Raw genomic sequence first — 72,089 nt, forward strand, 5'->3', positions numbered from 1 at the left:
CTGCTGCCTCTGAGGGAGCCTCAGATGCCTAAGTCGCAAGCTAAGATAACTCAGGGGACCAAGGAAGACAAGCAGTCTATGGGCTGGAGATGGATCGGGTAAGACAGGTGATCGCGTTTCACTGCCCCCAGTGTTGCCTTCCTGGTTAGGGGAGTGGTCTGTCCTTCCATGCCCTGGCCTGCCCGAGTTACACCCCTGCATTACAAGCAGGAGCTCAGCTTCCCCAATGGGGAGTGAGATGAACTCAGCTTCACCTTCTGGCTCTTCGGGGCTGTGTGACCTTGAGGGGGCTTCCTGGCTTCCCTGGGCTCTCTGGCACAATGGCACTGCCTACAAACACGGCTGCTGTCAAACTCCAATGAGGTAAGAGGCGTGTAAGGCACACCACGGAGCTCCAGGTCCCCAGAAGTGCCTCCTGGCATTATTACTATTGGCATTCACAGGACAGTAGGACAGCTTTAAACCATGGAATGCCAGGATCTCAGAAGACCCCAAAGGCAGGAGGCACACAGAGGGCAGAGACAGATTGTGTGGCAGGTTTGAGAAAGTTACAGCTTGTTACCAGTGATGACTTGGGCAGGAACTTGATGGCAGGAAAGACATCCTACAGGGTACAGGGACCTGAGGAAGGCATTTTTGCAAGAACCAGCTGCTCCACAAAATACTCAAGGACCCAAAGAAAGGCAGCTTCCAGGGTAATGAGTAGAACCTCTATGGGAAATTACAGATGAGAAATACAGAGCCAGGAAGGAGAAGACCCCAATGATTAACATACCTCCTTTCTGTCCCTCCCCCCTTCACACCCCACCCCACCCCCCGGGATGAAAGCACAACAATATTAAAATAAACATATGAAGAAGAATAACTGGTATTATTTCCTTCTCACCCACCACCCAGAGACAAGTTCAGAGCAGTGAGGGACAAAGCAGGGTTCACAAAAGATCTGACTTCGAAACAGATGGAGCAGACACCTGGGCAAAGGAATGGAGTCCGTGCCCTGTGTGTCAAAGGGAAAAGGTCACTGCACTCGGCCACGTTTGCTTAGTTACAATCAGCAGCTTTTACTGAGCACCCTTGATGAAGCAAATACTGTGGGGTGCTAGTCCCCCAACAGGAGACCAAAATACCCAAATATACAGATACAAAGTAAAAGGCTTCCCCCATGCCTGGGAGAGAGCAAGGTGGTCCCAGAAGGAAGGTGCCCTGGAGTCCCCATCCAGAGAGAACAGATGTGAGGGAGGAATGTCCTTCTGGAGGGGACTTTGTCCCCCCAAACACAAGTGTGGGCAGTGCAGGAGCCAGAGTCCTTGGATCACAGCTAAGATTTCCCTTACGCAGGGCTGACCCATGACCAATGGGCACATGGTGAGGTTCAGAGATGCTCTCTTCTCCCTTCACACAGAAACAACTCGAGGAGAAAGCAGGCAGATAGGAGGAATAGCCACAGCAAAACTCATCCTACGTCCTCTCCCATGGATCCCTTTCTCTGACTACAGGTCTCCAAGGGAGAAACTAGAATGTGGTCCTCAGCTGCACCAGGCCTCAGGGGAGATCCCAGAGCCGGGCCACAGCCTGTCTCTGAGAGACGTGCTGGCTTTGGTTTCTGGCAGCTCAGAGACCTAGAAGCCATTTTGTCAAGTGTGGAGAGGGGAGACAGCCCCCGATGCCAGGTTCTGCTTGGTCTAGTCAATGACTTGTAGCGGGAAGACAGAGACCACTCCTCTCTCCATCCCCCACTACATCTCCCAAGCTGCTGTTGGATGGGGAGAAGTGAACCTGCTGGGACCTAATCCCATACTTTCCCCTTCCTCCAGGCAGCACCGTTCATGTTCCAACATTCGAGATAGAACCCAGGTGTCTCCGCAGGGTTTTCAACCCCAATCCAAGTTGGGAATGTTAGCACAGGAACAGGAGCAGCATCAGGAGAGGGGCAGGGGATCCAGGCAAGCTCTTAAAACCTGAGAGACGGGAAGGTAAAGACACTGAGCTTCCCCTGCAGAAGCCCACATCTGGCAAAGTAAAAGCTATGATCTGGAATACCACATCTGTCCCCTACTCCTCCTTTCCTGCATTTCCCAACATATCCCAAGTGCAAAAACATTTCCCAACATTCCCTCCCCCCTTAGAAACACTGTATTGTATAGAACCATTAAAAAAATAAACCCCGGATTTTCTTGACATTCTGTGCCTGGGGTCCCTCTTCCCCCTTTCTGGATTGTGCCGTGCTGCTACCACTGGGGACTCCAGCTCTTCATCTGGAAAACAGAATCAATCAATAATCAATCAATAAACATTTATGACCTACTACGCGCCAGGTACTGTGCTAAGGGCTAGGGATATAAAAAGAGGCAAAAGATGGTCCCTGCCCTCAAGGAGCTTACAATCTAACACCAAAGTATGGGCATTACTTGGTGACCTAAAGAAATGGGCAGGGAATCCTTGGACAGTCTCTCTGTGATGGGCTTTTTTTTGGGGGGGGGGGGCACTTTTCATAATAGCCACAAGTCGCTGTAGGAGGGTTTAGGAACAGGTGAGTCTGGAGGCGTGGGAGCGGACAGCCAGATTCACCTCCTCCTCAGCTCCCTCACATGACTCACTCACCCGGCAAGCTCTGGGCTGGTCACACCCTGAGCCTGGTACCTGCCAGGACAGGAATCCCACAAGAGGCTTCCTGCTGCCTCACCTTCACAGTCTCCTCACCAAAAGTGCCCCCAAGCTCACAGGATTCAGAGGCGGAAAGGACTCAACTCCCACTCTCTTATTTCACAGATGATGAAACTGAGACCCGAGGACAAGACACTCGGCCACGGCCACACAGTGAGTAAACACAGCGAGTGAGTAGAAGAATGCACATTTCCCATCTCCAGATCCAGAGATCTTTCCACCAGCCCTCCCTCGCTGCCTGGCTCCTGCACTGCCTGGACAACTTCCGAGCTCAAGAAGCACCAATTCTCCACCCCCACCCCCGTACCCTCTAGCCCGGCAGGCTCCGGGAAGCATACCAGGGAGAGTCGAGTCAGAGAACAAGGCTTCATATCCTGCTTCTGCAGCTTACCTGCCTGGGGGGCCCTTCAGCAAGGCCCTGCCCTCTCCTCACCCGTACAATAAGGGGGCAGGACCAGAAGATCGATCGCTAAGCCCCTTCCAGCTCTAAACCCAGCCCCAGTGACAGGTAGGCCTGGACCATGCCCAAGAGCCATGACTGTAGATCAGACCTAAGGGTGCTGATGAAGCATCTCAGGGAGCCAAGCTGTTTACCCAGGAGATGACTGGGGGGGGAGGTGGAGTGCTAGATGCCATCTTCAAGCATCTGTCACTAGGAAGAGGGATGAGGGGGAGACTTACGGGGCCCAGAGAAGCTATGTGACTTTCCCAAGATCTCCCAGGTAGTAAGGAGCATGAACAAATTCAGTCAGCACACTCTCTACTACAACACGCGGCCTCCCAGGCAAAGGTGGAGTGACCACCTCAGGGAAGCCTGCCTGGACCAGCTGGCAGGCTGGACCAATTTACTAGCAAGCCACCTAAGTTCTCTGGGCAGACTTAGTTTCCTTATCTATTTTTTTTTTTTTTGGTGAGTCAATTGTGGTTAAGTGACTTGCCCAGGGTCACATAGCTAGTAAGTTTCAAGCGTCTGAGGCCGGATTTGAACTCAGGTCCTCCTGACTCCAAGGCCAGAGCTCTATCTACTTTGACACCTAGCTGCCCTCAGTTTCCTTATCTGTAAAGAAGAGGACTGAGCTAGGTGGTCTCAGAGGACCCTGTCAGTTCTAGACTATGCTTCTCAACCCTCTGAGAGCACTATCAACTCTAGATCCTCAGTGCTATGAAGCATCTGCCAGTTCTAGAGCTATGTACCTGGGCCTGACGCCTCCGCCAGGGCTCAGAGCCCGTGATTCTTTAAAGCACTCATAATCCTGAACGGCAGAGGAAGGGGCCCCACGGAGATAGAGGAGCCATAGCACAGAATAAGGGTTTCAGTCCTTGCCTAATTCTAACCACCTCTCCAGTCTTGATCCCTAAAACCTCAGGGGAGAAAAAAAATTCCAGAAACTCTACCATCTCAAGTTCCTCGTCTCAAAGACCGTCTCTTCGTCACTCTCCACTGAAGCCATCTCCATGTGGTCATCTGTATTTGAGAGCAGACCATACTTCCTCCGCTGCGGTTTCTTTATTCTGAAAACAGTTTAAAATACAATTCATTTCAATTCCACAAATCTTTCCTGAGGACCTACTACATGCAGGGCCCTGCGTTAGGATAAATCCCAAACCTTCACTGACAGATAATAAACATCATTCTCAACCTCTTCAGTTCACTTCAACAAACACATATGAGGCACCTATTATGGGTTCAGCATGGAAAACACAAAGATGAAACGACAGAATCCCAGGGAGAATGTGACAGGGGCAAAGGCAGGGCCCACCCAGTGCTATGAGAAATTTGACGAAGGCAGCTTTCAGCAGCAGAGTGCAGGAAGGGGACAGGGAAGATTCTTTTACATGGGAGACAGTCCCTGAGTCGGGCCTTGAAGGGAGGGAAAGACTTCAACAGGCAGAGGTTGTGGGGAGGGAGAGGATGAGAAGGAAAGGGAAGCCCCCCCATAAGAACTCAGGCCCCCCCAGTGCTCTAAGGCCTGGAGGGTAGATCACATGAAAGGGAAGATTATAAGGCTGGACAAATGGGCTGGGCCTCCCGCTAAGGCTGGAGGGCTTTGAATGCCAAATATAACGGATTATTACTTCACAATGCCAGAAGGAGGTTATCAGGACAGTGTGCCAGCAAGAGAACTTGGGCAGTGGAAGGCAGATGGAGGAGCTGGGGAGAGGCCTAGAGAAAGGAGGCCCAGTTAGGAGCCTAATCTCCCAAGAGAGGTGTTTCAGAGACAGCCCCTCTCTGGGGCCGAGGACAGGCAGAGGCCCCTCAGTCAGGTGCTTGGGGATACAAAAAGTGACAAAAGGGAGTCCCTGCTCCCAAGGAGCTAACAGTTTAAGCAGAGACAAGATGAACAAAACAAGCCACACACAAGAAATTAGGAAATAATTAACTGAGAGAAGGCACTGGAATGGCAAAGGCTTCCAAGAAAAGAAGAGATGAGCTGTGACCTAGAGGGAGCAGGGGAAGCCAGGCCGGGCCAGGAGGTGCTACTTCCCCTCATGAAGGGTAAGAACTACTGTAGTTATTTCAGCTGTGTCCAATTCTCCGTGACCCCATTTGGGGTTTTCTTGGCAAAGATACTGGAGCGGTTTGCCATGTCCTTCGCCAGCCCATTTTACAGATGAGGAAACTGAGGCAAACAGAGTTGGTTAAGTGATTTGCCCAGGGTCACACAGCTAGTAAGTATGTGAGGCCAGATTTGAACGCAGGTCTTCCTAACTCCAGCCCCAGTGCTCTATCTACTGAGCCACCTAGCTGCCTCCTAAGAACCATTTAGAATAGGTTTATTTCCCAGCAAATTCAGACTACCTTCTGAAGGTTGTAGCCCCAAAGAGAACCAGGGATTCAAATCAGTTCAACAGAGAGGAACAAGAGGCAGGGTAGCAAGCCTCGTTCGAGGCCCTGAGGGCGCTACAAAGGGGAGCTAAGTGCTGGGCCTGGCCCCAATCTCCCAGCCTCCCGAAAACCTAACCTTATTTTGGAGGAAAGGGAAGATCTGGAAAAGCTTCCTGAAGGAAGCAGCTTTGAGCTGAGCTTTAGAGATGGGCACAAATTCCAAGTGAAGATGGAAAGAGAATTTATCATTATAGATGGCACTGGGGTTGGCAAAGGAAGCAGGAGGGAACCACTCTGTCCAGCAAGTAAGCGCAGAGGGGAGACATGCAGGCTGGAGACAAAGGAATGGGCGCCACCTGCCCCAACTCTCCATGATGTGTCAGGCCTCCGGGGGACAGAGAAGCAGAGCCTCAAAGAATTCATAATTCAGACAGGGAACAACCACTCCCCCACAAAACCACCACAAAGAGAACCCCAGAGGCAGAATTCTAGAGCTGAAAGGGAGCCCCTTTTACCACATTCCACCCTCTCTTTTCAAAGAGAAAGCCCCCAAAGGGGAATCACCTTGGCCAAACTCCTGGGACCGCAGTTTGACCAGGAGGGGACCTTAGAGGCTGTCTGGTCCAACCCACCCATTTTACAGATGACGCAACTGAGGCCCAGAGAGGTGATCTGTTCCAGGTCACACAGATAATCAACAGCATGAGAATTGGAACTCAGGTCCTCAGGCTCCAAAGCCAGTGCCATTCCTACTGAACTAAGCAAGTTTCCAGTAGGGCCACAACTAGAACTCCCAAAGAAAAGGGGAAAAGCATTTATTAAGAGTCTACTATGGGCACAGCTAGATGGCGAAGGGGATAGAGCACCAGCCCTGGATTCAGGAAGACCTGAGTTCAAATCTGGTCTCAGACACTCGACACTTACTAGCTGTGTGACCCTGGGCAAGTCACCTCACCCCATTGCCTCACCCCCCCCCCAAAAAAAAGAGTCTACTATGTGCAAGGCACTGTGCTGAGCACTTTACAAATATCATCTCATTTGATACAACAAATGAGGAGGTCAATGCTATTATTATCCCCATTTTACAGGTGAAGAAACTGAGGCAGGCAGAAGTGAAGTGACTTGGGGGAGGGGAATGTCACAAATCTAGTAAGTATCTGAGACTGCATTTGACCACAAGTCTTACAGCACTCTCTTCAATGAGTCACCGAGCTGCCCCCTAGAACCCAGGCCTCCCACCTCCACAACCATCCCCAGCATCCTGACACTTACGGATTCCAACCAAGTTCCAAGTGCTCAGGAGAAGAGCCTGAAGGATCCAAGAGGCCAGACCAAAGACGGGCAGAAATCCCAGGGGAAAGAGCCCACACCTGGCCTAAGGTGGTGGCGAGGGAGGATGGAGAGAAAAGGTCAAGCAGGAGAGCTCTTCTGAGGGAAGAGCTTTCAGGACTGGGCAACCCCCTTGGGGATACAAGAGACATGGGAGGCGGAAGAGTCAGAGGGCCTATTAACAGAGATAAGCAAACTGGGAGAAAAGGAGGCTGAGAGAATCACCCAGGTGAAAAGGCCAGCAACTGGCAGCTGGAAACGTAAGGCTCCGGAGCTTGGGAGATGGAAGGATGGAAGAGTCAGCTGCACAGAGGTGATGTCTCCGAGAGGGAAGACAGGCTTGAGGACTATCAGCTGGAGCAGAAGAGGCGACAGCATCCAACGAAGGAGAAAAAGGAGCACATCCACCTCATGTCTCTATTCAGACTCAGGCACGAGGGCCTGTGTGCACAACACCTTTCCTGTATCTTCCATAGCACACAGCTGAGCAAGTATCAGACCCACAACATACATCACTTAGATCAATGTTCCGTCGTCTCTGACTCTCCATGACCCCATTCGGGGTTTTCTTGGCAAAGATACTGGAGTCATTTGCCATTTCCTCTCTCCAGCTCACTGTACAGATGAGGAAACTGAGGCAAATAGGGTGAAGTGACTTGCCCACACCTAGTTCAAATCCAAAGGCTGGATTTGAACTCAGGAAGATGTGTCTTCCTGACTCCAAGTCTGGTGCTCCATCCACTGTGCCATCTAGCTGCCCTGAGGCTTGGATTAAGCTTTACAAATGTCTCTGCAGCTGAAGCCCTACATTAAAGGACCTTCCCTGCTTCTCCTTACCAACCTCCAAGATCTCCCCCAGTGGTCCTTACCTACCTACCCCTTCCAATGCTACCTCCCCCACACTCCCCCAGGCTCCCCACTTCTCTCCCATGCCTTTGGCCATTCCACATCCAAGTCCCACAAGGAAAAAAGCAAAAGAAATGTCTTCGTTAAATCACAGCACGGCATATGGGAAAGAGCCCTAGACTGGGGCTCAGAAGGCCTCGATTTTAAGTCTGTCTTTGCCACCAACTAGCTGTGTGATTTCAGACGAATGATATCCCCTCTCTGGGCCTCTGTAAAACGGAGGACAAACATCACTATTCTGAGACCTCTTCCAGCTCTATATTCGAAGGACCATTCCCTTTATAACAGTCTATGTTCAACTCGACAGTGCCTGATTCAATCAGGAAGACCTAGATTCAAAGACCAGTTCTGACCTACACTGGCTGCATGATCCCGGACAAGCCATTAAAGACTCGGCCAGCTCAGCCCGCTCTTTAGGACTATAGGCTGCAGATAAAGTGGCAACCTGCACTGGTAGGGGGAGTTTTCTCACCTAGAAGTCCCCAGGTGCAGACCCTACTCTATTATACAGGCATTGTGCTGGGAAATGGGCATAACAAAGACAAAAATTAAACAGTCCTTACTCCCAAGGCACTTCCATTCTATCAAGGAAAGCAACATGGATAAATGTGAGGAGGCATAAAACATATACACTTTTTCCTTACCTATAATGTTTATCTTCCTTTGAGGCTCAGGTCAAGGGCCACCTTTGACTTGAAATCTTCCTCATCCCCCCAGTTTTGAGTGTCTCTTGTCCCCAGCCCCCCCACCCAAGTACTTTATATTTCTTTTGTACACATTCTCTAAATCCCTATATATGTCCCTATATATCTGGTACATATCTATATTCCTATCTATGTCTACACACACCTATCTCTGTACGTACAACACACACACACACACACACACACACACACACACACACACACACAATTTCCCTGGCTAGACTGTAAGCTTCTCAAGGAAATAGGCAGTAAAACTCTAATAGTGGGGAAACCTTAATTTACCTCCCTCAGACCAAGATAAAGCTAACCATAAATTCAACAAGAAATAAGTTAAAGACATTAATAGAATTTTAGAAAAACTAGATATAATAAAGATCTGGAGAATAATGAAGGGGAATAGAAGGGAATATACCTATTTTTCATTGGGCAAAACACCTTCACAAAAACTGATAGTGTATCATTGCAGAAAAAGCTTACCAACACAGAAAAGCAGAAATATTAAATGCATTTTTTCTGACCACAATGCAATAAAACTTACATTCAATAAATGGTCTTTGAAGCATAGATTAACAATTAATTGGTGACAAAGAATTGACAACTGAGGGAATGCCCATCCATTAATCAGGGAATGGCTGAACAAGTCATGGTATATGAATGTGATCAAATATTATTATGCTGTAAGAAATGATCAAGAAGATAGTTTCAGAAAAAACATGGGAAGACTTGGATGAACTGATGCAGAGTGAAGTGGGAAGAACCAGAGAACAGTCTACACAATAAAAGAGATACTGTAAAGATAATCAACTTCGAAAGAAATCAACTTCTGCCCAACACAATTCCAAAGGACTTATGATGAAACATACTCTCTATCTCCAAATAGATAACTAATGGACTCAGAATGCAGACTGAATCATATTTTTTCTTTTCTTGCTTTTCTTGAAAACATGGCTATTATGGAAATTTATTTTGCGTGACTATATGTATTTATAACTGATTTTGGGTGTGTGTGTGATGGGTGGGGGAGAAGGGAGGGAAATTGGAACTTAAAAAACAAAACCTAGACTCCAAACTAGCTCTCCAGCATCACTGTCCCAACTATATTTTGGTATTTTTGGTTTGTTTTTGTCTAGGCAATGGGGTTAAGTAACTTGCCCCAGGTCACACAGCTAGTAAGTGTTATGTGTCTGAGGCCAAGATTTGAACTCAGATCCTCCTGAATCCAGGGCCAGTGCTCTATTCACTGGGCAACCTAGCTGCCTCCCCAAATATATTTTGGAAAACATATATCTGCATGTTTGATGCCTGATATTTCTAATCAGATATTTATAATCAGATAACTTATAATTAAAAGTTATAATCAGATGCCTGATATCTATAATCATAATTATAATAAAATTGTAATTCCTAATCCAATTATGATTATAATTTATAATCTAAAATTATAATAACTTATAATTTATAATCAGATTATAATTATAATCATTTATAATCAATGAATGCTGTTATTTCTACCACATAGTAGGCATTTGATGATGCTTGCTGAATGAGTCATTCAGAATATTTCCCAGAATACTCCTTTGAGGGCAGGAACTACTTTTGTATACCTAGCCAGAAGAAGGTAGCAAGCTCACTGGGTAGAGCCTGGGCCTGGAGTCAGGAAGAACGGAGTACAAAATCTGTGCTCAAGCATTTAGCAGTTGTGTGACCCTGGTCAAGTCACTTAACCTCTGTTTGCCTCAGTTTCCTCCACTGTAAAATGAGGATAACAACAGTCCCTACTTCGAATGGTTGTCGTGAGGGCTAAATATTTGTTCAAAGTACTCAGTACAATGCCTGCCACATAGTAGACGCTACTGAATGCTTATTTTCTTCCCAATGCCTTGCCAAACAGAAGTTGCGGTCTGCACACTGCGGGTGCTTAATATATGCTTATTTGTAGTTTTATTTTTTTGGAAGGTGTTAAGTGGATCGTGGATCCTGGATATGGAACTGAAAGGGACCGTGGAGATCATCTCGTCCGGCTCATCATTTTCTGGATGGGAAAACAGACAGACGAAATGATGCAAAGTGCTTTAAAAGGAAAACATTACTTAAATGTCGGCCACTATTGCGATTAGAATGGAAATGCTTCTCACCACCGGCCGGGTGAGGTAGGCCTGGCATTATCATCCCCACTTTAGGATGACAGGAGGTAAGAAGGATAAACCACGTTTAAGTCTTCCCCTCCAAGAAGCTTTATACCTGGAGGATGCGGTTAAGAGAGGCCCAGGGACCCGCATCAGCTCCAAACCCCACGTGACTCCAACGAGGTTCGCCTCACGTGACGCGCAGCACGTGACTAGGAAGCCTCCTCCCTGCCAACCCACACAGGCAATCTCCCGGCTACTTCCGAAACTAAGGACGGAGGGTCTCTGTCACATGACCCCCGAGCCGAACCAGGATAGGCCCACGAGGTCATGTGGGTATGACTCACCTGAAGGCCCGGATGAGGAAATAGAGCGCAACCAGTCCACAGAAGCCAGTAAGCACGTAAAAGGAGCGCTTCAGCATCTGTCCTGGCCCAGAGCCCGGCAGGACTATTCTGGTTTCGTTGTGAGGGGCCGCAGACACGACCAGACTGCTCCCGTTCATCACAGACGGTGACATCGACGTCTCAACGGCCCAGACTCCTGCCCTGCACAAGAGTGCGAGCAGCAGCAGACGCGGCCCCATGGCGGGGGGATTAGCGGCAGCGGCGATGCCCCGCCCTCGAACGCCTCTGTCATTCACCGGAGGACGGGGGCGGTGGGAACCAATGACTGCGCAGGAGGCGGGGCTCTGGGGGTCGTAGTGCCGTCCGATTCCCTATTAGCCGGTTTGGCCCCGCCTTCCGGGCGGCCGTTTGCGGAGCGCCCGTGGCCCCGCGGCCCCGCCCCCATTTCCTGCTTTCTCGCGCTGTTCTCCTCCCACCTCCAAACCTTAAAGGACAACATATTATTATGGATTAAATCTGTTTCTTGAGGTAGCTGGTAGCCAGCGCTGAGCCTTCAGTCAGGAAGACTTGAGTTCAAAATAGGCCTTAGATGGGCATGTCTATTTGCTTCAGTTTCCTCAGCTGTAAAAGGGGGATAATAACAGCACCTGCCTCCCAGAGCTGTGAGGATCAAATGAGAATATTTGCAAAGTGCCCTCAGCACAGTGCCTGGCACGTAGTAGGCGCCCTAAAAATGCATATTCCCTTCCCACCATTTCAGACCCGTTCTCTTTGGAGCCTCACTGAAACCAGGAGCTGCAGAGGAGGGGTCATTATCCCCCTTGTATAGGTGGGGAAATTGAGGAAAACTTATCACTTCATCCAGTTCCTGTGACAGATCCCCAGTGTCCCCAGGATATTTCCCTACTTCCTCTTAAATTCCTAGCTTGAAGTCTTTCCACCCCAAGTCCTGCCCTCATACTTGACGTGCCCCCAAATGCCCCATTTCCCAGTTCCACGATTTAGACAAGTAAAAGTATTAAGCTCCCACAATGCATGGGCCATTGTGATAGGGGCTGGACTTGCAAATACAAGCAGGCAGTTCCTGTCCTCAAGATGAAGAATAGAGGAAGATAACACAGAGGAGCACTGGAAAGGGGTGGGGGAAGGGCAATGGGCATGGAGTGGTGATGGAGGACGTCAGCTCAGAGGGTAGTGTCCAAAGCTCCAGTTGGGGAAAGGGGGAGGAGGGAGAAGAGACCTGATGGCCAGACTGAAAGCAATATGGTGGAAATGTGAACTACACCACTGCTGTGTCACCTACACACCCTTGATCCTGCCTTTACCAATGACTGATGCACTTCCATGTTCATTATCTCTGAAATTCCTTTTGTGGTTGTTCAGTCGTTTTGATGACTCTATTTGGGGTTTTCTTGGCAAAGATACTAGACTGGTTTGCCATCTCCTTCTCTAGCTCATATTACAGATAAGGAAACTGAGGTAAACAGGGTGAAATGACTTACCCACCCAGGGTCACACAACTAATAAGTGTCTGAGTCAGGATTTGAACTCAGGAAAATGAGTCTTCTGACTCCAGGCCTGGTATTCTATCCACTATACCACCTGGCTGCCTAGAAATTCCTTTATAGGATTTTTTTTTATCACTTCATCCCTCCCTATGCCTTGTGACTCCCTAATGCAGTTCTTCATCCTCGTGATGACCTACAAGCCCTTTCAGTTTTTTCCCAGCCCATCACCCCTACACTGGCTACATTCTCCTCCCTTTCCTATTTTGATAGCTTGGTGAAAAGGCACAACTTTACAATGTCCTCTGTTCTTAAATCCCTTGTTCCCTTGGCCTACTCCTATCAACCCTTGCCAAACTCCTTGTATTACCATCCCCTCTCCACAAACTGCCTCCTTCCCTCCTATTCAAGTACTGCTGAATGGAGCTAAAAGAGGTCAGGAGACAATGCTGATTGGGTCCACAGTCCTCCCCTAGGGTTGCTTTTCTGCAGCCTGGAAGAATCAGCTTTGTCTCTACTCACTGCCACCATGATTAAGGCCCTAATCATCTCTCACTTGGACTATGGCAATAGGCTAATTGACCCCCACCTTCATTTCTCTCCATTCCAATCCATCCTCCACTCAGCTGCCAGTGATTTTCTAAAAACACAGGTCTATCAGTGTTACTCCAACCCCCTCAATAAACTCCAGGGATTCCTGTTACCTCTAGGCTAAAATATAAAGTTTGTTATATAAGGTCTGTTTCAATCAACCAACATTTAGTGCCTGCTATGTGCCAGACACTGTGCTAAGTGCTGGGGTTGCAAGAAGAGACAAAAGACGGTTCCTGCCCTCAAGGAGCTTACAATCTAACGGGAGAGCCAACAAGCAAACATATAGAAAGTTCTACAAAGGATAAATAGGAAATAATTAGGAATGGGAAGGCACTAGAATTAAGAGGGGTTCAAAAAGCTTCCTGTAGAAGGTGATATTTTAGTTGGGGCTTAAAGGAAGCCATTGAGGTCAGTAGTCTGAGGGAAGAAAGGCATGGGGGATAGCCAGAGAAAATACCCAGAGCCAAGAGAATGACAGTCAGGAGGCCAGTGTCATTGGATTGGAGAATATGTGTCTCAGAGTAAGAAGAGTGGGAAGGTAGGAGGGGGCCAGGTTATGAAAGGCTCTGAATTCCAAGCAGAGAATCTTGTATTTGATCCTGGAGATGATAGAGAGCCACGGGAGTTTATTCAGTAGAGGATGACGTGGTCAGACCTCTGCTTTAGGAAAATCACTTTGGGGGCTAAATGGAGGATGGGTTGAAGTGCAACCCACCAGCAGCCATCACAATGATCCAGACGTGAGGTGGTGAGGACCTGGATCAGGGCAGGGGCAGTGCCAGAGGGAAGGCGGCGTATTGGAGGTTTGCCAAAGAGGTGAGATTTGCAGGCCTTGGCAACAGCTTGGAATTGGGAGGAGGGAGTGGTGAGAGGAGTGCTGGCATCTAAAGCTCTTCATAACCTTCCTGCCTCTCTAGGCTCCCTACACATTCATCTCCTTCATACACCAATCCAGGTGCACGCCTACGTGCCGCTCCTGGTGCACAAATGTGGCCTGGCGCATCTCCCTGCCGGGGCTGCTCTCCAGCCTCAGCTCTGTCTCTCCATTTCCCTGGTTTCCTTCAAGTCTCAGCTCAGGTGCCACCTTTTGCTTGAGATCCCGTTCTTCCAACCCGCTTCGTAGAAAGAAGCTTATTCGGAAGTAGGAGGAGTCAGAGAAGGTGGAGGGGAAGAGAGGGAGGAATATGAGAGGCTTCTATCTAATCCTCCCCCCCCCCCAGGGGCTAGAGCAGGGGGATTAACGGGCATGGACCCCCCCCCCCAAGGTGTTTAATAGACAAATTTCAGGGAGTCCATGAACTTGGGTGGGAAAAATATTGCATTTTTATTTTCACGAGCATCTAATTGAAATTTAGAGATCTAAATTGAAATTTAATTTAAATTCTTTCAATTATTTAAAAGCATGATTCTGAGAAAGGGGCCATAGGCTTCACCAGTCTGACTGCCAAAGGGGCACACACACACCCTGTGCCCAGAGCCCTCCCCTCTAAGATTACCTTTCCTGTTTTCTGCATATATCTTTTATATGTATTTACCTGTTTATTTCTCCACATTAGTGTGTAAACTCCTTGAGGGCAGGGATTGTTTTTGTCCTTCTTTGTATCCCTAGTATATAAACACAGTGCTTGGTACATAGTACATAGTAAGACATAGGGAATTGGTAAATTAGAACTCCCAAGTGACAAAACTCCCTCCACCAATGCAGGTCAGCTCCTTCTCTTCAATTTAGGGTCTTAGAGAATTGTCAATGGGGTCAAGCCCCACATAGAAACAGGGGCCATTAAACCGTACATGACAGTTCTGGCAGACTGACTTAGAAAACCACAAATTAACATTATCCATACTCTGTAACATTTTTATTTTGTTAAATATTTCCCAATTACATTTTAATATGGGGGGGGGGAGATTGTGGCCTGGGTTACATGTTTGACACCCTGGCCTAGAGCACTGAGACTTTAAAATGATTTGCCCAGAGTTAAGACAACCAGCATGTTGTCAGAGGCAGGGCAAGAACTTGGGTCTCAGCTTTGGAGACCAACTCTATCCACTATGGGAGCACAGTAAGCATTTAATAAATCCTTGTTAATTGATTGATCCCTGCTTATCACAGCAATTAGCACACAGTAGGGGATTAAATGTTTATTGACTGACTGATTGATTAGCCCTTGTAGCCTCAAAGTCCAAGACTCTTCCCACAGACATCTTATTCTTTCTTCAGGGGAATTTCTTGCTTTTAGACACCCACTTCCATCCCCTATCCCTTCAGGTTGTTTTGGGTTTGTTTGGTTTTCCGTCCTACTGAGGGCCAAGGGAGCAAAACTATCTGAATGCTCTCTAGAGGGTCAAAGGGAGACCAGAGAAATCTTTCCACTCACCTTTTCCAGGCTACTGTTTACTCCTGTTTGGGAGAAATATCTCCTATCTGAGTCCAATGTGGTGGGTAACCGCTGCCAGATACACATTTACCACGAAGCAGAAATTATGGGGGTAAAAATCTAGAGTCTATGATTATGCTCAAGCAGAGGTTTGGGCCTCAGCAAACCTGGACCGCTGTGAAGATTCTGACAAGGCTTTTTCTCGGGAAAATTATGTCAGCATGACAAAGAAATAATCATTTACATGTTGTGATCTTGTCCATTCCCCTTAGGCCAGAAGAGTAAAGAGAATAGAGCCATAATCCCATACTTCCTTCAATGTCATAAAAGTTCAACAAACAGCTACTCAGAGTTAAAATCTCACACATCTCCTAAGAAAATGAACCTCAGACAAACTCTATAGGTAAACAAAGTCAAGTTGCAGATTAGGCTGCATTGGAGGAACATAAATAGGCTGATTGAGGAGGAGGAGAAGGAGGATATACGTGTCAGCAAAGAGAGGGCACAGCTGAGATTATTCTTCTGGCCTCTTATCTAAGGAATGTCTGAGGCTCTTAAATCAATTTTTAAATTCCATGGGACAGGTTTTGGTCAGATAAGGTTAATATTAACCAAAATTTGCAGGAGGAATTGCTCAGAGTCCCAAATGATAAAAAGAAATCAAAAACGCCCATGACAGGTCCCATAACACTCCTCCATTTCCACCTACCTCAACCCTTACAAGGTCTTCCCATATCCACTCTCTGTTCCCTCCAATCTCTCCTTCCGACTGCTCCCAGAACAGCCTTCCTTCTGCATAGATCAGATCACATCAGTCTCCTACTCTGAGTCCTTCAATGGGCTGTTATTGCTTCCTTAGAGAAATTAAAAGTCCTCTTCCAGGCCCTGCACCAGCCCACCTTCCCAGAGCTGGTTCTACTACTATTCATTGCAGCCATACATGAAGCCCCTCTGGCCCTAACAGCACCATATCCTTCCCCACCCTTCCCTGCATGTCCTCCCTCCCTCTCTCTGTCTTCACTCCTTTCACTCCTACACATCCTTTAAAGCAGAAATTTGTAACCTTTTTTGTGTAATAGACCACTGGCAGCCTGGTGAGGCCTATGGATCCCTTCTCAGAAGAATATTTTTAAATGCACAGAATAAGATACATTGGATTGCAAAGGAAAACAATTATATTGAAATATGGTTATAAATTTTTTAAGTTCACAGGCCCCAGGTTAAGAATCTCTGCTTTAACCTAAGTTACACACCACCTCCTTCTCTGAAGACTTCCTTGGTTACCCCAATCAGTATTTCCTCTTCAGACGTTGAAGGTCACCTTATTTGTACCTCTATGGTATGAAAATGTACTATGGCTATCACTGGGACAGTCTCATCCTCCTACTAGATTCTCCCTTTGGGGACAAGGACCATAAAGTATATAGATTAAAAAAAAAAACCAACTGCTAGATTTGAATCCAGCTTCCTGTACTTATTAGCTGGGTAACCCTAGGCAAGTAGCTTAAAACCCTTCTGAGTCTGGGGTCCCTGGTCTGAAAAATTGAAATAATAGCACCTACCACACAGGGTTGTTGTGAGTTTTACATTTGAAAGCAAAGAGCTATTATATAAAGTGTCAGCTATTTATTGTTATTTAAACTTGGTACAGGGCAGACCGATAATGTGTGTGGTGACAGTTATAGAAGGATGAGGCCATTCCACTAAATAAGGTCCCTTCCACCCTCTGACATTCAGCTTTGAGCAAATCATGTCCCTTCTCTTGGTGTCAGCCACCCTATCTATAAACCAGTAGCATTGGGTTAGGTGATCTCTGAGGCCCCTTTTCAGCTCTGAGGTCATATGACTCCATCACAAACTGTACCTGCCTGGTGTGGTTTACACATCTGAGGATCACTCTCAGTTGGGTTTGGCTGGGCTGGACTGGGCTAGGCTGGATTCAGCCCAGTAGCTTAAGGACGTGTATTTGGTATAAGCATTAAGCTGTAAATTACTACTGCAAGTCTGACCTTCTGAAGGATAGGAAAGGTAATTTGGCTTCAAACTCTCAAAAATCTTTACATCTCAACCTTGGCACTACCCCATCAGTACTAGCCACTCAGTACGGTTGCCAAACGGGCCTATCTACCCAACCAGATGTTTAAAATGATGCGATTTCTGGCCATCAACACCCTTTCTGATGCACATTTTGCAGCTACAACTCCCCCACCCTCACCCCATCCCACATGCCCAGCTTTTTAGCTGCCCCCACCAGACTTTGAAACTTTGAAGCCTTTTCTCCAGTCAAGCTCATAAACTTGATGCTGGACCCAATTTAAGGCTGTGAAGCCAGAGCTTCATAAAGTGCCTCTCAGATATCAAGACAGACTATGGTGATTACCAAGGGAGTACTTCTTAAACCTGGATCTCTCCTGGAAAAGCTCAGGCATTTGGAGTCTTTCAAAGCCAGATCTTAAAAGCATCTCCTAAAGGAGCTCATTTATCTCCAATAGCCCTGGAAGACATTAAGCAGAAAGAAACCTCAGCAGGCAGGCAATTTCTCCCAGGAAGGTCACCTTGTCAAACAGAAAAGCAGGGACAGTCCTACCCATTAACCAGGAGCAAAGATCATCTAGTCCTGGGATACTGAGCAAGTAATGACCTTCGAGATCATCCGTCCCAACCTTCTTGTTTGTATTATGGAGGATGAAATGGAGACCCAGGGTGGTACAGGGACTTGCTCAAAGTTAGTAAGCAAGGAAAAGAGGCAGGATTTTAAGCTATCACTTCTAACCCTACACCCAGGCCTCCTCCTTCTATTACATGGTGCTACCTCTGTTGGCCAACCCCTCACTTCCCAAAATCAAAGCCTGGCGAATGGAAGACACTTGCATACCAGTCAAAGCAGTGGCAGAGCTGAGACTAGAACCCAAGTCTTCAGGCCCAGTTCATTGCTAAATGTCTACAGTTCACAGGGAATCCTCCCTGCACTGATCTGAGGGAAACAAGAATGGAAATCACTCTGGGTTGGGGGTCAGAAGGCCTTCATTCAAATACTGCCTCTATCCACTTATTTCCTTTGTGAACTTGGAAAAAAATCTCTACATTTCCCTCGGCTGTAGTTTCTTCCTCTGTAAAAAGAAATTCAGCAGCCTCCATTGTCCCTCCCAGTTCTAAATCTATGATCTTATTGACTGCATAATTGATGGCCTTTTGGTTACTAGCACCATGTTTTAAACCGACGGATAAAAATGTTTTTAGACGAGAAAACCAAGCCAGTTAGTTACTTGACCTTCTCTAGGCCTAAGCTCAATGCAAATGGCAGACCTGACATTTAAACCCAGTTCTCATGGCTCATTTTCAGAGACAGTTTTCTGTTTGTATGTGTGTGTGTGTGTGTCTGTGTGTGTGTGTGTGTGTTCTTTTAGACAAGGAGGTAGTACCCTAAAAAGAGAATGTAAAATTCATAACCCAATTCAACTTGCCTGGAGACATTCAGAAAAGATAAACATCTTATTTTCACAAGGCCAGGGAAACATACTTTTTTCTCAACTTAAAGACTTTGGAAGAGGATTGCCATTGGCAAATCTTATGGGTAGCCGCACTAATTAAAAGGGACACCTTTTGGAAATGGGGACAATGGCTCCTTTGCCTCCAGGCTACAGGAAGTTAAGCATCCTTTTCCCAGAAAGGTTTACTCGTAGAGCATAGAACCCACAGAACTGTCTTTTCCTATGATTCTGGGGTTCAGCCGGACAAAGATCCCTGAGATAGCACAAGGAAGGGCCTTTGAAAATTCCTCAGTAGGTAGGGTAGCACAGTGCTCTACACACAGTCTGCACCTGGCAAATAATTAGGCAGGCTCTTTGGAACTCAGTTTCTCTTTCTCAGTACTCAGAGCTCTCTTGTTCTGGAAATTGAGATATGGGTGTTACCCAGTGGGTTGGCAGCAAACTGTACGTGCCTGTGATTGCTCTGTGTGTCTCTGTACTGCCCAGCAGGCTTCTAACAAATCTTCATCGAATTGAGACAGTAGGAGCAGAAAATTCCATGTCAGATGACCCGGTTCGAATCTCTGCCCATTAACTTTGGGCAAATCCTATCCCCTTACTGGGCATCAGTTTGTCATCTGTACAATGAAGGTACTACACTAGATGTTTTCTGAGGTCCCTTCCAGCTCCATATCCTGTGATTGGAATATAGAAACATAAGAAAACCAAAAACGTAAGCCATCAGGATGAGAAAAGAAATCACATTCACTGCACAGGCCAGCTCTTGAGAATGATGAGAACAGCCTTTTCACAAGGAAAGAGGAAAGTAGACCCTACTCAGACTTCGCCAATTAGGAGAAAGAGAGAATGGGGAAGCCTGGGAATGGGAGCCTTTAAGGCAGCCTTCTGAGATGAATCTGTAAAAGATAAAAATCCTGGGAGAGCCGCCAGCTGACATAAAGGTGCTCCGGGTAGACAAGGCACTGGCCTGCAGACCAGGTAAACGTCTGTTCTGCCACACAAGGCCCTCAAACCTTTGAGTCTTAGCTCCCTCATCTGTAAAATGGGAATGACTACATGCACTCTGCATGGCAGTGTTATGAAGAAAGCCTGGAAGAAGGGATTTGCCAACTCATGTTCTGAGCCTAGGCACTTGCTTTTAAAAGCAGGGGAGGGGGGCTGGACAAAATCCTCCCATGGAATTATAAAACTTAAAACTCGAAGGGACAGTAGAAGTCGAGTCCAGGCTCCATATTTTGCCAAGGAAGAGACAGGTTCAGAGAAAGGAAAGGACTTACCCAAGGTCACAGCAAAGCAGACCCACATCTTCTGACTCTGTGGACAGCATGGTCTCTATGTCCCCCCCAGGTCGCTTCCTTCCCTAAAGTCCTAAGTGGTTGTAAGATTTAAATTTCATCAGTACCTAAGACATGGTGGGAGCCCAGGTTTGGACAGGAGTGTTATCCCTCCTTCTTTTCCTCTACCCGCCTGACTGCTCCTTCTCAGGTTCCTTTGTTGGACTGTCATCAACGAGTTGTCTGCTAAGTATGGGTGTACCCCAAGTCTTTCTTCTCCTCTTTTTTCCAGGGTGATCTTATTAGATCCCAAGGGATGAATTATCTCTACACAGATGACTCCTAGATCTATAGAGGCTGTCCCAAAAGTCTTGGTGCAGTTGTAACAATTGCAACAAGACTTCTGGGCCACCCTGTATAGACAGCCCTAGCCTCTCTGTCAGTCAATCAATAAACATTTATTAAGCACCTACTATGTTTCAAGCACTGTGCTAAGTGATGGGGATATGGATACAAGTAAAGTTGGCCCTCAAGAAGATGGGAGAAGACAATTCACAAAAAGAAGCTGAAAGGGGGGGAGAGCAGGAAGGGCAAGAGAAATACCAAGTGCTTGGAGGACATGATGTAGAAGTCCAAAAAAATCCAGAAGTCACGTAGCTGGTGGGAAATCGGGAGAAGGCTGTGCTGAGCCCCTTGCTTACCCCAAGGCCACATCACCAACAGCTCGCCAACTAGATGTTCCTTAGGCACGTCAAAATCAGTACGCCCAAAATGGGATTCAGTGTTTTCCCCCAGCTAAACCCACGCCTTCTCGACACCTTCCTATTTCTTTGGAGGGGACCACTATCCTTCTAGTAACCCAGGTTTAAAACCTCAGCTATGCTCACCTCTTCCTTCTGCCTCACCAAGGCCAAGTCCAAAACGTTGCCAAGTCATGTTGATGCTACTTTCTCCACATTGCTCATTTCCACCTTTCTGTCCATGCCCATGGGCACCATGCTAACTCAGGCCTGCCTCACGTCTTACCCAGACCGTTGCAACGGGCCTAACCGGACTGTGTTCTTGGCTCTTGGCTCTCCCCTCTCTAATCCATCCTCCAACAGGGGCCAAAAATAACCTTCTCGAAACCCAAGCCTGACTCCGTCTGAAGCATCTGCTTAAGACCTTCCAGGATCCTTCCAGGCTTACTGTGTATCTGCTCAATGGAGCTCATTATAACCAAACTGCGCTACTAGATATTGCCTGAACTTTGCCATCTATCTCCCACTGCTTTTCCTTTTTCCAAGTTATCCCCCACGCCTCAGATGCCCTCTCTCTTCACCCTTAGAAGAAGTCCTAGCTTTTTTCAAGGCTCAGCTCATTCTCAACTCCTCTGAGAAGAAATCTTTTCTGATTCTCTCCTTCTTAAGTATTTGCTTCCTCCTCAAATTTGTATTTATATATAATGTATATATATATGCATGTATGTTTATATATACACACGTGTACATGTGGATGCACACATACAGATTTATATATGTATGCATACATATACATGTGTATAATTATATTTGTTTATATTTACATAATTAACATGTTTTGTGTGTTTATATGTATGCACATATATACATAAAGATATGTGTATGTGTATTTACAGGTGAAATCGCCCAGTAGAATACAACTTCCTAAGAGTAAGAGCTGATCTTGCCTTTGTATCACCAGCACCTAGCATAAAGTCTTGCACACAGTACATGCTTAATAAAGGCTTATTGGATTGGACTGTCACAAGGCTTAGAACTAGTAGGAAGCTTAGGGGTCTGATCCATTCCCCTATTTATTCATTCTTTGATAAGTATTTATTAAGGCCTGCTAGGCCAGGCACCATGCTAGAGCTGGAGATACAAAAAAACCAAAACCAGTCCCCACCCTCAGAGAGCTTGAATTCTATCGGGGTGAAACAACACACATACAAATGAGCACAAGTGATCACCGAGAGACTGCAGTGACAGAAGGGAGCTCAGGACAGGGTCCTGAGTTACTGCATGTGGATGATGGAAGGCAAGAAACATTTATTAAGCATCTATTAAGTGCCAGGTACTATGCGAAGTGCTTTACAAATATTATCTCATTTCCACAACCTTCGGAGGCGGGTGCCATTATTATCCCCATTTTACAGCTGAGGAAACTGAGGCAAGCAAAGGTTAAGTGACTTGCCCAAGGCCACAGAGCTACTAAATGTGTGAGGACCGTCCTTGAAATCAAGTCCTCTTTTGACTGCAGGTCCAGCGCTTATCTACTGCGCCACCTAGCTGCCTAAGTAATTAATAAAGCATTTCTTAATCCATCACTGTCCGTTGTTCCAGACTCTAGAGATACAAAGTGAGAAGCTAGACAGTCTCTGCTCTCAGAGAGCTCACATTCTCACTGAGGGAGACAAAACATATGGGAGGGTTCACAGGCAGGACATCTAGAAAAGCTTACTGGTCCTAAGGACCAAGTGGATGGCAAGGGCCAGAGGTCCTTTGGGTGTATACTGGCAGGTCAGAGGGTGGTAGTGTGAGGCTTTCGGTGTCAAACGCTGAGGATGGAGAAGAAGCCGTCAGACTGGGTAGAGTGGTCACCTTGAAGAAATCGGTTTGAGTTGAGAGATGGAGCCAGACTGCCAAGTGGAGGGCGACTGAGAAGTGAAGGCAGCCAGCACAGATAGCTTTTGTCCTTGGGCTCTGGGACACATTGGACGATAAGTTGATGTTGGTTAAGCAAAGACTAAGGATGAGGGTGTCGTGAGTTGGTTTGTAAGGAGCAGAAAAGCAGGGAGCAAATGAAAGTGAGAAGGGTCCAGCGTGAGCCCCTGAAGCCTCTTTTTTTCCCTCAGTAAGGTAAGAGGCCAAGTCCTCGGCTGAGAGAGGGTTGGGTTTGGAAGGCTTGAGAAGAGATTTGAAAAACCTGCAGCAGAAACTGCTACCTTCAATTAGGGAAGAAAAATGTTACCTTCCTGCAGCAAGGGCTTGGTGGAGATTACATTTAGATTTGTTGGAGCTGTGGGGGAATCCCAAGCCTTCTCCTGAGGTCTAGGGTGTCACTTGTGGGGAATCTTCCCCAAAGTTAACTATGCGGTCACATTTGGGAATGGAGGAAAGTGAAACCAGAGCAGTCTAGCACTGAAAGGGGAACCGGAGAAACTTTGGGGCAGAAAGAATCGTTTGGGGGTTATGAACCAAGGAGAGATGGCGACGCTACAATTGGAAAAGTTTCAGAGATCTGGATCACAGACACGGACCATTTCTGGGTGTGACCACCTGTGAGTGACTGAGGTGGAGAGGAGCTGTAGGAGATGGCAGATGAGGGCATTTAAGGGAAAATGAGGCTTGGAGATGGAGAGAAGACTGGAAGCCAAGTACTGAGTAAAAAGAGAGCTGGAGGGGCAGCTAGGTGGTGCAGTGGATAGAGCACCAGTCCTGGAGTCAGAGAACCTGAGTCCAAATTCAGCCTGAGACACTTGACATTTACTAGCTGTGTGACCCTGGGCAAGTCACTTAACCCCAATTGCCTCACCACAAACAAAAAAAGAGGGAGCTGGAGGCCAGTGAATGACCGCCATCAGGACCTGGATAGACTAATAGATAGTCATTAACTATTTTTTTTTTGACCGGGCAATTGGGGTTAAGTGACTTGCCCAGGGTCACACAGCTAGTGTCAAGTGTCTGAGGCCGAATTTGAACTTGGGTCCTCCTGACTCCAAGACTGGTGCTCTATCCACTGCACCACCTAGCTGCCCCTTGTTGTTAAGTTTAAATAAGAGGTTGATTTACTATAGCAGTAAGAAAGGCTAGAAGTAGCAGTGGGAGAAACAAGGAGTATGCCTGCTTCTCCTGGTCCAGTGTTGGCGAGAGCAGGTGGGGGTAGGGTGAGAGATATATTCAGTACTGGAGATGACCAGTGAGGATGCTGTTTTCTGGGTGAGGCCAGGTCTGTTTGAATGCCAGATGGAAGGGCCTAGCATAAAAAGTTTTTAAATAATAGAACGTGGATTCTAGGATATACAATGGAAAAGAAGGGCAGTCAGGTGGGGGGCTTGGTTGGAGCAAAACTGGAGTAGGTGGGAGTAGGAAAGTAGTGGTAGCAGGGGAGGAGAGTGGTTTTGGCTCAAAAATAGGCAATTTTTCTACTGCTGGGTTTAGGAGGGGAGGTGAGTTTCAGCTAGGTATTGCCTTTCGATTGGGGATCTCAAGTTCCAGAGTCCTGTGAATGGCAAACAGCACCATCTCCTCCCGCTTTTCTTCGTCCAGTCTATGCCCTCTAGCTTCTCTATAACACCTACTTGGCAAGCTTCTCAAAGAGAAATAAAAAATCATTTGAAGTAAAATTCAACTGGAGGGATCTAATGTACCTTAACAACAAAGCAAAACCAAAAAACCACCCCGCAACCACCAGGCTTTCTAATTTTGTGTTTAAATCACTTCCTTGGATAGGTTCTCACTCTCTTTTATATTTAGTAGATGAGTCCTCAGACAAGTCAGTCTACACCTAAGCATTTCCACGGTGGTAGGAATTGCTGAATTGGAATGTCTTCTAGCATTACCTCCATCAAGCCAAAAGGGGGGATGGGGAGACTTTAGAAGAGGAAAAGCATCCCTAGGACACAGGTTTGACACACAAGTTAGTTCTTCGCCAATGGGATTTGTCCAGGTGACAAGTTATCAAGAGTATCATAAATAGGGAGGGCAGCTAGGTGGCGCAGTGGATAGAGCACCGGCCCGGGAGTCAGGAGGACCCGAGTTCAAATCTTGACTTCTCATCTCATCAGTACTCTGCCATTCTCATTGGACCCTATGACCGAAGAGTGGGATGAGCTGCAAACCCTGCTTAAACAGCTGGGTCAGCAAAGGTTTTCTCTCCACCAGCTGCACTGATTTTGGACTTCTCTGAACCTCCCTATCATTACCTCCACTTCCTCTTTTTCAGCTTCCTTTTATGTTCCATCTTCCCCATCAGATTGCAAGCTCGTTGTGGGCAGGGACTTTTTAATAATTTAAATATTTATCCCCAGCACTTAGCACAATGTCTGGCACACAGCAGGCATTTATTGTTTATTATTGATTATGCATACTTAGCATTACAAAGGAAAACAATTACATTGAAATTTTTTTTCCTAACCAAGTTCTCAGACTCTTTGGGAGTCTATGGATCCCAGGCTGAGAATAATTACATCTAAGATTTATTCTTAATGTGTGAAATGTAGCTGGATTCTATAAGGCTATGCCAGGGTAGCATAAGTTCTATATAATCAAGTCCTTTATAATCAAACTGGAAAGGCTTTAGGTATAGCCCAGGTAGGATTGGGTCCATCTTCTGACAACCAGCTTAGTTTGGTGAGGAGAGACTCATCACCAGAGGGTACCCACACGAATGAGGTATTGGACAAAATGAACACACAGGAAACCATTTATCAGGGGCAATGTAGCATAGTAAATGCTTGTTCCAGTCTGGGGTGTCTGCCATTTGCTATGACTCGGGCAAGTCACTTTACCACAATCATATCAACTTTATCTCAATTAGATCACAGATGTCTGATCACTCTATAAAATACTACACCATTCAGATTCATTGATAGAGGAAGAAACCCACAATTCCCAGAACCAACATTGAGTTTCATACTTATAGAATGTTGGACTCCAGCCCAAGCCCTTCCTTCATTTGACAGATGAATCCTGACCTTCACAATCCTACAGCAGTCAGAAGGGCAGACACAATACACATTAGGAAAAGGAGCCTAGTCAAGTGGCTTGCCTAGGTAACAGCTCACGTGTGGCAAAGAAAACTAGAACCTTGGTCTCGACTCTAGGTCTGTGCCCTTAAACCACATCATAAATTCTCCCAATATTAAGAACTTCAAAGACAAAATCCCAATTCATCCATTTATTTTTGGCAGTACATTGACACGCCTTCAGTTGCGTGCACTAAAGATCATTCCCTAAGTTTTACAAGGAAAGGGAGGCAAGACTGGATTCTCCACCAATCCCCATAAACCTCCTCCCCTCCCCACCAACACAGACACACCCAATATGTTCTGAGGTTTGAGCTAGAAATCAGTAACAAATTTGCTTTAAATACGTATGGTGTTCTATATAACCTATCCAGATTTCATTTCTGGATGCAACCAAGCAACTCTGAATACTTCAGAGAGCTGTGGTCACCCCACTTAACCCAGCCTGGAGATGAAGGTCATTCTGTTGGCAAAGTTTTCCCTGGTGAAAGAGCCTTCTTACTTGCCATAATTCTAACAATCTTGAGTCATCAACAGAAGCAAAATTAAGTTGTGAAAGGCAAATGACAATATTACATGACAGTAACCGGCATAGTATAGAAAACCAAGTTATATCACAGCTTGATAACTCTCAGGATGACCCTGGTTCATTAAAGTGAAATCCTTCACTCACCTAGTACAAAAATCCACACCTTACAGAAATCTCATGCCTTCCAACTAGTCTCTGCTTTTAAGATCTCTAAGGATGGAAACCTGCCTTCTAATCATGGATTTCTTCCATATTTGGAAACAAACCCTGCCCCTCTCCACTTCTACTCTGCATCCCTCCTCACCCCAAATCTCTGATTCCAAACTAAACACTAGTCCAATTCTCACTTAACAACCCAACTCCAACTGGGCCTCTTCAGTGCTAAAGGGTCTGTTGCCTTGATAAGATTCTTCCAACTCCACTGTACAAATTAGATCACTGAGTTGGTTGATTCTACAGTTATCTCTTCTGTATCTCAATTTTCCCCATTGAGGTTTCACTATATGGAGGGCTGGCATAAGATATTAAATAGGAATTTTTTGGGAGTTTTATGGAAGCTGCAGACAACACAAAGTTTAGAAATTCAGAAAATATATGTATAGTATTGTATATCAACATATTTTATCTTTTAATACCATAATAATTCAGATTTCTCTGGTACAAATGTAGGGTCAAAAAATTTCACATGGATTTTCCAGATTGAAGGGGATACCATACCCCTAAAGCCCCACAAAGTGGAAGGGATAATCACATATCCTTTTAGTTTATGGCCAGGATACATCCAAAAGGCTGTCTGGCGTATAGCCTCAATAATGAAACTAAATTGGAATAGTTTCATCTTTTCCTCATGACAAAGTAATTTTTGCTCAGACTATTGGCTCTTATTACCTCAATCCTCTCAGTCCTCAAAATAAGGCAGTTTAATTTCCAGATTTTACAGGCCATTAGAAGGATAAGCTTTAAGTAGTGATTTCTGTTAATCCCCTACTTCCACAGTGGTTTTTAAGAGTGACAAAGCTCTTTGCTCACAATCACCACCTTGGGAGGTAAAACAAGTACTATTTTCAGTCATGCTAGGAGAGACTATTGCTCAAGGTCACACAAGATGCCCAGTGGCAATAGCTAGAATTCAGGTCTGGCTTAATTGATTCTAGGGGATCAGTTATGTTCCTCAGTACCTACAACAAAACAGAACTATCTTTGGCTAAGAAACATACACCACAAATTCAAAGGTTCTCACATCCATTTTGAGCCATTTATTCTAATCTGATTTCCCAATTTCAAATGAGTTGTTACAGACAAGCATTTTTCTAATGGTTTTATTCTTCCAACCATATTTTAATATACACAGGCCTCAAATCTCTGAAGTGCAAGTCATAGCTTATTTTTTTGATCTTCTGTGAAGTTCCTATTTAGAGAAAGAGAAAAAAACTGAATGAGAAACTTGAGTAATGAGAGAAATTCATTTTCTAATAGTTTCTAAAGCTCTTTCCTACAAATAGCCCTGTGAGGGGATACAAGAGATGTGGCTAGTTACGTGGCTACTAATTAGTGGAATTACAAACAACTGGCACTCTTTCAATCCCCACAACACCACAGAGGCGATGAGAACTAAGGAGATTGGTCTTAATTTAGCCACTTAAAAGAACTGCAGAAAACAGCCTTCCCTTTACTTCCAAAATCCGTTATCAAATTCTTCAGAGCTGGACACAGATTCTTAAGGAAATTAGCCCCTCCATACTGGCAGACTTACATTAGTAAGTTATCCAGGTCAAGTCTCAAGTTCTCCTGCCTCCCCAGGAAACCATTCCAGGTAAGGGAGTGAGTGCCCAAGCACAAGCAGGCTTCAGCAGCTGCCCCTAGGGAGTCCCTGTGTCAGACACCATGATCCTTGGCCACCTTCCTGGGCATTATTGCTTCACTTTCTTCATCCTGTCAAAGTAAATGGGCGTTATTAACCCCATCCATACCAGGGCTCTCAGATGCCCCTCCCCACCACCCCAGAAACAGTTCACATCATTTACAAGGGTTTCACAAGCCATTCACTGAACCCATCACATCACAGAAGCACAGTTGTGGGCAAAGGTTTCCAGGGCTGGCTGATATACCAGCCAATGTCACATTTCATCCTTAAGCAGAGACAGTTAAATCACTTCTGATATGGCTGCTTAGGGAGAGTGTGGGCTATGGGGAAAAAATGGCAACAAGGAGATGGCAAAGAAAGCTACACTTAAGTGAGTGACTTAATGAAGTCTAGAAAGATTCTCAATAGATGAATAAAAATCCAAAAGGCAGGGAATTCAGTTGTTTCCAATCTTGCTTACATACCTACTAGCAAGACATGACTGTGTGCCCAGCTCTGACCCATGGAACGAAATATCTGTGCCACACACCAAGGATTGCAATAGGCATGATTTTAATTTGCTTTTTTTTTCTCTTGGTTGACTTAAAATAGTCAAAAAAAGGAACATTCCACAGGCACATTAGACTTTCAAATGAGCTCTCAACAAGAGGAAGGATGCGGACATGAGCAAAAGGGAGTTACCTCGAATTACAGGACTATTTCCACATATGAACTAGCCAAGAAAGCAGCCTTCGTCTCAGAGGTTTCTCTGTTGGGAGGCACAACACTTCTTTTCTCCAGGGACACTGCAGTTTCCATATGCTAGCAGAGAATTCTTAGAACTTGTAAGGCAAGGACAAAGCTAGCTAATAAGTCAATTTCTTTGTTGTTGATTTTTCCTTGTCTACCTTGGAACACTGTGCTACTCCAGTTATCACAAGACTTTAGATTCTAGACTAAAATTTGTCAATGTTTTGGTACAATGGTGCTCTACGGTTACAGGATTAAACTTGCCACCAGTCCTCTGGCTTCCAAATGAGTCAAGTAACACAAATTCGATTACAGCTAAAGCTCGCCTATTCCACGTGTCTGGCCATGCAGACAACAGTGCAACAGGTTGTCATCCTCAAAGAGTGAAGTCATGTTTAATGTACTCAAATGCCAGGACCAGCATGGGCTCTTAATTTCTCAGTTTGGTTTCTGCTGGTCATAAGTTTGACTCTCCCGTCAGCCAACTCCTCCACCTACACTCTCTGCCCTGTGGTCTGCTTTGTCACTTGCTGTCAACACGTCAGACATCCAGCAAAGGGGTGTGTTGTGCATTGAAAGGTAAATGTCAGGAGCACAGTTCATTTCAGACGGTCTTTTAATAGGCTTCGTAAAGCCAAAGAAAACTGTATACAAGAATTCCTTAACCACTTCAAATACAATATCAATGGAATATGCATACTTCTTCCAGTAAAAAAAGGACAATATAAATAAACATTTTCAAGAACCTCTTTTATGGAAAGTTTGCAAGTCTATTTCTGGGTAATTTACAGTATACAGTAAAAATACCTTTATGCAGAGTGAACATACAAGCAGTTTCTCTTTAGATATACCAAGGTGGTCTGCCTCTCCACAAACCCTCACGGCTGCATTCCTACCTTGCTACACTAAAGGAAGGTTACAAAAAGTTGAAGGTAACGCACTTAAAAAAAAAAAAAAAAGAAAAGAAAGGAAAAAAAAAAAAAAAAAGAAAAGCCAAACCTCCACAGCTTGTTCAGCTTCCCGTGAACATTGAATTTAAGGTCCTTTTCTAGCTCAAAGAAAACCGAACCAGGGCCCCCAGTTTCACAAATTTTTGTTGTAAAAAGAAAAAAAATTTAAAAATTAAAACAAATCCAAAAGAAAAAAAATAACAAAAAAAGAAAACCACCACACACCTTGGCTCATGACGAAAAAATAAAATAAAATAAAATCCGAAGTGCTTTCAAAAATGCTTTTTAAAAAAACACTTGAGAACAGACAAGAGCTTTCTTAAAAGAAAAGTCTAATTAGGCCATCTCATGTCCGAAGCTGTCAGGCTGTGTTTGACAAGATCAGAACTGATAATACTACAAAAGTGAATACAAGTAGATGGGTACTACACAATAACGATTCAGCGAAGCTCCAAAAATCTTTATAAATACAGCCATTGGAAGGACGATCTTGATTCAGGAAGGATTTTTACTCGTTGTGTGTAGCTGAGGACAAGAAGCAGGCACAATTGTAAAGGCACTGAAGCACATGACAAGTTGTAGCATTTCACTCCCCTGAATTACTGCGGAGGCTAGGCCACTACATGATCCTAAGGAGAATCCCCCCCCCATGTCTAAAGCGTGTTAGGACACTCCGAGGTCTGCATCGTTAGGAGGTCAGAGAAGGGGACACTAAAGATGCTTTGCAGCTTCAACTAAGGCCTACACATGCATTAACACTAGTTAAGTTCTTTTTTCTTTTTTTCTCTCTCTCTCTCTTTCCTTTTTTTTTTTTTTTTGGCAGAATATGGTTCCTCGCACCAAGACCTGACAGAATGGACTTGTTCCTTACGGGAAAAGCACCGTGATAAGGTCTGAGCGTTGAGAGCCTTAAAGTTACTTCCAGAGATCAGTACAAGGTCATGGAGTCAAGATTCAGAGTTCCCACATACATTGGCGGCGTTCCCTTTTGAACCAGACTTACCATAACTGTCATAGCTGTCTCTGTAAGACCCTCCTGAAGACCGGTCACCGTAGCCTCCTTGACTCCTGCTGAGAAATCACAAATGGGGGAAGGGTGAGTTTGGGGTGCTTTTAAACAGCTAGCTGCACAGGGCAAGTGGGGCACTTTCTGCACAACTACATTTCTTCACGCAGCTATCAGCACTAGTTTATGTTCCTATAGCGAGGGGTCAGTGGTTTCATAGTTAAGAAATAAGACTCATTTAAGTCTGTAGTATGCCAGAGGGCCCTATTTAGAGCCCACCATCCTTACCTGCTGCTGTAATAGTCTCTGGAACCTCCATATCCCCCACTTCTTGATTCAAATCTGCTTCCCCCATAACCACGGTCTCCACCTCCTATGGTACACAGGAGGGAAAGAGTGACTATCAGCACCCGAAGTTGAAAACACAAGTTGAACATCACAATTCCATCTATTATTTCCAACACTTACCTCTAGAAAAACCACGGCCTCGACCCCGGCCTCCACGGAAGAAGCCTCGGCCACTGGAAGAACCTCCTCTGTACCCACGGGACCGGTTTTCTGATGATTTGCCTGCCTGGTCAACTCTAATCTGCCGCCCATCAACAGACTGAAAAGCAAGTATTTCAAAACATTAACCTTAACACACAGAGATGGAGAACTGCCATCCACAGACTTTATTTATTTTCCAATCTCTTCCTTTCTATTGGCCCACTCCCAACTGCCTACAAACGTGCCCGTGTCTCTACCATCCTGAAAAAAAATCTCCTTCTGAGCCTACCTCCCCCCAATATCATCTTCTTTTCTGCCCTTTGTGGCTAAACACCTTGAAAAGGCCATCTACAATAGGTGCCTCCACTTTCTCTCCTCTCACTCTCTTAACACTTTCTAACTTGGCTTCCAAACTCATCATTCAGTCAAAACTGCTTTCTCCAGTTACCAATGATCTGACAAACCCAACAGCCAGTTCTCAATCTTCATTCTTCTTGACCTGTCTAAAACCTTCGACATTGTAGTTCACTCTACCTCTCCTGGCCTCCTTTGCTGGATCCTCCATTAGATCACCCTTTAACTCCCTCTATACTACTTCATTTGGTGACCTCACCAGCTTCCATGTACTTAATGACCACCTCTATGCTGACAATTCTCAAATCTACCTATCCTGCCCCAAATTCTGTGCTAAAAGGACCTTGGATTGTCAAGACTCCTACATTCTAGTCCTAAGCTCCATTTTAACTTTTGATCTTTAACAATTCACTCTGAGTTTCAGATGCCCAGCTGTAAAAGGCAAGGCAGCGTTTTAGATTATTTCTAAGGTCCCATGTGGCTCTAATATTTGTTCAATATTTATTAAGCGCCTGTGTGCAGAGCACTATGCTTGGGAGAGACAAAGTTTGGATGAGACACCATTCCTGCCCTCCTAAGGAAGATAGTCTGGTCAAAGGATAAACCAATTATAATACAAAGGTATTAATTACTTAAGTACATAAAAATAGTAGCTCTGAGGAAGAAATCAAAAGGCTTCTTGTAGAGAATCTGAGTTGGGTCTTAACATGGGAAGGACATTCTAGTCATAGGAACAGCCTGAACAAAGGTATGGGAGGCAGGAGAACTGGGGGTGTTCAGAAACAACAAGGAGTAGGCTAGTTTGGCACATGGTAGGGAAGTAATATGATATTAAAGCTGGAGAATAAAGTGGCAACAGATGGCGCAAAGCCTTCAATGCCAAACCTTAAAATTAAAAAAAAATTCTTTAATTGGTAGGCAATAGAAGACCACTGAAGGCTTTTGAGGAGAGCAGTGATGTAACCAGAACTATGCATAAAGAAGTTTAGTGACAGCAAGGGGGAGAGAGATGTGAAAGCGAAGGCAGAAGACCTCGTAGGAGGCTACTTCAATAGTCCAGGGAGGTGGCAATTGAAAGCCCAGATTAAGCTCTATCAGCATCTGACTCCAATCAAGTCATCAAAGAAGAGAGTCTCGCCAGCCCTTACCTTTCCATTCATGGCCATCATTGCATCTTTAGCATCATCTATGTTCTCAAATGTGACAAAGCCAAAACCTCTGGATCTCTGAGTCTCCCTGTCTTTCACAACAACAACTGGGAGGGAAAGAGGCAGTGATTAGTCATTATAAAAGAACTGAGCCACCACTCCCAAACAACCCCATCTCCAAATTCTCAGGTAAGCAAAACTCTGAAAGACAGGAACTTGATCCAAACTCACCTTCAGCAATCTGTCCATACTTCGAGAAGACTTGTTCCAATGACTGTTCATTGGTATCAAAACTCAGTCCACCAACAAAGAGTTTTCCTTCATCTGATGCCATCTTTACCTAATGAGAAAGAATTTTTTTTTCTGTTTAGAGCCAAGCTGCTGCATTTTCACCTACTTGCTGAACTCCTTCTTCAGAACCAAGACTCCCAATAACATTTAGGGTATTGGCTTTCGAAGTACTGGGTCCCCAATTCCTGGCTTCAGATTGTGATCCCTAAGAAATTAACCATCCCACCTCCTCAAAAACCCAGTCAAATCTGTAAACCACGGCTAAAAAGGAAGTAGGGTGGGGCAAGTGTTAGAGGGAATCAGTGACATATTAAAAAAAAAACACACAAAAACCAAAATACAAGTAGAATCAAAGCTTCACAGGAAAGCAGCATCTAGTTCACTTAAAACTAGGATTCTCAAATCTCCATCTGGGATCTATGCCCAAATTCCTGTGGATTCATTCATTAGAACATCAGATCAAAGGGCCCTTTCCCAGCTTTCATAGGGGAAAAAAACAAACAGGGGCTTTAAAAATAAGCAAAGTCTCTTGGAGCCTGGACAGAGTCTCTCCCTTACTCACTCCCCACCATAGCATGAAATAGCACTTATTTGAAGCCTTAAATTATGATATAAGATTAGAAAGGGCTCTTTAAGCAACTAACTCAACACTTTCATTTTACAGATAGGGAAACCAAGGTCCAGAAAAATTAAGCAATTTGCCCAAGGGTCATACAAGTGTTAAAAGAGCAGAAATGGAAATGGACTAAATGGCCTTGGAGGTACTTTCTTGTTCCTAAGATGATAGCTAGGATCCCATGAAAGATTACCATGGTATAGTGGAAAATGTAAATTAAAAATCAGGAGCCCGTGGGACAGCTTTATAACTCAAAGAGGTCTTATATATTATCTAATCTAGTCCCCAAAGTGCCTTCCCTAAAATCACCTAAGAGCTAAGCACTCTCACCACTCCACTCTGGGCTCCAACCCCAATGCAGCCACTTGCCACCTTGGGATCAAGTCCCTTTCTTCTCTGGGCCTCGGTTTCTCTAACAAAAAAATTAAACCTTAAGTGCTGTCCGTGCAGCAGACCCCTCTTTTTATATCTTTTTCGGGAAGTCCCATGACCACTTTATAGGGGAGTGTTACAGGTGGGTTTTCATGCTTCAGATCCGGAACTGACCAACTGACCTCGAGGTTGCTGCTTTGGGGTGGGCAATCCCGGTGCCCTTCTGGCAGGGGCAGGGTGGGCGAGGCACCCGGAAGGCCTGAGTTGACTCAGAGCAGCACAGGGATGCTCCAGCGCCTCACCACGCTGGGAACGAGGCGCCGACCGCAGGAGCCGGGCCGGGTATGGGAACGGGCCACCTCGGGGCCTACCCTCTCCCCACGCCAAGTAGGCCCTACTCAAGATGGCCGCCGACCACGTGGCTCGCAAGACTCCGGGAGCGCCTTCCCTACCCCTTCCTTAAGTAGGAACTAATTTTTGGGTCCCCTCAGCTTCCCCTTAAATCAGGTCCCCTCTCTCTCGTTCATGGTACAGTCCACCCAAGGCCTCCCTCCTTCTTCCCCTGCCCCCGCTAGCGGCCGCCTGCTTCTGCGCATGCGTGAGGAGCCCCCGCCTCGCCTCCCTGCGCCATTCCATCCGGGCATCTCCGGCGGTCCCCGCCATTTCGCTAGGCGCCCGCCAAGATTCTCGGCCGCCATTTTGCGGCAAAGCCGCAGAGAGCCCGACTGCCCTGACGGCCCCCTGGGACACAGCAACGGCAGCACCCTTACTTCGGCTGTTGGCCGCCGCAGCCGAACCCACCCTGACCCAGCGGGCGGGCCAGTCCTGACCATAGCCCCATACCAGGGGGGCGTGCCGGTGCTTAGGCCCGTCTCCGCCCAGGCGCTGGGCCGCCCGTCTTCTCCTCCCTCTTGCCTTGCTTCCCCTCCCCCCCCAGACCCCGACCACCCCAGGCCCTCCCAGCTCCGCAGGCTCGACCAAATGGTCGGGGGCGGGCTCCCTCACCGGTGTGTTGGATGGGGCGGGAAGATAAGCGGTGTCAGCGAACAGACCAGAGCGACCCGAGCCTCCTAACGGGAAAATGAGCGGCGCGCCCAAGAGCTCGGCCTTATATACGCCACCACGAAGCCACGCCCTATAGCCCCACCCCCCCCGAACCCAGAGGGCCAATCGAAGGGGCCTAAATCCGGACGCTGATTTATATTCATGAGCTTCAGCGAGCTCTCTTTACCCTTTCCAGCCCCTCCCTGCTCCTCCGAGGATGTGTAAAGGGATTGGTGGGGACCATGCCTGCCGCTCCTCCGCAGTCCCCCTCCCCTCGGGGTGAAGAGGCCTCTAACCCCAGGCTGCAGAAGTGCGGGGGCGGGAAGACAGACAGGGGATTGGAGGCGGGGCTAAAATCACGCCCCCTTCTGGGAGCCAGAGGCGGGGCTGACCCAGTTTGGCGCGCTCTCCCTCCAGCACTGCGGCGGCCGAACAAAGGAACTGCAGTGAAAACGGAGACCGCCCCCGCCATCTTGGAGGCCTGGGCCCCGCCCCCTCCCGAGGCCCCGCCCCTCGGGAACCGTCTAAGACGCCCCGCCCAGAGACGGCCGAGCTCATCCCTCCGCGGCCCCCAGTCCGAACCACCGGGAGTCACAGCTCCTCCACCTCCTCACCCCACCCCCACTCCCCGCAAGACCCGCCAACGCTCGAATGCTTGGTGGTTATGTCCCAAAGATCAAACCTTCCTCCCCCGCCACCCCGCTAAGCCCCTTACCCCAACCTCCCCCAATGCCCCAGGGCCCCACGGACCATCCCCTCCCCCCAGTCCCCTACCCCTACCTCGCCCAAAGCGCCAGAGCCCCGCAGGTCACCCCCACCCCAAGCTTGCTAATTCCTCCCACTTTCCCGCTCCAGGGGCTGTCCCAAGTCCACCAACGCTCAGGTGCTCCACGGGTTACCCTCCCCCCACCCCGCCGGCAAATCCAGCCGTACACCCAACCCACCTCGTATCTGTGCCACACTCTGCTTTCCTTCCCACCGTGTCCTGGTGGGCTATAGCCCCACAACCAAATCACCCATCTGTGGCCCAAGAGTTGTCCCCCCGAGTTCACCCACACACCCACACTTGGTTCCGTACGTTTGCTGCTTCTCGCTTCCTCCCCCCAGCAGCCCACACAATAACCCACATCCCTGTCAGTTACCAATGACCCGGCTTCCTAACCTAGGTGTCATCTATGACCCTTCCCTCTTCCTCATCCCCACATCCAATCGCTTACCAAATTCTGCCATTTGTACCACTCCCACATTTTGCATCCAGCCCCTTTTAGATCTGTCTCTGTGTCCCCAGCTCTGAATTCCGTGCTCCATACTGTTTGTGGAATTGAACCGAATTCCTTCAGGTCCCCACCCCCACAGCTCCGACTATTCTTAGCACTCCATGCTCTGGGACGCTACCATCCACCTGTCATGCTTAGACTTGGCGGAGCTGGTAACAGACTTTGGAAACCACTTCATTTAAAATAATTTTGTCATTCCGTATTTTTCTGGACTTGTGATTTCCTCCCTGCAAGGTGGAAATGATCAGCATCTACAGATGACATGCAGATCTGGTGCTTTCTCCGCAATTTAGAAAGTCTCAGGAAATTAAAGCATCTGATACATGCCAGAGGCCTTTCTGCATCTATGTTGAGAACTCCATCTACAGTACCACACTGGTTCTCTGGGAGCCGGTGCTAGACCTGGAGCCAGGAAGACCTAAATTCTAATCTTGCTTTACGCGTAGTAGCTGTGTGTGACCCTGGGCAAGTCACTTTCTGTATCTCATTTGTAAAATGGGCATGACAATAGCACCAAAATAGCACCTCCCAAAATTGTGGGAATAAAATGAGATAATATTTGTAAAGTACAGGTACATTGAAAACTTCAAAGCTCTATGTAAATAATAGCTGTTGTACATTTATATGTTTACTTGTATAAATGTAACATACCCGTGTACCAGCAGGAGATGCAACATAATGTAGTAAAGGGCCAGCCTCAGAGTCAGGAAAACCTGTGTTCAAATCCTGCCTCTCTGCCTGGTAATGACTTACTTTATCCATTTCCCAACCCAAGCATTTTCACAGCCTCATGGCTGGACTTCTCTGCCTTCTCATCGCCTTGCTTTCCTGGCTTCCTTCAAAATCCCACCTTCTGCAAGAAGCCTGTCCTGGTCCTCCTTAATGTTCAAACCTTCCCTCTGACATTATCTCCAATTTAGTTTGTACCTAGTTGTTTGAATATTGTTTCTCACTCCCGCCCCCTCTCCCCACTAGATTGTAAACTCCTTGAATGCAGGACTATCCCTGACTTTTTGTATTGCCAGCACTTAGGACAGTGCTTTGGCACCTAGTAGGTGCTTAATAAATCCTTGTTGACTTGAATATGAAGATAATGTCAGGGCAGGGCTCTAGAGCCCATGGGTTCCCAAAATGGGCGATGCTGGGGGGGGGAGGGGGCAGTAGTAGCCTCGGGTACAATTGGGGGGCATTGAATAAAAATAAGGGGGGGATGGAAGCGTAAGGAAAGAGGAGAGAATAAAATTTTGAAAAACTGTACATGTTTCATCTGTTGTGTAACAGAGTTAAAGTCATAGTGATTACATTATTTTCCAAATAAATACACAAAATACAAGTTATAACATATCAGTGATCAAGTCCTCCAACAGGTCTTAACAAGCAAGTGTTGGCAAGGAGGCATGCCATGCATTGTCGGGAAGTCCAGCATGCATTGGCAGGAATATGTCTGTTTAATGACTTGTTTACAATATGATACTAAATGGTTACATGACATAATATTGCATTATCAAAATTTCAATGCAGGAAAAAACTCACAAATTTACAATAAATTATTAAATTTAAGATGTCATTTTTTAAAGAAAATTTATATTTTTTGAAGTGATACAAATTTAAAAAAAAAAGTTAAAGTGTTAAAGAAAGTAGATTTCCAAAGGGGTGTGGAGTAAATTTTTAAGGGGGTGGTAGACCAAATAAATTTGGGGACCTCTGGAATAGCTGTTAACTTGGAGAGGAGGTTGCACAGATCATTATAGCAAATGTGTCTGATAAAAGTCCAACACCTAAGAAATATAGAGAATTGATACAATATAAAAATAAGAATCGTTCCACAATAGATAATCAGTCAAATAATATGATCAGGCAGTTTTCAAATGACTACCTGAAAGAATATTCCAAATCACTAATAAGTGAAATATAAATTATAATAACACTGAAGTCCCACCTCAGATTGGCAAGGACAAAAATGAAAGATGGCAATTGATGGAGGGGCTGTGGTAGGATAAGCACACTAATGCATTGTAGGTGAAGTTGTGAATTGGTCCAGTCACTCTGAAAAGTAATTTGGAACTATATCCCCAAAGTCACTAAACTATACATACTATTTCATCAGTGATACTACCACTAGGCCTATATCCCCAAAAGGGCAAAGTCAGAAATAAAGGACCTAAAAGATTTATATAAAAACATTTATAGCAACATCTTTTTGTTATAACAAAAAAAAAAAGGAAGTAAGGCTGCCCATTGATTATGGAATAGCTGCACAAATTGTGGTTTAAGAATGTAATGAAATATTAGAATATAAAAACAATGACTAATATGGAAGATTCAGAGAAACTCAAGAAGATTTGTGTAGTAGGGACCAATCCCCTGCTCAGAATTGTTCATCACCAACCACTTACTTGTGTAGTAAGAGAGGAGGAATGGATTAGTGGTTGGTATAGAAATGAGAGAAAGACAGAGAGACAGGGACATAGAGAGACAGAGACAGAGACAGAAAGAGAGAGAGAGAGGGACAGAGAGGCAGAGAGAGAGACAGACAGACAGAGAGTAAAAGATTTAAACATACACAGAAAAATCAAAAAAAAAAATTCAGGAGGTTAGGTAGGATACTTTTGTTACCACATTTATTAAATTTTAAAACACTTTTTTTAGATGTTCATGATTTCAAGCAAAAATTTTTTTGTTTTCTTCCTATTAAAATATTTGTTTTTACTTTTTTCAAGTTTGGGATAATTTATTTTAATTTAAATTTTTTATATTTCATTTTTTTCCAATTACATGTAAATACAATTCTTAACAATTCATTTTGTAAAATTTTGAATTCCAAATTCTTTCTCTCCTTGCCATTTCTCCCCCCCTCCTTGAGAAAGCAGCCAATTTGATGTACGTTATACATGTGCAATCACGTAAAACATATTTCCATATTAGCTACGTTGCAAAAGAAAACAGACAAAAAAAAAACAACCCAAGAAAAATAAAGTTTTAAAAAAGTATGCTTCAATCTGCATTCAGACTCCATCAGTTCTTTCACTGGAGGTGGATAGCATTTTTCATCACATGTCCTTCAGAATTGTTTTGGATCCTTCTGTATCTGAGGATAGCTAAGTTATTCACAGTTGATCATTGTACAGATTGCTGTTACTGTGTACAATGTTCTCCTGGTTCTGCTCACTTCCCTTGTATCAGTTAATTTAAGTCTTTCCAGGTTTTTCTGAAATGATTCTGTTTATCTTTTCTCATAGCACAATAGTATTCCATCACAATCATATACCACAACTTGTTCAACCATTCTCCAGTTGATGGGTATTCCCTCAATTTCCAATTCTTTGCCTCCACAAAAAGAGCTGATATAAATATTTTTGTACATATAGGTCTTTTTCTCCTTTTTTTTCAAATCTCTTTGGGATACAGACCTAGTAGTGGCATTGCTGGGTCAAAGATATGCACACATTAGGTATAGCTTCAAATTTCTCTCCAGAATGATTGGATTAGTTCACAACTCCATCAACAGTGAATTAGTGTCCCAATTTTTCCACATCCCCTCCAACATTTGTCGTTTTCCTTTTCTGTCATATTAGCCAATCTGATAGGCGTGAAGTGGTACCTCAGAGTTGTTTTAATTTGTATTTTTCTAATCAATAGTGATTTAGAGCATTTTTTCATATGACTATAGATAGCTTTGATTTCTTCTTCTGAAAACTACCTGTTCACATCTATTGATGTTTATCAATTGGAGATGACTCATATTCTTATGATTTGACTCAGTTCTCTATAGTTGAGAAAGGAGGCCTTTATCAGAGAAACTTGCTATAAAGGCCTCCTTTTCCCCCAGTTTTCTGCTTTCATTCTAACTGCATTAGATTTGTTTGTGCAAAATCTTTTTAATTTAATGTAATCAAAATTATCCATTTTACTTCCTGTAATACTCTGTGTCTTTTCTTTTGTCATAAATTCTTCTTTCCTTATCCAAGGATGACAGGTAAACTATTCCATGCTCCCCTAATTTGCTTATGACATCATCCTTTATGCCTAAATCATGTGCCCATTTTGACCTTATCTAGGCAAACAGTGTGAGATGTTGGTCTATACCTAGTTTCTGCAAAACTACTTTCCAATTTTCCCAGCAGTTTTTGTCAAATAGTGAGTTCTTATTCCAAAAGCTTGGATCTTTGTTTTTATCAAACACGATTACGATGGTCATTTATTACTATGTATTGTGTATCTAATTTATTTCACTGATCTACCACTCTGTTTCTTAATCAGTACCAGGTTGTTTTGATGATTACTGCTTTGTAATACAGTTTAAGATTTGGTACTGCTAGGCTACCTTCCTTCACATTTAAAAAAATTGATTCTCTTGATATTCTTGATTTTTTGTTCTTCCAGATGAATTTTGTTATTTTTTCTAGCTCTATAAAATAATTTTTGGTAGTTTGATTGATATGGCAACAAATAAGCAAATTAATTCAGGTAGGTTGTAATTTTTATTATATTGGTTCAGTCTACCCATGAGCAATAAATATTTCTCCAATTGTTTAAATCTGACTTTATTTGTGTGAAAAGTGCTTTGTAATTGTGTTCATATAGTTCCTGGGCTTGTCCTGGCAGGTAGAGACTCCCAAGTATTTTATATTATCTACGATTATTTTAAATGGAATTTCTCTTTCTATCTCTTCCTGTTGGATTTTGTTGGTAATATATAGAAATGCTGATGATTTCTGTGGGTTTATTTTAATTCCTACAACTTTGCTGAAGATGTTAATTATTTTGACTAGTCTTTTAGTTGATTCTTTCGAATTCTCTAAGTATAACATCATCTCATCTGCAAAGAGTGATAGTTTTGTTTCCTCTTTGCCTCTTCCAATTCCTTTAATTTACTTTTCTTCTCATTGTTATAGCTAGCAGGTGTTATTGGGCATCCTTGCTTTACCCCGATCTTCCTTCTAACTTATCCCTGTTACAGATAACACTTGCTGATGGTTTTAGATATACTACTTGTTATTTTAAGGAAAACCCCATCTATTCTTATGCTTTCCAGTGTTGTGTTTTTTTTTTTAAATTGGAATGAGTGATGTATTTTGTCAAAAACTTTTTCTACTTCTATTGAAATAATCATATGATTTTTATCCTTTTTTGTTATTGACATAGTCAATTATGCTGATAGTTTTCTTAATATTGAACCAGTTCTGCATTCCTAATATAAATCCCACCTAGTCATATTATATGATCTTTGTGATATATTGCTGTAATCGCCTTACTAGTACTTTATTTAAAATTTTTGCATGAATATTCATTAGGGAAATTGGTCTATAGTTTTCTTTCTGTTTTTGGTCTTCCTGGTTTAGGTATCAACATCATATTTATGTCATAAAAGGAATTTGGTAGGACTCCTTCTTTGTCTATTTTTCCAAATAATTTATGTAGTATTGAAATTAATTGTTCTTTAAATGTTTGGTAGAGTTTGCTTGTGAATCCATCTGATGCTGGGGATATTTTTTAGGAAGCTCATTTATGGCTTGTTCAACTTCTTTTTCTAAAATATTTGGTATTCTATTTCCTCTTCTGTTAATATGGACAATTTATAATTTTGTAAGTATTTATCCATTTAGATTTAAATCCATTTATCCACTTTGTCAGATTTATTGGCATATAATTGGGCAAAATGCTCCTAATAACTGCTTTAATTTTCTCTTTATTTAGTCATGAATTTACCCTTTTCATTTTTGATGCTGGTAATTTTGTTTTCCTCTTTCTTCTTTTAAAATAAAATTTAATCAATGGTTTATCTATTTCAGTGGTTTTTTTTTCATAAAACCAGCTCCTAATTTTAGTTATTAGTTCAATGGTTTTCTTACTTTCAATGTTATTAATCTCTCCTTTGATTTTCAGGATTTCCAATTTGTTGTTTAATTGGTTCTTTTTCTAGTGGTTTTTTTTTTAGTTGTATGCCCAATTCATTGATCTGTTCTTTCTCTGTTTTATTGATGTAAGGGTTTAGAGATATAAATTTTCCCTCATACTGCTTTGGTTTCATCCCCATAAATTTTGGTATGTTGTCTAATTGTTGTCATTCTCTTTAATAATTTGTTCTCTTACCTGCTCATTCTTTTTTTTTATTTAAAAAAATTTTTCAGCATTCACTTTTATAAGATGTTGAGTTCCAAATTTTTTTCTCCCTCCCTCTCCTCCTCCCTCCCCAAGATGACATGCAATCTGATATAGGCTATACATGGACACATTAAACATATTTCCACATTAGTGGTGTTGTGAAAGAAGAATCAGAACAAAAGGGGAAAACCACAAGAAAGGAAAAAAAAGAGAGGAAAATCTGCATTCAGACTCCATAGTTCTTTCTCTGGATGTGGTTACCCTTTTCCATCATGAGTCTTTTGGAATTGTCTTAGATCATTGCATTGCTGAGAAGAGCTAAGTCTATCAAAGTTGGTCATTGCACAGTGTTGCTGTTACTGTATATGGTGTTCTCCTGGTTCTAGTCACTTCACTCAGCATCAGTTCTTGCAAGTCTTTCTAGGTTTTTCTGAAGTCTGCCTGCTCATCATTTCTTATAGAAAAATAGTATTCCATTACGTTCATATTCCACAACTTGTTCAGCCATTCCCCAATTGATGGGCATCCCCTCAATTTCCAATTCTTTGCCACCACAAAAAAGAGCTGCTATAAATATTTTTGTACATGTAGCCACTCATTCTTTAGGATTAGATTATTTAATTTCCAATTAATTTTTAGTCTGTTTCCATGGTTCTTTATTGAATGTAATTTTTATTACATTATAATCTGAAAATGATGCATTTACTATTTTTGCTTTTCTGAATTTGGTTGTGAAGTTTTTATGCCCCAATATATGGTCAATTTTTGTGTTGGTAGCATGTGCCACTGCAAAAAAGGTAAAGTTCTTTCTATTCCCATTCAATTTTCTTCAAAAGCCTATCATATCTAACTTTTCTCCTTAAATTCTTTCTTGTTTATTTTTTGATGAGATTTATCTAGTTCTGAGAGGAAAAAGTGGAGGTCTTCCACCAGTATAGTTTTACTGTCTATTTCTTCCTATAACTCATTTAACTTTTTCTTCAAGAATTTGGATGCTATACCATTTGGTCCATATTTGTCTAGTATTGATATTACTTCATTGTCTATTAGCAAAATGTAGTTTCCCTGTTTATCTCTTTTAATTAGATCTTTTTTTGCTTTGACTTTGGCTGAGATTATGACTGCTGCCCCTGCTTTTTTTTTTTCCTTACTTCAATTGAACCATAATGTATTCTGTTTCAAGGATGTTTCTTGTAAACAACATATTGTCAGATTCTGGTTTTAAATCCACTTTGCTATCTGCTTCTGTTTTATGGGCGAGTTCATCCCATTCATGTTCATAGCTATGATTACTGTGTGTTTCCCTACATCCTATTTTCACCCATTTAACCTTCTTTTCTCTCTCCTTTTACCCTGTCCCCCCTCAAAAGTCTATTTTGCTTCTGAATACTACTTCCCCCAATCCACTCTCCCTTCTCTTCCCCCACCTCACACTCTGCTGTAGGGCAAGATAGATTTCTATCCCTGAGTGTACATGTTATTCCCTCTTTGAGTCAATTCTGATGAGAGCGAGATTCAAGTATTATGACCCACCCCATCTCTCCCTCCAATGTAAAATCTCTTCCTTTCACATGGCTTTTATGTGAAATAATTTACCCCATTCTATCTCTCCCTTTCCCCTTTTCCTGATGCATCCCTCTTTCTTACCCTTAATTTTTTTTTTTAGATATCATCCCATCATAGTCAACTCACACCTGTTTATCTATACTCCTTCAACTGTCCTGATAATGATAAAGTTCTTAAGAGTTACAAGTAGGAATGTAAACATTTTAACCTTACTAAGTCCCTTGTGATTTCTCTTTCGTGTTTATCTGTTTATGCTTCTCTTGAGTTTTGTATCTGAAAGTCAAATTTTCTATTCAGCTCTGGTTTTTTCTTCAGGAATACTTGAAAGTCCTTTATTTCATTGAATAACCTTTATTTTTTCCTCTAAAGGATTATACTCAGCTTTGCCAGGTAGGTGATTCTTAGTTAAAACCCCAGCTCTTTTGCCCTCCAGAATATCATATTCCAAGCCCTCTGTTCCTTTACATAGAAGCTGTTAAATCTAGTGTTGTCCTGACTGTGGTTCCACAGTATTTGAATGCCTTCTTTCTGGCTGCTTGCAAAGTTTTCTTCTTGACCCTGGAACTCTGGAATTTGACTATAATATTCCTGAGAGTTTTCATTTTGGGATCTCTTTCAGGAGGTGATCAATGGATTCTTTCAATTTCTAATTTACCCCCTGGTTCTAGGATATCAGGGCAGTTTTCCTTGATATATATATATTTTTTGAAATGTGATGTCCAGGCCCTTTTTTAAAATTCTGGCTTTCAGGTAGTCTAATAATTCTTAAATTATCTCTCCTGGATCTATTTTCCAGGTCAGTTGTTTTCCCAATGAGATATTTCACATTTTCTTCTATTTTTTCATTCTGTTGACTTTGTTTTATTGTTTCTAGATGTCTCATGGAGTCATTAGCTTCCACTTGCCCAATTCTAATTTTTAAAGAATAATTTTCTTCAGTGACCTTTTGTATCTCCTTTTCCATCTGACCAATTCTACTTTTTAAGGAGTTCTTTTCTTTGGTGAATTCTTTTTTTCTTTTTTTTAACCTCTTTTTTCTATTTGGCCAACTCTGTTTTTTAAAGAGTTCTTCTCTTCAGTGGATTTTTTTGCCTCTTTTATCATTTGGCCAATTTTGGTTTTTTTAAGGTGTTATTTTCTTTAGTATTTTTTGGTGCCTCCTTTACCAAACTATTAACTCTTCATAATTTTTTTGTATCACTCTCATTTCTTTTCCCAATTTTCTTCTAACTCTCTTACTTGATTTTTAAAATTTTTTTGAGTTTTTTTGGGGGGCCTGTGGCCAATTTACATTTTTTTGAGGCTTCAAATGTAACTGTTGTCTTCTTCTGATTTTGTGTCTTAATCTTCCCTGTCACCATAATAATTTTTTATGGTCAGGTTCTTCTTTTGTCGTTTACTCATTTTCCCAGCCTATTTAACTTTATGTTAAAGTTGGGCTCTGTTCCCAGGGTGGAGAAGGGGCACTGGTCCCAAGCTTCAGGCCTTTGTTTTCAGAGCTAGCTCTGGGGATCTGTGGGGGTTTTTTTGGTTCTTCCAAGGTGGTTTGAGCTAAAGAGAAACTGCCTATAAGGAACGGGGTCCTGCACCCAGGGACAGCAAAGGATCCCCAGTGATCTTCTTCTGACCAGTTGTTTGACCCCCTTACTGTCTGTAGTTCAAGAGCTCCTGAACCTGTTGCTGCTTCTGAAGTGCCTCCAAGGCCTGCTGGTGGTGCCCTGGCTTGGCCCGCATTGGACAGTCTCCACTAGGTTCTAAGTCCAACCTACCACCCCGCTATGACGGTCCTTTTCGCCAAAGTTGTCCTGAGCAGGGAAATTGTTTCACCCCAAACTTTTGTTAGTGCTGCCACTTCAAAATTTGACTTGAGGCATTATTTTAAAGTTATTTGGAGGGGAATTTGGGACAGCTCAGGTGAGTCCCTGCCTCTACTCCGCCATCTTGGTTCTGACTCCTTAAGCTTGGGATAACTAAAAGAATGATAAATCAATCTCAGGTCTACCTTTTCTGGGCCTAACTACTTCACTGTCTGTTTGCAGTGTTTATTCAAGATACATGTACTGATGGACAAGCCTTATTGGTTGTCCATCCAACTACATGTTGTTATCTGCACAATAGGTAGTTTTCATCTACTTTGTTTTTCCAGGGAGGGTGGTTAGGCTAAACTCTTTTGAGACAAATTATCAAGCATTTATTAAGCACCTACTATGTACCAGGCACAGTGTTAAGTGCTGGGGATACAAGGAAGGGTTTAAAAAAAGTAGTCCCTACTCTCAAGGAGCTCACAGTCTAATAGGGAAGACAACATGCAAACAACTATGATGCATATTATACGTATGTACACGTATACATATGCGTATATATATAGTATATATATATGATGAATTGGAGATAGTCTCAAAGAGAAAGCAATAAGATTAAGGAGGACTGGGAAAGACTTCTTGAAGAAAGCAAGACTTTAGCTGAGACTTGAAGAGGACCAGGGAAGCCCAGCAGAGGTGAGGAGGGAAGCGTTTCAGGCATGGGTTCAGCCAGTGAAAATGCCCAAAGGTGGATGATCAATGTTTTTATGCAAAGAACAGCAAGCTAGTCACTGTCACAGGGTCCCAGTGAGGGAAGAGGAGGAGGAGGAAGAGTAAGGTGTAAACAGACTGGAAAGATAGGATAGGGCCAGGTTTTGAAGGACTTTAAAAGCCAAACAGAGGATTTTATATTTGATCCTAGAGGTAATAGGGAGCCACTGGAGTTGACTGAATGGGGGCTGAGGGGTGATGTGGTCATAGTTGTACTTAAGGAAGATCATTTTGACATCTAAGTGGAGGATGGACTGGAGCAGGGAGAGGCTTGTGACAAGCAGACCAATCAGTCCACTACTGCAATAGTCTGAGTGTGAGGACATGAGGGCCTGCACCAGGGAGAGAAGAGGGAGTGTAAGAAAGATGTTGGGAAAGTAGAAACAACAAAATTTGACAACTGAAAAAAAAAGAAGAAGAAATATATAGGTTTCCACTCTATCTGGTTCTTTCAAGGAGAAAAAAAAAGATTTGATAATGGATTGGTTATATGAGGTGAGAAATAGTGAAGAGTCAAGGATGATAGCTAGGTTGCAGGCCTAGGGCACTAGGAAGATGGTGATCCCCTCCCCAGTAATAGGTAAGTTCTGTAAGAGGGTAGGGTTTTGGGGAAAAGGTAATAAGTTCATAACGAGTGATTATGGATCTTATCCAGAAGTCTCTGTAACGTTTTGGGGCTTGATGCAACAGCTCAATGTCATCTGTAAACAAGAATGGGTCTCATCTCCAACCTGAAATTGGTGCTAGACAGCCTCTATGAAAGCTATCAAGCAAAGTTATAGTCAACAAATATTTATTAAGCACCTACTATATGCCAGGCTCCATGTTAAATACTGAGGATACAAAGGAAGGCAAAAGACAGTTCCTGCCCTCAAGGAACTTACAGTCTAAAAGGAGAAGACAATATGTGAAGGAAAGCTGAAAAGGGAAAGAGTGAAAGGGGAGATGGTAGGGAAATCAAAGAAGTCCAAAATGAGTGCAGCTAGTCAGAAAGGTGGCATGTTCATCCTATTGTTGTTGTATCTGACTCTTCAAGATCCCATCTGGGCTTTTCGTGGCAAAGATCTTGGAGTGGTTTGCCATTTCCTTTTCCATTTCATCTTACAGATGAGGAAACTGAGACAAACAAGGTTAAGTGACTTGCCCAGGGTCACACAGCTAGTAAATGAGTAAGGCCAGATTTGAACTCAGGAAGATGAGTCTTCTTGACTTCAGGCCCAGCACTCTATGCATTGTACCACCTAGCTGCCTTGTCCTGTGCCTACTCCTTAAATGGAAGTTAAGGAGTTCATGGCTCCACCCTCCAATCAGAGGGGCAGAGGGTATTTATGAGTTGTGAGTACCAAGTCTGATGGGATTTCCCAAAGAAGAGATTCCTAGGAGAATGGTGGAAAAGTCAAGTCCAAAATGAGGACAGCCCAGGTGAGAAAAAGTTATCCCTGTTGTTGCATTTTAAATCATACAACAAGAAGGAAGAGGAGAAAGGTATAGACAGCTTCTTCTAGGATTTTGGCTGAGAAAAGGAGAGCTATAGAATGGGAACTTGAGAGGATGATGGGGTCTAGTAAAGGTGTTTTTAAGGATAGGTAAGATTTAAGCATGATTGAAGAATGTAAGGAAGAAGCCAGTCAATTGGGAGAGACTGAAGTTTCAGGAGATCATCAGGAGAAGAGCTTATAAGGCTGTGTTTTGTTCAGCTGAATTAAAGATTTTTTTCTTGAGCAACAAATAATAGGGATAGTAGAATCTTGTGTTCTCTACACCATTCAGGCAATTGTCTAACCGCAAAGATGACATTCTCTGAGAAATATCAATTATGGAAACCTACCTATTCCCTTCTAATATCAATATCAATCAATCAACAAACACATATTAAGCATCCACTATGTGCCAGGCATTGTGCTAGGCTTTGAGGCAACTGGTGGTGCAGTGAATAGAGTGCTGGGCCCAGAGTTAGGAAGACCTGAGTTCAAATTCAGCCTCAGACACCTCTTAACTGTGTGACCTGGGCAAGTCACTTAACCTCTGTTTGTCTCAGTTGTCTCTACTATAAAATGAGGATAATAACAGCACAAACCTCACAGGATTGTTGTAAGTATCAAATGAGATCATATCTGTAAAAAGCACTTAGTATAGTGCCCGGCACACAGTAGGTGCTATATAAATATTTATTCCCTTTCCTCTGAGAATATAGAATGGTAAAATCTTCAAAAAGCTTACATTCTAATGAGAGGAGGTAAGCAGTATGCATGTATGTATATACAGAAGGAATGTAAAGCCAATGAATTTGCAGTTAGGGGGTCCAGGAAAGGCCTAAAATGAAAGGTGGTGCTTGACGTATATATTAAAGGGAGAGATGAGGCATCAGGGACAACCTGATGAGAGACCATCAGATACTAGATATAAGACAAAGGCTTATATTCAAGAGGTGGAGTGCTGTGAGAAACAGAAAGAGGGCCAGTTTGCCTAGGTCACAGAGCTCAAAAAGGGGAATCATGTCCAATGAAGATGGAAAGATAGCCAGACTTTCCAGGTAGTGAAAAACTAAACACAAGAGTTACTTGTGGCAACAGGGAGCCACTGGTGTTTCCTGAGTTGGGCAGTGACCTCGTCGGATGGGAACTTAAAGAAAATCACTTTGGCAGTTGTGTGGAGATTGGACTGGAGCAGAAAGAGATTTGAGGCATGGAGGCCAGTTAGAACGCTGTTGTAATACTAGAGGCAAGAGATGACAAGGGCCTGAACTGAGGTGTCAGCTGTAGACAAATGGGGCCAAATACAAGAGATGCTGTAGAGTTAGAAAGTTAGCAAGTTTAGCAACTGATTCAATATGCAGTGACAGAGCCTGAGGAGTGAAAAATAACACAGAGCTTATGTCCCTGGGGTACTGGAAGAATAGAGGTACCTTAGAATAGGGAAGTTTGCCCCAATTAATAAATGGTCAAAGCATATGAACAGGCAGTTTTCAGATGAAGAAATCAAAGCTATCTATAGTCATATGAAAGAATGCTCTAAATCACTATTGATTAAAGAAATGCAAATTAAAACAATTCTGATCAGCTTATATGACAGAAAAGGAAAATGACAAATGTTGTTGAGGATGTAGGACACTAATATGATGTTGGTAGAGTTGTGAACTGATCCAACCATTCTGTAGAACAATTTGGAACTATGCTTAGAGGGCTATAAAAATGTGCATACCCTTTGACCCAGCAATACTACTACTAGGTATATATCCCAAAAAGTAAAAAAAAATTTGGAAAAAAAATTAAAAAGGGAAAAGTACCTACTTGTACAAAAATATTTTAGGCAGCTCTTTTTGTGATGGCAAAGAATTGGAAATTGGGGGGGTGCCCATCAATTGGGGAATGGCTGAACAAGTGGTGGTATATGATTGTGATGGAATACCATTGTGCTATAAGAAATGATGAGCAAGAAGACTTCAGAAAAAGTTGGAAAAACTTACATGAACTTATGAAAGAGAAGTGAGCAGAACCAGGAGAACATTGTACACAGTAACAGCAATTTCTTTTTTTAATTTTATTTTTAATTTGTCAAATAAAACAATAATTTCCATAACATAGTACAATAAAAAGATGATTGCACTTAAAACTTAAAATCTGCTATATAGAACTTGCTATTCCTTTCAAACATACAATCAAATTATCATGTAAATTTCTCTTTTTCTTCTTCTCTCCCCCCCTCCCACCCTATAGATGGCTACCATTAGATGCAAATAGGTATATATGTAAAATTTATTCTATAGACACTTCTATTTGTCAGTTCTTTCTCTGGATGGAGATAGCATCTTTTTTCATATGTCTTTTATAATTAATTTGGGTGTTTATAATAGGCAAAATAACTTATTCCTTCAAAGTTGCAATCTTATACAAAAAGAATTTATATCACGCCTATTATGTGACAGGCACTGTGCCGGGTGAGTTACAAATATTATTTTATTTAATCCTCACAACAACACTGTGAAGTAGGTGCTGTGATTATTCCCATTTTATAGTTGGGGGAACTGAGGTAAACAGAGGTGAAGTGACTTGCCCAGGGCCACACAGCTAGTAAAATATCTAAAGCTGGATTTGAACTCACGTCTTCTTGATTACAGGACCAGTGCTCCTTTCAGAAGGAGCTGTCTATGCTCTTTTCCTCTTACTTTTGAAATCCAGCTTTAGACCTTATCACTCAGATGAAACTGCCCCCTCTGAAGTTGCTGGTGATCTCGTAATTGCCCAATCTGATGGTCTCTTTCTCCATCCTCATCCTTCTTGAGCTCTCTGCTGCATTTGACACTGTTGACTACTCTCTTCCCCTGGATACTATCTCCTTTCTGAGTTTTCCAGACTACTCTCTCCCAGGTTTCCCTCTTCACAATATCTCTGGCATACGTCCCCTTGTCTTCACTCACTCAGATGCCACCCTGGTGCAGGCCCTTATCACCTCTCACCTAGACAATCACACCAACTTGCTGGTGGGTCTATCTGCCTCAAGGCTCACCACTCCCTTCACTCAGATGCCAAAGAGATCTTCCTAAAGCAAAGGTCTGACCATATCACTTTCCACTATTCAATAAACCACATTGACTTGCTAATACTTCAAGGATCAAATAGAAATTCTTCTGTTTAGCACTGAAAGCCATTCACAGCCTGTCCCTTTCCTACTTCTCCCATGTATTCAGCTATACTGGCGTCTTGGCTGTTCCTTGCACAGGACACTCTCTTTTCTGACTTGACTTTTTGTTTTAGCTGGCCCTCATGTCTAGAATATTCTTGCTCCTTCCTTCAAGACTTAGCTTAAATCACATCTTCTGCAGGAGGCCTTTCCTGGTCTGGTCCCATCCTACCTACCCCTAGACCCTTCCCTCTAAGTTACCACCATCGCCCCTCAGACCTCAAGGGAGGTAACCCAAGATTGTAAACCCAAGAGTCTTGATGATAGCAGTGACCCACCCTCCTGCCCAGACCATAGCTCTGCTTCCAGCCCAGGCTGTATAGCCATCACTGAGGTGAGCAATCATTGTGGAGAAGGACCCACCTTCCTTGCCACCACCAACACCAACTGCTTACTGAATGCTATTGTGGGTCAGGTAAACTCAAGAGCCCTGGGAATGGCAGCAGCCTGGAGACTTTTGCTGATTGCCCATTCCCCAAAGCCGTCACCCCAGGATGATGGTGGAGAATGAGCCTCCCATGGAGATTCAGCCTGGCAACTGCTTTTGTGGGTGCTATAGCCCCATACACTTAGCAGTCACAACAGCTGAAAACCCAGAAAAGAAGATTCTTGCTACCCAAGTCCTTGGCACTGTCAAGTGATTCAACATCAGAAACTGATATGATTTTATAATAGAAAATGATATTAAAAAAAGAAAATTATATTAAAGAGGAGGTATTACCATCTGCTTTGTGTCTGTAACCTAAGGGCCATAGGACTCCCATCTGACTTGTAGCTGAAACCTTCCATATATATGGTCTCCCCTATTAGTATGTGGGGTCCTAGAGAATAGGGACTCTCTTACTTTTCTTTTGTACCCATAGCCCTTATCACATTGATTTGTACACAGTAAGTGTTTAATAGACGCTTCATTCATTCATGCATTCATTCATTCATTCATTCATTCATTCACCCTTTCTCACACATGGGCTGCAGAAAACCTCCATCAAGGTTGAGTCCTGTTTGGATTAGTACCTACTTAGGAATATGTTGTTGTTCAGTTGTGTTGCACTCTTTGTGACCCTGTGGACCACAGCATGCCAATATCATCCACGGAGTTTTCCTGGCAAAGATATTGGAGTGGTTTGCCATTTCCTTCTCCAGTGGATTAAGGTAAACAGAGGTTAAATGACTTGCCCAAGGTCACACAGCTAGTAAGTATCTGAGGCTGGATTTGAACTCCAGGTCCAGTGCTCTATCCACTGAGCCACCTAGCTGCCTCCATTCAAAACTATAAATTTGTAACTTTATTTTTCTTGCCCTTTTGCCTTTATTTTCTGCAATGTGACTAATATGGAAATATGTTTGGCATGATTTCATATATATAATGGGTACCATATTGCTTGCCTTCTCAATGGGTACAAGAAGGATTGGAAGGAGGAAAATAATTTAGAACTCAAAAATAAAAAAAAAGAATGTCAAAAATAAATAAATAAATAATAAAATTTTACAACTATATGTGTGTGTGTGTGTGTGTGTGTGTATAACTTAAACCAGAGGAAAAAAACAAAACAAAGCAAAACAATAGCTCGCAAGCCCTTACCAACAGGTTTACTTTTCACCAGTCAGCCAGAGGACACACTAGTTGATTGAGTCTTTGATAAACAAACATACTACTCTTTGATTAAAGGACATTTAATCAAACAACATAACAAATAAAATAATGAGAAAAAAATTCTCCCCATGCACACATGGAGTATATGCTCTCATAGGTGCACCTCTGCTCGTGGGGGAGGGCATAAGTATTGAGAACAGATGTGATGACGGAACACACATGTGAGGCACATGTATCAGTCAATCAAGGAGCAAGCGACCAAGCAAGCATATTTATAAATTGCCTACTCTGCGCTAGTCACCGCATCTGACAGTGGGGATACCAAAATAGAAATAAACACTTCCTGCCCTCAGAAATCTCACTTTTCATCAAGGGAGATGATGTTTACATAAATAAACATATAAGGAATATATACAAAATAAATACGAGGCAATTTTGGTAGGGTGGGCTCTACGAGCTGGAGGGGGTGTGGTGGTGGTCAGGAAAGACTTCACTTCAAAGGTGGCTCTGAAGCTGAGTCTCAAAAGAAAGAAGGAATCCCAGGAGGCTCAAGTGAGGAGTCAGTACACTGTAGTCATGGGGGATGGCCAACAAAGACAGACACAGGAAGATATACAATGTCATCTGTGAGGAACGTCAAGAAGACCAGTTTGACTGAGTCACCAATTACATGAAAGATGGTAACATATAAAAAGGAAGGACAGAGCTTTACATGACAAATGGAAGAGTTATACTTTCTCCTCAAGGCAATAGGGTGCGATTGGCATTTATTGCATAGGGCATGTGCTTTATGAAAATCATTTTGTGAGCAATGCATAGGATCTTTTGGAGAGGGAAGAGACTTCCAGTAGGGAGACCAATTAGGAAGTTATTACAATGGTCCGGGTGAGAGGTGATGAGGGCCTGACAGGGTGTTGGCCATGTTAGTAAAGTAGTGGTACAGAGGAAATACATGTACCCAGGAAACTTGCACGAAGAAACACATGCCGGGAAAGGAAATGGAAAGTAAGTCAATCTTCAATAAACGTTTATTAAGCACCTACTATGTGCTAGGTACAGTGCTAAGTGGTGGGGATATAAATATGAAAAAAAGGGCATTCCCTGGCCTCAAGGAGCTTACAATCTAATGGGGGGAGAAAACTCATAATAGAAAGCTGAAAATTGAGGTTAGGGAGGTTCCTAGTACCGGGGGTCTGGTGGAGAAGCTAGGGAAATCCAAAATGAGTGATGGCAGAGAAGTCACACCAGAGCATACACATAGAGATCACGGGGTATGGGCAGCACATAGCCTCACTACTTCAGGCTTGTTGATGACCAAGAGTGATGTCGAGATATTGTTCTCAAATGAACACTTCATCTCTACTCTCTGCTGAGTATGTCATCTCTCTCGAACCTGTCTTTTCCACTTAACTTCTCTCTGCTACCACCTTTTAGGTTTCAGCTCTCCGAGGCCATCTGCTGGGCACTTGGGCTCTTATTTGCTAATGTTCAGTGACTACATAAAGTCAATCTCAAACAAAAACAGACCCTCAGTCGATAATCAAGGCTATGAGCCACCACACTTAGCCAGAAGTCCCAGACCAAAGCCAGTCAGAGGGTTACTGAGTTAAGATTAAGTCTGTTCTTTTGACCACCAGTGTCCAGGGCTGATTCAGAGTCCACAGCTCAGACACGTCTCAGAGTTAGGGCTAGAAAGTTCTTTATTAACTCCCGCTTAACCCGGGTTTCTCAAAACCCCTTTTGAGGACTTTGCACATTCTGTGTAATGGATGGGAGTAATAAAAGTCACTTTATTCATCAAATCTTTCTTGATTTGCATGCAAATAAAATTCAGTAATGACATAAGCTAGTGAAGAAAGAAAAGTCATTTTCTTCTGCTAGCTCGTATTCTTACCACTATTATGTGTCTCTGATAGCCACAAGAAGTACCCTGTTTCTTGTTTTTGTTTTGTTGTTATTATTGTTGTTGTTGCTGCTGTTTTCCTGTGCTCGGACCAAGGTAAAATTTCACCATCTTCCAGACGTTAAAAATATGGGAATTTGTGTCAGAGAGCAGCTTGGAATTGTTAAAAATTCTCAGCAGTTTCCCCAATGTGATCGTCTTTGCCCTTCCTCCCACTCAGTTCTGAATACAGCTCATAGCCCACCTCCAGCAGCTGTCTCAAATATACGTACACCAACTCATCGACCTGCTTAGAGGCCCTGTACTTGTCCAGTGATTATTTTATAACCAAATGGAGAAAATGATGATACAATGGCCTAACACTAGGAACCATTGCCAAAGAGGTGGAGGGTAGAAGTAGAGATGGCTCGTCCATGGGGGCGGAACGTTGCACATCACGTTAGATTTTTTTTTTTAATGTAATGAAAAGATTTTGATGCATTTTACCCAAATCTTGATACCATCTGTGCAACACCACAAGAAGCATCTGGAGGACTTCACTACAAGGTTTATGGCTGCACTTTCAATTTTGTCTCTGTGACAATGACAAACAGCGTGGGCAAGTCTCCCTGTGTGGTACCTCACTCAATAATAGCCAGCATTTGCACGGTGCTTCAGAGATTGCAAAGTGCTTTGGAATATCATCTTATTTTATCCTGGTAAGGAGGTAGATGTGCTATTACTATTCCTAATTTATAGATGAAGAAACTGAGGCAGATAGAGGTTAAGTGACTTACCCAGGGTTGCACGGCTAGTTAATTCATTCAAACTAAGGTCTTCTTGATTCCAAATCCCTTGCCCTAACCACTGTGTCACCAAGCTGCCACCTGCTTAACATTAACAATCAAGAGGTCCTCAAACAGTTGTCTCAATGGTTGCTTTGCCCAAGGAATCTTAGCATGATCTTAGCATGTGTGTGAGAAATTCTTCATTGGGCAAGAGACTACATGTACATGTTTTGCTCTTTAGTCATATTCCTTTTTTGGTAAAGAGTAATGTTTAGCAGGATCCTGTATTGTCTTGCAATTTTAGCCAATTAGTGTAACTGAACATGGGACCTGCTATAAAAAGTTATTTGAAAAAAATGTAAGTTCCATTCTCACGTATTTGTCACAGATGCCCTTAATACATTCATAGATGATTCCCATAAAAGATTTTTTGTAATGTGAAAATATGTTTAATAGGAATGTATATGTATAGCCTAGATTGCACGCCATCTTGGGGAGGGAGGTGGGGAGGGAGGGGGAGAAAAATTTAAAACTCAAAAGCTTATGGAAGTTGATTAAGCAAAATAAATTAATAAAATAAAAAAGGTTTTTTGTTTGTTTGTTTGTTTTAAAGGCAAGAAAGTAGAAATAGGGGCAAGTAGTTATCCAACTTTTCAGTCCCATTTTTTGGGTAATCATATTGTTGAGTGGGGTTTTTTTACTCATTTTTAAGCATTTTTTCTTTTCTAACATATATTACAAAATGTTCCCTCAATGCTTTTAAAGATTATATGACTTCTAGCACAGCTTTCCTCTCTCTGTACTTGGTCCTGTCCAGACATTCTTCATGTCTTCATTAGCTTATGTACCATTTCTTTTTTCTCATAGAGCAAAACAGGAACTAAGGTGTTAAGAGTACAAATACAATGGTTCTGTTGTAATTGATGATGGAAATAGGTCATTATAGAAACTCTGTGATACCTCCTCTCTTTCCTATTGGATGTCTTCATACCACTTTCATCTAAAAATGCTCTCAGGGCTTACTCCAAGCTTTCACCAGACTTCTTATTACTTCCACTGCTTTTTGCTGTTTTACGAGACAATAATGCCTAACCCCTCTTGATTCAAGTGCTTTCCTCTTTTAATTAACTCCTATTTATCCTGTATATAGCTTGCTTTGTATATATTTGTTTGCATGTTGTTTTCCCCATGAGATTGTAAGCTCCTTGAGGACAAGAACTGTCTTTTGTCTTTTTTTTTTTGGTATCCCCAATCCTTAGCACAATGCCTGGTATATAGTAGGTGCTTAATAAATGTTGACTTAGTGAATAATTTTATGCCATCTTCCTGCCTGGTAATGTGTTCTTATAAATGAGCTTATACTCTAAAGGAGGGCTTCTTAAACTTTTTCCACAAGACCCCTTCAGCACTTCTTTTTTTTTTTAACTTTTTTTTGGGGGGGCTGGGCAATGGGGTTAAGTGACTTGCCCAGGGTCACACAGCTAGTAAGTGTTATGTGTCTGAGGCTGGATTTGAACTTAGGTCCTCCTGAATCCAGGGCCGGTGCTGTATCCACTGCACCACCTAGCTGCCCCCAAATTCTTTAGAAACACTTCAGCACTTCTTAAACTGTGGGTCGAGACCCCATGTAGAGTCTAAACCAGTGTTTCCCTTGACCTCCATACCTTTCCACTTGATAAAAAAAATCAAGTATTTCTAAGTTCTTTTGGCCTCTTGCTATGGTGCCTCCTTTACATGATTGTAAATAAATTGCCTAAGGGAAATGGTAATAATCAAGAGCAATACCTTTGTCTTTTTCCATTTCCCATTTTTCATTGTCAATAGTTTATTTGAATAGAACAGATTGGAACTGTAAAAATTGCTCAAAATATCTTTCTTCTTATCTTTATCCTTTCCATTCGATATTGTTTTTATCTTTGTTCCAACCTAGTTGATGCCCTGGCTGCACATAGGTAGCAGATTCTCCTACAATCAGTAACCTCAACAGTAACCAATCAGTTCTTGTTGGTCAAGATCTGGTCTACATCATTTTTGTACCAGGCTTTAGTGGTCACAACAGGAAGCCAAAGCTTCTTAGCGCTCTCTCGCTCTCTCTCTCTCTCTCTCTCTCTCTCTCTCTCTCTCTCTCTCTCTCCTTTTAATAGTATTTTTCCCAATTACATGTAAAGACAATTCTAAATGTTCATTTTTAAATTTTGAGTTCCAAACTTTCTCCTTCCCTCCTTCATGTCTACCCTCCCAAAGACAGTAAGCAATTTGATGTAGATTGTGTAATCATGTAAAACATTTCCATATTAGTTATGTTGTAAAAGAAGAAACAGTCCCCCCCCAAAAAAACACTTAAAAAAGTGCAAAATAGGATGCTTCAATCTGCATTCAGAGTCCATCAATTCTTTTTCTGGAGGTAGATGGCATTTTTCATCACGAGTCCTTTGGAATTGTCTCGGATCACTGTATGGCTGAGAAGAGCTAAGTCATTCCTAGTTGATCATTGTACAATGTTGCTGTTACTGTGTACAGTGTTTTCCTGGTTCTGCTTATTTCACTTTGCATCAGTTCCTAGCTCTCTTTTTGAAGGCAGTATTCATGCTATATACAGGGCTGAGGCTAAATTATCTTTAAACCTTTAGCCTCTTTTGTTTCTGAAACCTGAGCCATATTTTCCAGCGTATTGTTTAGTTGTGTTGACATCCTATGTACTGATATAAATGAGTAGCAAAGAATGTGACATGGAGGATCTTGTTGAGTCCTTCATGGAATTCCTCTGACTCATCAGCTGTTGCATCAGACGTCAGATGCATTAATTTCAGTTCTCAGAGCATCACTGATTAACGAAAAGATCCCAGGATTATTTAGCTTTTTAAAAGGGAGGTCTAGGAGGGCAGCTAGGTGGCGCAGTGAATAGAGCACCAGTCCTGGAGTTAGGAGGATCTGAGTTCAAATGTGACCTCAGACACATAACACTCACTAGCTGTGTGACTCTGGGCAAGTCACTTAACCCCAACTGCCTCATCAAAAAAAAAAAAAAGGTCTGAAGTGTGTCCATTTGCATTTCCCAGATTTTTGTCTTTAGAGTATGGGTTATATGTGACAGAACCTTTAAGTAGAAAATATATCAATTTTTTTTTGTTTGATTCAAATTGTGGCTTCCCTGGGGCTTCCTGTGAAAGTTGGGAGAAGGGCTGTCTTTCCCCTCACTCCTGCAGAAATGGTGAATTTTTAGGAAGGTAGGTGGTCCAGTGAATAGCATGCTCTATTCAGAATCAGAAAAGCCTGAGTTCAAATCCCACCTCAAATATTTATTAGCTGTGTGACTCCGGGCAAGTCATGTGACTTGCCTCAACTTCCCCATCTGTAAAATGAAGATAATAATAGTGTAATACTTGACCACCTAGGCCCCCCTGGTTGCCTAAAGACCATCTATGTAGTCATCTTTCATCACTTCCCTAGGGTTCTCTGATGCCCTTAAAGGCATATGGGGGAGGTTGTTTAAGCTCCCCGCCAATGGCTCCAGCCCCCACCAATAAAGTTCTCTCAATTGTAGGGGGTGGGTTCCCTGTGCCTTAGTTCCATTTAGCCACTAACAGTCAGATTTGTTTTAGCAAAGGAAAATTTAGTTCAAAGGTTTATTAACAAATATGCAAATATCCCCAATACTGTATAATCCTGTCCCCCATAACACCTTACTCTCTGGGGAGGAGAAGAGGCTTAAGTCCATAGTTTAGCTGAGTTCCTATATAACACAGTCCCAAGTTCCAAGTCTAAAACCCTATCTTGGGCTACAGTCCTAGGCACCCAGGTTTCTCAGGGTTTCCCTACCAGGCTGGCTGGTGCAATATCCTGCCTGGAATCTTAGTTCCACAGTCACCGTGGCTGGAGCTCCTAGATCTGGTGAGGATTGCCACCTGTTCCTGAACCTGAGAAGGACAAATGAACGGAGACCCTGAGCCATGGGGTAAAATGTGGGGGAGCAAAGTACCCCCTTCTCAGTTCAGGTCATGGCACCTGTGCTGTGGATGAACCAGATATGATCTTCACCTCCTGGGCACAGCAGAAAAAAAGCAGGCAGCCAAAGAGAGTGACTCCCATCCACATGGTAGGAGACCACAGGGAAGCAGGATGCTTCCATGATAGGAGATCTAAGCATGAGCAAAGCAAATCCCCACTACAATAGCAGCCAGCTCCCAGGGTTGTTGTGAGGATATAATGCAATAATATATAAGTGGTAGCTATTATTTTTATTATTATTATTGTTAGGCAGCCAAAGCAATGTTCTGGCTTAGGTGAGCCTGAAGCTTGGGCCACTGGCTGCTTCTTCTGTTTTCTCTTCCTTTTCTTGAGCATAGAGAAACAGAAATCCTGAGACGTACATTTCCATCCTTGGAGATAAGCACGTGAATTTGAGAGGCTGAGTCCCTGGGTCCCCCAGTTAAGCAGACTGTTAATAGAAGGAGTTTGTGCAGCAGAGAGTATGACCACCAGCATGGGGATGAGCCCAACCCCTGGCCTGGCTTCCCAGAAGAAGTGGACCGGGTCGGAATTGTTAGGACAGTGCAGAACCAAGGTGAAATGGGAAATGGGAACTCACTACTCAGAAAAACAGTTATTTCTATTTTTTGTTTTTCTGTTTTTCAGTTTGTGTTCTTTTTTTGGGGGGGGCAATTGGGGTTAAGTGACTTGCCCAGGGTCACACAGCTAGTAAGTGGCAAGTGTTTGATCTGAGGTTGGATTTGAACTCAGTTCCTCCTCACTCCAGGGCCGGTGCTCTATCCACTGCACCACCTAATTGCCTCCAGTTTTGTGTTTTGATGTTTAAGTTTCAACCTCCTGGGAAGATATAACAGAAGTTATATTATTATTATTGCTTGTCGAAGTTTTCCTGTCAACTCATGTTTGCAGGCCTTGTGTGTGTTGAACATTTCCCTTATGTAGAAGGAATGAATAGTTGTCCTATACCTGGGGGGAAAAAAAGAAAACATCAATTCACGTTGCAAGTAGCTACCAAATAGGGCTGGAATAATTGCCTTCAGTGACTTGCTAATGACTCTTGGGACCCTAATTTTCTCATTTGTAAAATTATGCAGCCCTAAAATCCTATGATCCTTTTCGAAATAATAACCTGCTATCATCCTCTCTTTATGTTCCATAGCATGTTATGGGTCATTTATGAAAATACAATTTATAGTAAAAAATAAAGTTTAAAAAAACACACAATTGCACCATTAATGGATAGAGAGCTGACCTTGGTGTCAGGAAGACCTAGGTTCAATTCCCCACCCTGTCTCATCCTGACTCTGTGACCTTGGGGACATCACTTAACCTGGTAGTGCCCTACACAACTCTCTAAGATGATAAATTGCAGAGAAGAATCCAATCATTCACAGAGAATTCATAGATGAATTCTATTCATGGAGGAAAAACCTCACTAACAGCTCCCTCTCCAGATGAAATCAGAGGTTTTAAAAAAAAAGTTTTAAAAACTATGTAGCTTATCCCAGATGAAACTAAAATATTTTCTTAGGAGTATGCAAGGGGATACAACACGTAAACCAAATTTGAAGAGGTGACATGGTGGTCTAATATTAAAACTGCTGAGCAGCTAGGTGGCCTGGTGGATAGAGTACCCGTCCTGGAGTCAGGAAGACTCGAGTTCAAATCTGGCCTCAGACATTTACTAGCTGTGTGACCCTGGCAAGTCATTTAACCTTGTTTGCCTCAGTTTTCTCATCCACAAAACAAGCTGGCAAAGGAAATGGCAATCCACTCTAGTATCTTTGCCAAGGAAACCCCAAATGGGGTCATGAAGTGTAGGACATGACTGAAACAAATGAACAACAAAAAAAATTTTTTTAAACTGCTGCGGAGCCCAGGGAACTGAGGCGTGGATCCTGCTTTTAAGTGGCCCCTCTCATCTCTGGACCCACTATACCATCTAGGCACTAGGTTTGGCTCTGAAGGAACCTGACCATTTAGAGGACAGGTTAGACTCCTTTTCCCACATTCTTTGGCTTGTTAAGTTTCCTATCCTGGCACCCAGAGGAAAAATTGCTTAAGCCTGAGGTTTTAGCTCATGTCTAGGGTCTCCCCAAAAAGGGAGAGTAGGAAGGCATTTGGTGTACAATATAAATCAGGTATGGGACAGAAATTTATTTCCTACACACAAAAGAAATGCTAAAAGACATAATGCAAATTGACAAGACTTAAGCAATCAGGAACTTACAACCAATAACTTCTGTTGTAGTCTACCAGGAAGGTGAAGCATAAACATACAAACTCAAAGAGACTGCTACCAGGTAGACATTGCACATCTCACCTCAGTTCTTCAATATCCCACTCAGGGCAGATATCTCCTAGTAAGTGAAGTCAGGATTGGATTCATCCTCCTACTGGTGAATGCTTTCTCCAAGAACACTGGAAGAGTTTTCAGGGATTCCACCCCCTGCCACCAATAAGCTCCCACTACAGGACCCAGGATCTCTGAACTTCTCAAACCTACAAGGTGGTCTCTAAGCCTGGACTTGTCCATCTTGGGATTGATGCTCATTCACCTAAGATTGAGAAATAACAAACACAGGATTGGGCTCATCTAAACAAGACATGGACCACGTGCTTCCAGCCTTACAGGACAGGGATAGGAAGGAGCTGCCATAACCTCCAGCCCTCTTGGGAAGTCCCAGAATATTTGACATCATCGTGAAGGCCCAAAAGAAGGGAGAGCCTCACTTTTTTTAAAGGCTGAGTCATTGGCTTTTCTTGCTCGGCAGCTAATAAAAGGATTGCCTCATCTTCTCAAAGTGAAAAGTTGAATCTTACAGGGAGAGTCAGCTGGAAGCAGAAAGGGCATCTCTATGCATGTTCTACTCAACCTCCACTCATAGTAGAAATAGCAGTGCACGTGGCATGGGGGAGACTGGGGAAGACCATGGTTCAAAGACTGGTTCCACCCACTTCCTGGGACCATGAGCAAGTCACTTAATTGCTTTAGGTTTCAGTTTCTTCAGCTATACAATGAAGATTTTAATAGTTTCATTTCCTTTATCACAGAATTGTTTTGAGGAAAGGGCTTTGTGAACTGTAGACCATTATGTAAACATAAACTATTATTCACCGTAAGTCCCTTATGCCAGTACTCAGAGTCAGCATTCTCTCAGCCGATCAGAAGTCACATCTTTCTCTCCCTGCAGGAAGTACATAGCACACCCAATTCTGTGTGTGGGGGATGTTTCTAGGGGTGAATGGGGGGGTGTCTCTCCCCTACCTATTGGACTGAATATTACATGTTTTAAAAGAATTGGAATTGGATAAAGAATACAGAAATTGGAAATCATTCAGCCATGGGTGTTTGTCTCATTTAAATGGACATTCCAAAACTTCCCATCTAATGCAGAAATTACATCTAAATAGGTGGTGGTTTGAACTTTACTTAAGCACTTTCAGGGGTGGTGCTAACTATTTTACAAGGCATCACATTGTTGGATGACTCTGTTAATTAAACAGTTCCTATGTTGATCTTCATGCCTTCCATTCACTGTCCCTAATTCTGTCCCATGAAACAAATGAAAACCCTTTAGATATTTGAAGACAGTTGGTACATGTTCCTACCCATCCCTACCTCACTCCCCAAAAATGGCATTACTAGCTTCTAATTTAAGATTGTTAAACTAGACATAGTCTTGGAGTTCCATCATTGTTGTTACTGTTCAGTTGTGTCTGACTTTTCATGATCCCATGGACCATAGCACTCCAGTATTGTCCATGGGGTTTTCTTGGCAGAAAGAACTCAGGTCTTCCTGACTCTAGGGCAGCTAGGTGGTGCAGTGGATAGAGCACTGGGTTTCGAATCAGGAAGACTCATCTTCATGAGTTCAAATCCAGCCTCATACACTTACTAGCTGTGTGACCCTGGGCAAGTCACTTAACCCTGTTTGCCTCAGTTTCCTCATCTGTAAAATGGGCTGGAGAAGGAAATGGCAAACTACTCCAGGATCTTTGCCAAGAAAACCCCAAATGGGGTCACAAAGAGTCAAACATGACTGACTATAGGTCCGGCACTCTATCTATTGTACCACCCCAGAGTATTTGGGGTCAAATCCTACCTTTGGCATTTACTGTGTGACCTTAAGGAAGTCACTTAGCATACACTGGCCTGCATTTCCTCAGATGTAAAATGAAAGAGCTCTGGGGCCCCTTCTGATTCTAGAGTTATGGTTTTCTAACTAGTCCCAACCCATCATTTTGAAGATGAAGATACTTCCCCAAACAGAAAGAATGGGTGACTTACCTAGGGTTACCCAGGCAGTAAGCCTTTGCAGCAGAGTGAAGCTTTGAACCCACAGCATTTTGAGCCTCAAACCAATGCTCTTTTTACTGTACCTCATTGCCTTCTTCTAATTTATAATATCCATTTAGATATGAAGCTATCTCTGTGTCTGCATTCATGTGGGTACAGTTAATTATGTTTAGACTTGAAATCTTGTCTAATAGATGCGCTCACAAATCTCAATCTAACATGTAATGAATATTTCTGTTTGTTGCTAGGGATCTTAATTATAGCTGAATACCTGTGTAATTAGATATTGTTTAATAAAATTGGCTTAATTTTTCTTAAAAAAAAAAAGGAACTGAATTTGAAGTCACAGGTCCTGAGATCAAATCCAAATCTCACCTCTGACCTTGGGCAAGTCACCTTACCTCTTTGGGCCTCTGTTTCCTTATGTGTAAAATGAGAAGGGTTGGACCTCAAAAGTCCATTGTACCCTAAATCTTATGGTTTTCACGATAGACTTTAGCTCCTGCTTACCACAAATACTGGGAAGCGAGACGGCCAAGTATCCCCTGAAAGGATGTTTCCTATTAAGCACATGATGGTGCCAACTCTACCATCTCCTTCATTTGTCCCCTCCAAGGACAACCTCTGAGTCATTCTTCCACTTAGGTACAATGTCCTTAATGTCTACTGGTTTCATTTATCCTGAGGATGTCAAGACTGATATGGTTCAAGGATTCCAAGAATATGCCAACCTGTTGGACATTAGACCAAGAGTTCGCATTTAGGGTATGGAAAGTTCAACAGAGTTAATAAACAATCTAAAAATTGAAATTCTCCTTAGCAAATGCTTTCTGCTTTCCTCCCACAGTGGCTGCGATGTCTGCCCAGGATGGAGAGGCAATTTCCGCCCTTCTTTGTTTCATGAGTCCTCCTGCCCCAAGGAATCTTCACCTAATGGCCCATTACTGGTGATCAGCTTCTTGGTACTTAGCTAAGTTGGTCCTCTGGCTCCGACGGTTGCCAGAATATACTTTGAGCTTTGACATCTTGGTAGAATCTTACTGCCAGATGTCATGCAGCCGGACTGGGAGAGGAGATGGGAGAGGAGAGGATAGCCTTCCTATAAGAAGAGGGATTTGATGGACGGATAATAATAGTTTCTCACATTTATATAAATAAATATTTATATATTTGTTATATATTTTATATATTATATATTTATATACATAGCATTGTGGTTTTTGTGGATAGAGGCTGGCTGCAGAGTGGGGGCGGGGTGGTCCTGGGTTCAGATCCTATCTCTGTCTTACGCTGACTCGGTCACTTAAGCCATCAGAGGCCCAGGCAGCTTTCCAGATTGCAGAGCAGGTCCCAGTTTGCACTGGTCAAATGAGTTTCCTCACCAGGTCATAACAATAATCCATATCTAATAAAGTGATTTAAGGTTTACAAAGGTCCATTAGGGCAGGGGACCATGTCTTGTCTAAACTTTGTGTCTCCCAGGGCAGCTAGGTGATGCAGTAGATAGAGCACTGGCCCTGGATTCAGGAGAACCTGAGTTCAAATTTGACCTCAGACACATAACACTTACTAGCTGTGTGACCCTGGGCAAGTCACTTAACCCCATTGCTTAGCCAAAAAAAAAAAAAAAAAACTTTGTGTCTCCCCCAAGTTTCTGCCCCCAGGTAGTAGTTATAAAACTCACCAGTTTAAGTATAGAGCGAGATTCTTACTTGGAAGCACTGGCCTTGTGAATTCCAGCCTGATTGGTTCGAGGTCTGGTTCTGTCAGTTACTTCCTAACTGTGTGACCTTGGCCAAGTCATTTCCCTTTTGTGGACTTTAGGTTTCTCACCCATAAAAAAGTGACAGTGATAAACATCCTATTTCACAGAGCTCTGCCCACAGGAGGCCGTTAAGGAATATTTGAGGAATGGAATTGATAAAGGAAGGCCCCAGGTTTGAAGCTTGGCAAAGTGGAAAGAGACCTGGGCCTGGGATTTCAGAGTCTGAGAGTTTTTTCATGAAGGAAACCCAACTATTAAGTCAATGAGGTTCCTTATATGATAAAAAGCAAGATTCCTCCACCCTAATAGAACATTTTCTTATAACCAATAAATTGGTGGTCGTTCAGTTGTGTCTAACTCTTCACGACCCCATTTTGGGATTCTCTTGGCAGAGATCCTGGAGGGGTTTGCCATTTCCTCTTTCAGCCCCTTTTACAGATGAGGAAACTGACGCAAATGGTTAAGTGACTTGTCCAGGGTCACACAGCCAGTAAGTGTCTGAGGCCAGATTTGAACTCAGGAAGAGGAGTCTTCTGACTCCAGCTCCAGAGCTCTGTCCACTGTGCCATCTAGCTACTCAACTGAAAGTACACTCAGGTAAAACAACCAATACTATGTCCATATCTAACGGTTCACGCCTCATTTTCGCACCTGCAGCCCACAACCTTTCTGCAAAAAGGCAGGAGTCATGCTTTGCCTGCTGACCTTTGAGGTCATGATTAATCACTACATGGTTCAAAATGGAAAATATTCAGACACTTTTTGTTGTTGTTTTGGTGGTGGTGGTGTTTTTTGTTTTGTTTTGATTTGAGGTTGGATCTCATTTTTTTTTCTTTAACATTTATATAGTACTTACTATGTGCTGGATACTTATTATCTCATTTGATCCTCACAACAACCCTAGGAGTTACCAACATTAACCTCATTTTACAGCCAAGGAAACTGAGGCAAAGGTCAAGTGACTTGCCGAGGGTCACCCAGCAGTAAATGTCAGAGGGCCAGATTTGACCTCATTCTCCAAGCCTGGTACTCTCTCCACTGGGGCGCCGAGCTGCCTCAGCCAGGTTGGAAATGCAAGGGCCAGATCTCACAGCTGATCAGCACGGAAGTTTTGACCTGCTCTGTTTCTGACCTGGGCCTATTTGTCCCACCTTAGGCATCCTAGAGGGTTGCTGGGAGTGCTAGACCTGGTGCAGACGCTGCTCAGAACTCCATCAACCTCCTCCTCCCAAATGGCAGGAATTACAGACGGGCATCACCACGCCCAACACCATGCCTTCATTATTCAGTTTGATTCAACAGAATTCAACAGACGTGTATTAAGCTTCTATAGGCGAAGATATCACATTAAGGGCTAGGACCCCAAAAACAGACGCTGCTCCTGAGAAGCTGATTTTCACTGAGGGGCATCAGTGGTTTTCTGGGAAAAGCCCTGGATTTGGGAGTCAGGAGCCCAGGGCTTGAATACCAGGGTCAGAGAGTCATAGGTATATGATGACCTTTAAGATTACCTAACCGCAACTCCTCATTTTACAGAAGAAAATACTGAGACCCGGAGAGAGCAAGTAACTCAGCCAAGGTCAAAGGCATTTATTAGGTGTCTCTTACGTTCCATGTTCTAGAAAGTGGGAACACAAAACAAACCCAAAACAGGAGCTTATATTCTCTCAACCAGGAAGCGTTTACTGTCTAGTCTCAGGGGTGGGGAGCCACATGTGGCCTTCTAGGTCCTTGGGTGCGGCCTTCTGACCGAGTCCAAGTTTTACAGAACAAATCCTGTTATTTTTTCTAAATGGTTCTTTCAATTCAATATGATCTTTATTATTATTATTATTATTATTATTTTGGCTAGGCAATGGGGTTAAGTGACTTGCCCAGGGTCACACAGCTAGTAAGTGTTATGTGTCTGAGACTGGATTTGAACTCAGGTCCTCCCGAATCCAGGGCCAGCCCTCTATCCCCTGCACCACCTAGCTGCCCCAACAAATTCTTTTATTAAGGAGATTTGTTCTGTGAGGTTTGGATTCAGTCAAAGGGTGGCACTTGAGGTCCTAGAGGGTCACATGTGGTTCCCTACCCCTGGAAGTGGGTGAGAGGCACTAGAGATACAACAATCCCTGCCCTCGAGGAGTTTCTAGTCCATCTGGGAGACAATTTGTTCATACATAAGTATATATTTGTATTATATTTTTATGTATTACATACAATTTAGTATTTTTTATTTGCACATATCATATTTGCAGTATATTTAAATACAAGGTAATTGTGGGGAGAAGCTAGGGAGATCAAGAAAGTCAACGCAGAAGGTGGTGTTTGAATTAAGTTTTGAAGGAAACAAGGAATTCTAAGAGGTAGGAAGAAGGAAGGAGTACATCCAGGCACGTCCAGGCAGTTCAGATCTGGCCTGACATTTACTGGCTGGATGACCCCGGGCAAGTCCCTTGACCTCTGCCTCAGTTTCCTTGGCTGTAAAATGAGGCTAATGTAGTACCTCCTGGGGTTGTTGTGAGAATCAAATGAGATAAGACTAAAGCACTTGTAAAGGAAGGAATACACCCAGGCACTTGTAAAGTACATCCAGCACAAAGACCTAGAAGTGGGGCATTGAGTGTCACAGAAAGGAGGCCAGTCTGGCTAGATCACAGAAAGTGGGAAAGTGGAGGATGCATAACAAGGTTGGTTTTTGTCTTTGACTAAGCAACAGGGTTAAGTGACTTGTCCAGGGTCACACAGCTAGTAAGCATTATGTGTCTGAGGTCAGATTTGAATTCAGGTCCTCCTCAATCCAGGGCTGGTATTCTATCCACTGTGCCACCTAGCTGCCCCATCATAATAACGTTGGAAAGAGAGGTTGGGACCCGGCTGGTAAGGGCTTTAAATGTCAGGAGGGTTTGAATTTGATCCCAAAAGGAACAGGGAGTCATAGAAGTTTATGGAGTAGGGGAGTCAGGACTTTAGCTTTAGGAAAATCACTCTACTGGATATGTGGAATATGTACTGGAAAGAGGAGAGATTTGAAGCAGGAAAACCAGTTAGAAGGCTAATGTAAGAGTCCAGGCCAGAGGTGCTGAGGACCTGAAATAGGGCCTCGGCCTTGTGAATGGGAAAGGTAGGAGAGATTGTGAGGGTAGAAACAAGAGTAGTGCATTGATTGGATAGTGGGGAAAGGGAGAGTGAGGAGACATGTATAATTTGAACCTGGGTATAACTGGGAGAATTGTGGTACCTTCAACAGAAACAGAGATATTGAGAAAAGGAATAGGCTTTGGGGAAAAGATAACAAGATCGAGATTCTGTGTGGAGTAGGTTAAGATTGAGATTCCCTTGGAATATCTAGTTTGAATTGTTCAATAGACATTTGGCAATATGTGACAGCTACGTGGCGCCATAGTGGATAGAGCATTTGGCCTGGAGTCAGGAAGACTCATCTTCTTGAGTTCAAATCCAACCTCAGACACTTATTAACTGTGTGACCTGGACAAGTCACTTAACTCTGCTTGCCTCAGTTTCCTCATCTGTAAAATGTGCTGGAGAAAGAAATGGCAAACCACTCTAGTATCTTTGCCAAGAAAACCCCAAATGGGGTTACCAAGAGTTGAACACAATTGAACAACAACAACATGATATGGGACAGCAGCTCAGGGGAGACTGGATATATAGAACTGGGAGACATCTGCATAGAGATGATAATTAACCCCATGGGAGCTGTTGAGATTAACAAGTAAGAGTGGAAAGAGAGAAGAGGGCCCAGTTCAGAGCCTTGGGGGACGTCTGATGGGCATGCCACGGATGAAGAGCCACATGAGATCGACACCCACAGTTAAGAAGCGCTGATCTAGATCATAAAGTATGGCTAGGCATACTTGAGGAGGGGAGTAAGGAGAAATAAGGCTAGAAAGGTAAGTTGGAGGCAGATCATGGAGGGCCTTGAATGCCAGAGTGACCTAGCTGTCTGAGACCTCCCAGAAATGGCCAGCATGGAGGATCAGAGAGGCCAGTTGTCATAGCAACATTAAGTTAAGACACAGTGCTAGGCACAGGACTTTCCCAAAGACAGAAGGGATGCAGATAGGGAAATGCAACCTGAACACAGATGACTAGTGTTTTAAAGAGGACGCGAGATTTACAGGGTTGGGGAAAGCTTCATGGACAAAACTGGACCTGAGCTGAACTTTGAAGAGCTTCTGAGAGGCCGAAGTGAGAAGGGAGTGCATTCCAGGCATAGGGAACAGCTTAAGTAAAGGTGTGGAAAGAGGAGATAGTATGTGAAATTCAAGATTGGTTCGTTGGGCCAGAATGTTGTAGCCATGAAGGAGAGGAATGGGAAATAAAGCTAGAAATCTAGGTTGAAGCCAGATTGGAGGGGACCTTAAATAACAGGCTGAAGAATTTGTATTTTATCTCTAGCAGGGAGAATTTCATGGTCAGACCTGTTCCTTAGGACAATTCTTTTGATAACTTTGTGGAAGATAGATTGGAAAAGGGAGACAGGAATCAATCAACAAACATTTATCAAGCATCATCTACATACCGGCTGTGCCTGGCACTCTACTAGTGCCCAAAGACAAAAGTGAAATAATCCCTACCCTCAGGTAGCTTGCATTCTATTGGAAGCTGGGTGGCCAGTTAGGTCATTTGTAAAGAAGAATTAGAACCAATATGAGGAACCACCAGAAAAAGGAAACTAAACAAAACAGAAGGAAAAAAAAGAACAAATAGTGTCCTTCAGTCTGCATTCAGACTCCATAGTTCTATCTCTGGATGGGGATAGCATTTTCCATCATGTGACCTCTGGAGATGTCTTAGATCCTTGTATTGCCGGGAAAGATTAAGTCTATCAAAGTTAGTCATAGCACAATGTGGCTGTTACTGTGTACAACATTCTCCTGGTTCTGCTCACTTCACTCAGCATCAGACCATACAAGTTTTTGCAGGTTTTTCTGAAGTCAGCCTGCTCATCATTTCTGATAGCACAATAGTATTCCATTCCATTCATATATCACAACTTGTTCAGCCATTCCCTAATTGATGGGCATTCCCTCAATTTCCAATTCTTTGCCACCACAAAAAGAGCTGCTATAGATATTTTTGTACATGTGGGTGCTTTTGAGGGAGGCTATTACAAAAGTCCAAGCAAAAGATGAAATAAGGCATGACTGAGCTGGGGATCAGTTGGTAAAAGTTAAAGAGGGATGGGAGTGGCAGATATAATCATGACACATTTTTTAAAAAAATAATTAAATATATTTCTTTATTTTCTATTCCAAACTCTCTCCCTCCCCTGGCCAGTGAGAAGGCAAGAAATAGGATCCCCATTATATAGAGGAAGTCATGCAACACTTATCTCTGCATTAGCCATGTTCTGGGGGGAAGAAGCAAGAAAATAAAGGGGGAAAATGTACTTTAATCTGCAATCTGAATCCATCAGGACTCATACTGCAGGTGGAGAATATTTTGCATCATGAGCATGACACACTTTTAAGTTTAATGTACATTATTTAACATTTTCTCCATTACTTTCTTAGACAATCACAAAACAATCTATCAAGCCCTGATCTGTGATATTTGCCAATTTCCAAGAAGGAAATACTCATTCTGAAAATTTGATAGTCAACCTTCTGGTTAGAGCTGGCTCCAGATCACCCCTATGTGCCTGAGTGATGTTAAAAAAAATTAACAACCACCATTAAAAGGTATCCCTGCTATTTGAAGACAAAGAAATTAAGAAGTAAGTAAGCAAGTGAAGAAGAACCAATGGGGAGATGTGAAAATGGGAGTGACAAGCTATGGTAACTGATTGGATCTGGAGGTGAAGAGGGAAGAGTTATGGATGCCAGGGAGCTATGGCGGTACCCTCAACAGAAACAGGGAAGCCTGGAAGATGTGCAGGTTTATCTGGGAAGGATAAGGGGTTCAGTTTGGAACAGGGCAAGTTTGCAGAAGCTAGGTGGCGCCATACTGCATAGAGTGCCAGGCCTGGAGTCAGGAAGACTCACCTTCCTCAGTTCAAATCTGGCCTCAGACACTTAATGACTGTCTGATCCTGGGCAAGTCACTTGAAGCTGTTTGCCTCAGTTTCCTCATTTGTAAAATGAGCTGGAGAAGGAAATGGCAAACCACTCCAGTATCTTTGCCAAGAAAACCCCAAATAGGGGTCAGGGAGAGTTTACTGAAAAACAACTGAATGACAACAAGTTTGAAGTGGAGGTGAGAAACATTCAGATGGAGACTACGAACAGGCAATCAGAGATACCAAGACTGTAGTTTAGGAGAGAGATTAGAGCTGGAG

The 72,089-nt window shown here is 43.3% G+C and overlaps 2 protein-coding genes across 7 annotated transcripts; both read right to left on the reverse strand.

Annotated features, from left to right (window-relative positions):
• Positions 1 to 2,314: 2,314 nt before the first annotated feature.
• Positions 2,315 to 11,181, reverse strand: CUNH19orf24 (chromosome unknown C19orf24 homolog). The gene is given in 4 exon segments (XM_027853036.1): positions 2,315 to 3,219; positions 3,221 to 3,269; positions 4,060 to 4,176; positions 10,904 to 11,181. Coding segments are annotated over 4 exon segments (474 nt in total). The 5' UTR covers positions 11,143 to 11,181; the 3' UTR covers positions 2,315 to 3,150.
• Positions 11,182 to 27,650: 16,469 nt separating this feature from the next.
• CIRBP (cold inducible RNA binding protein) lies at positions 27,651 to 35,312 on the reverse strand. Of its 6 annotated transcripts, none has more exons than XM_027853160.1 (8): positions 35,242 to 35,312; positions 33,189 to 33,297; positions 32,958 to 33,064; positions 31,435 to 31,573; positions 31,255 to 31,339; positions 30,964 to 31,028; positions 28,171 to 28,349; positions 27,651 to 27,825 (listed from the first exon to the last, which is right to left on the reverse strand). In XM_027853160.1, exons 2-7 carry the CDS (start codon positions 33,289 to 33,291, stop codon positions 28,345 to 28,347), a joined length of 504 nt encoding a protein of 167 aa, XP_027708961.1. In that variant the 5' UTR covers positions 33,292 to 33,297; positions 35,242 to 35,312; the 3' UTR covers positions 27,651 to 27,825; positions 28,171 to 28,344. The 6 variants fall into 6 exon arrangements, with proteins under 6 accessions (XP_027708961.1, XP_027708959.1, XP_027708960.1 ...); XM_027853158.1 differs by having other exon boundaries at positions 28,171 to 30,485; XM_027853159.1 differs by having other exon boundaries at positions 30,964 to 31,031.
• Between the last annotated feature and the right edge of the window lie 36,777 nt (positions 35,313 to 72,089).

The sequence above is a fragment of the Vombatus ursinus genome, unplaced genomic scaffold (genome assembly GCF_900497805.2).
Source record: "Vombatus ursinus unplaced genomic scaffold, bare-nosed wombat genome assembly UNPS02009918.1, whole genome shotgun sequence".
NCBI classification, from domain to species: Eukaryota; Metazoa; Chordata; class Mammalia; order Diprotodontia; family Vombatidae; genus Vombatus; species Vombatus ursinus.

Excerpts from the sequence above, each read along its gene's own strand:
- CIRBP (XM_027853155.1), bottom strand. The coding sequence starts at position 33,291 with ATGGCATCAGATGAAGGAAAACTCTTTGTTGGTGGACTGAGTTTTGAT. Across the intron at positions 31,574-32,957 it reads TGATGGCCATGAATGGAAAG|TCTGTTGATGGGCGGCAGAT; the intron begins GTAAGGGCTGGC and ends CTTGCTTTTCAG. Across the intron at positions 31,032-31,254 it reads AGAGACTATTACAGCAGCAG|CAGGAGTCAAGGAGGCTACG; the intron begins GTAAGGATGGTG and ends GTGATTTCTCAG.